Genomic DNA, 72,089 nt, shown 5'->3' with positions numbered 1-72,089 from the left:
CTCCCCGTGTCTGTGTGGGTTTCCTCCAGGTGCTCCGGTTTACCCCACAGTCCAAAGACATGCATGTTAGGATAATTGGTGGCTCTAAATTGACCATAGGTGTGAGTGTGAATGTTTGTGTCTCATTTACCCCTTTTCCACCAAATCAGTTCCAGGGCTGGTTCGGGGCCAGTGCTGGTGGTGGTTCACAACTCGTTCAACTTGCGAGCCAGCTGAGAACCAGTTTGCTTTTCCATAGCTCGCGGTGCTAAGGGAAGACACATCATTACGTCGTTGTACTGTATACGTCAGTTATGTTGTTGTATATGTCATTACATCACCGTATACGTCAGTTACATCGCTACGTTTGCATAAACCTTGGCGCGAATATCGAAGCAAAAACAACACGGAAGAAGCAGCAGCAACAAAAATAATAATAATGGATGACTTCGCGTTTGTACAGCTGCTGCTTCTTGCCGCTTAAAAATGGCGATCTTTCGTGGTCTTGTTATTGTTGTTGGTCAACAAATTCCGCCCCCCCGCTGATGTAAGCAGTTCTTTCCTCTGGCCCAGCAGAGAGTTGGTGCTAGCCTGGAACCATTTTTTCTGGCCCCAGAGCCAGTTCTTTGTCAGTGGAAACAGAAAACCCAGTTCCAAACTAAGCACTGGCCCCGAACCAGCCCTGGAACTGCTTTGGTATAAAAGGGGCATGTGTGTCGCCCTGTGATGATCTGGTGACATGTCCAGGGTGAACCCGCCTCTCAACCATAGTCAGCTGGGATAGGCTCCAGCTTGCTTGCGACCCTGTAGGACAGGATAAGCACCTACAGATAATGGATGAATGGATAATAAGAATAATCCAGCAGCATCCTAACAGTGCCCTCGGCAGGTCAGTTAAGAGAAAAACACATTTCACTCAACAGGAATCTCAGGTTGGAAGCATTTTACTGCCATCTAGTGGATGGAAAATTTGTCATGGCGTGTGTGCGTGTGTGAGAATTGTGACTGAGTGAATGAATGAAGCTGAAAAGTGATCACCTTAAAAATAAAGTGTGTGTGAACATCATCTCCTGCCTGTTGTGCTTCCGGACTCCACCTACATCAGGGTGGACTACTATTGTTTTTTTTTTTCTGTTTTCCGGGTGGGAAATCTATGGAAGCCCATTTCTGCCAGTAAAAAAAAAGAAAAAGGTGGTCAGAAAAAGTCATAATTATGAGATACCACCTTTTTTTTTTTTCCTGGCAGAAATGGGCTTCCATAAAATGGAGACAAAGGCTGAGTGGAAAAGCAGGCAGTGGTGGAGTGAGACACAGACAGGCTATCAGAGGGAATACAATACTCCCAGTCCAAAAACACAAACAGGGTCAAAACCAGAAAAGTTACACACAGTACAAGGCTTTCACAAAGTCTGTGTGTTACTGAGAGTCCTTAGACAAATGTCTGCACTGTGAGTGAGCTCTGATCAGGAACAGGTTCATGGGGATTAGTCCTAATGGTGCTGTGTGTGTTGTAGCTCCTATTATTCTATTCAGGTTGAGTTTGTGCCCTTGTAAACATTTTGCTCATAAACTCATCAGGACCTCCACTTTTACATGCTGACTAAATATCTATATGATTTGTATGTTTGCAAATGGCTTTGACTGTGTGCAGTGGCTCAGGGGCCACTGTTGGGCCCTTGAGCGAGGCCCTTAACCCTCTCTGTTCTGGTGTGTGAGTTTAATCATGTGATTTCTCAGAACTTTTTAAATAATACATGGTTGATCCGACCACAACCTTATCCACCTTTCTCCCATCTATATACCAGTTGTTAAGAGACTGCCAGTTACCACTAAAACTATTAAATGTTGGTCAAATGAAGCAAAAGAATCTCTGCAGTGCTGCCTGGAACTTACTGACTGGGATGTTTTCCGTGAGTCATATGAGGATGACATTGAAGGACTGGCAGGCTGCATCACTGATTACATAATGTTCTATGCAGACTGTAACATTCCCAGTAAGGAAATTCAGTGTTTCCCTAAGAATAAGCCATGAGTAAGCCGTGACTTAAAAACATTGCTTAACCATAAAAAAGGGCTTTTAGGGAAGGTGATAAGGACAAAATAAAGGCAATACAGAAAGAACTGAAGGTGAAGATTCAGGAGGGGAAACAGAGTGGAGCAGCAACTTTAGGATGTTGGAGTGAGGCAGGTTTGGTCAGGTATGAGTAAAATCACAGGCCTCAAGAGGAAGGGTGGTGTGCTGCCTGACAGCAACCAGGACCTGGCAGATGACCTGAACAGGTTTTTCAACAGGTTTGATAATGCCACTCCTCCGAGCTTGTTGCCTGTGATACATTCTCCTACCAATACCATTACCCTTCCCCCCCTCACCACCATCGTCATGCATTACCTTCCAGTCATTGCAGGCCAAGAGGGAACTTGACCATCTGAAGCAGGGGAAAGCAGCAGGACCGGATGGAATATGCCCCAAACTGTTGAAGACCTGCTCCAGTCAGTTGTGTGAAATCTTCATATATCTATTCAACCTCAGCCTCTGACAACAAAAAGTCCCGACACTGTGGAAAACATCTTGTTTAGTCCCTGTCCCTAAAAAGAAACATCCCACCAGCCTAAATGACTACAAGCCTATAGCCCTCACCTCACATATCATGAAGACATTTGAGAGACTGGGCCTTGCTCATATTAGAACAAGGGTCAGTGAATTCATGGATCCCCTTCAGTTTGCATACCGCCCGAACATCGGCGTGGATGATGCACTCATCTACATGCTACATAGAATCCATGCTCACCTTGACTCTGTGGACGCCTCAGTCAGGATCATGTTTTTCGACTTCTCAAGTGCCTTCAACACAATTCAACCTAGGCTGCTTGGTGAGAAGATGAGGATGATGAAGGTTGAGCCAGGGCTCGTCTCTTGGGTCACTGACTATCTAACCTGCAAACCACAGTAATGTGTGACTCTGAAACTGTGTCTCTGAAAAACTTGTGAGCAGCACAGGTGCCCCACAAGGAACAGTCCTGTCCCCTTTCCTGTTCACATTATATACATCAGACTTCCAATACAACTCCAGCAGCTGTTTTCTCCAGAAGTTCTCTGATGATGCAGCAGTGGTTGGGTGTTGTCAGGGAAGTAGTGAGCAGAAATACAGGGGCCTCATCGAGGACTTTGTGGACTGGTGCAGCCTCAATTATCTACAGCTCAATGTCCAGAAAACAAAGGAACTGACTGTAGATTTCAGGAGAAAGAGACCTTCTCGAGACCCAGTCACCATTCAAGGAGCAGTGGTGGAACAGGGCTACAGATATCTGGGAGTTGTGTTAGACAACAAGCTGAACTGGTCCACCCACATGGATGCCTGAAATAAGAAAGGACAAATCAGGCTGTACTTTCTAAGAAGACTACGATGTTTTAATATTCGTAAGCCTCTCCTGTGCACTTTTTATCAAACAGTTGTAGCTAGTGTCTTTATTTTTGGAGTTTTATGTTGGGATGAGGGGGCACGCTCAGCAGACAAGAACAGACTTAACAAGTTAATCAAGAAGGCTGGCTCCATCATAGGTCTCAAACTTGACCAACTCCAGCAGGTGGCAGAGTGGAGAGTTTTATCAAAACTGAATTCAATTCTTGATCATCACACTCACCCTCTCCATGCCCTTGGGGCCTTCCAACACAGCTCTTTCAGTCACAGGTTCATCCTTCCAAACTGTAGGACTGAGAGGTTCAGGAAGTCTTTCCTGCCTCCTGATATCAGACTGTTTAATGTGCAATAACTGCTTCTGTCCTTTTATCCACATGCTCTCAGTTTTTAGTTTCTAAACCCTCTATTTATTTATTTATTTATTAAATTTTGCCATTGTTTTAGACGTAGATATACTGCCAGCACTTTTATGCTCATTGTCGATCCACCTTTTTTGCAATATGTCAGTGTTTATGTCATATGGACTCTGTGTGTGCATGTGGGACTGATTGTTAAAGTGTTTGTATCTTTACTGCTGTAACAATCTAATTTCCTGCAAAGGATCATTCAAGTATATCTTATCTTATCTTATCTTATCTTATCTTATCTTATCTTATCTTATCTTATCTTATCTTATCTTATCTTACCGAAGACACAAACTTCCTGTTTGTTAGTGTGCAACACTCAGGCTGGTGAGAGTGAGAGGCAGTGAAACTGTTACTGTAAATGTGATGTTCATCACTTCAGCTCGAGAACTGGAGATGCGAACACACTCGGGTAAGAACTCCTCTATCTGGAACAGGAACAGTTAAGTTGATGAGATTCAGCTGGAAAATATTGCATTACTTTACTGAAGGAAAATAAAACTGTGTCATTTTATCAACATCAATTTATCAGCTGCAGCAACAGCATCCAAACTTTTTAACTTCAGATTGACTTTTTTTCTGCAGTAGATATTAAATATGAACATGTTTAGATTAGATTAGATTAGATTAGATTAGATTAGATTAGATTAGATTAGATTAGATTAGATTAGATTAGATTCACTTTATTCATTCCACATCGGGGAAATTCATGTGTTACAGTAGCAAGAAAATGTCAAACAGATGACAAATAAAACTGAAATAAAAATTAGACAAAAGAAGGATTAAATACAGAGGGTTATTTGCATTATCTACAGTGAAAAAGTATAGAAAAATTGCCTTATTGAGAGGCTCAGAAAAATTGCACATTACAGGTAGACTCTGTATATATACACACATATACATAAATTATATATATATATATATATATATATATATATATATATATATATATATATATATATATATATATATATGCATAAAAATAGTTTAAGGCCTATATTATTGCACATAATAATTGCATTGATGAGAGATGGCAGAGGTACTAGTGGTGAAGTAGTGCAAATATAACAACAAACAGGTTATTGGTGCTACGTTACAAGTTGTGGGTGTTATACAGTCTGACAGCAGCAGGTATGAATGACCTGTGGTATCTCTACTTCTTACACCGTGGGTGTAGCAGTCTACTACTAAAAGAGCTGCTTAAAGCCCCCACAGCCTCATGTAGGGGGTGAGAGGGATTATCCATGATTGAGGTCAGCTTGGCTAACATCCTCCTGTCACCCACCACCTCAATAGAGTCCAGAGGACAGTCCAAGACTGAGCCAGCCCTTCTGACAAGTTTATTAAGTTCCTTCCTGTCCCTGTCTGAACTTCCACAGCCCCAGCAGACCACAGCGTAGAAAATCGCTGATGCTACCACAGAGTCATAAAAAGTCCTAAGCAGTGTCCTGCACACACCAAAAGACCTGTCTTCTCAAGAGGTGGAGACGACTTTGGCCCTTCTTGTACAGGACATCTGTGTTGTTAGTCCAGTCCAGTTTGTTGTTAAGGTGAACACCCAGGTATTTGTACTCCTCCATGATCTCAATGTCCAAACCCTGGATGTTCACTGGTGCAATTTGAGGAACCGTCCTTCTGAAATCGATCACCACCTACTTTGTCTTGCTGGCGTTGATGCGCAGGTGGTTCAGTTCGCACCAGGCAACAAAGTTGGTGATGACCTCTCTGTACTCCAGATCGTCCCCCTCTGACACACGTCCAATGATGGCTGTATCATCTGAGAACTTCTGGAGGTGACAGCTGTCCATGTTGTAGCTGAAGTCAGATGTGTAAAGTGTAAAGAGGAAAGGAGAGAGCACTGTACCCTGTGGAGCCCCTGTGCTGCGGACTACCACATCAGACACACAGTTGCGGAGCCTCACATACTGCGGTCTGTTAATGAGGTAGTTGATGATCCATGCAGCCAGGTGGCAGTCAACACCAACTCCCTCCAGCTTCCCCTTTTAAGCAGGGATGGCTGGATTGTGTTGAAAGCACTGGAGAAGTCAAAGAAGATGATTCTCACAGTGCTCCCAGTGCCCTCCAGGTGCAAAAGTGACTGGTGTAGCAGGTAAATGACAGCGTCATCCACACCAATGCCCGGTCGATATGTGAACTGCAGGGGGTCCATCTCGCTGTTCACCAGGTGTCAGAGGTGGGAGAGAACAATCCTCTCCATGATCTTCATTAGGTGAGACGTTAAAGCTACTGGCCGAAAGTGATTGAGCTCCCTGGGGTGCGCAGTCTTGGGAACTGGAACCACACATGATGTTTTCCATAGAAGTGGAACTTTCTCCAGACTGAGGCTCAGGTTGAAAATGTACAGAATAATCCCACAGAGCTGATCTGCACAGTCCTTAAGCAGTCTGGAGTTGATAACATCAGGGCCAGCAGCTTTCCTTGTCATGATCCTCCTCAGCTCCTTCAACACCTGATCAGCTGTTATGGAGATGTGAGGGGTGTAGCCGAGGTGTGAGTCCTGTAGAGTGAGGTCGCGGGTGGAGTGTGTGGATTGGTCTGGCAGGGATCGGAGGGGAGTAATGTGGTGTGAGGAGGGAGCTGTTGGTATCAGATGTATTATGAGGGGAGAGGGGTGGTGGTGGAGTGATATCACAGACCGGTCAGGACTATGGTGAGTGGGGGAGGGTAGGGTGGCACAGTCGAATCTGTTGAAAAAGAGATTCAACTCATTTGCCCAGTCTTGGCCCCCAGATACAGGGCCCCTCCCACTGTCCTTTGTGTGGCCAGAGATGGTTTTCAGGCCTATCCATAACTCTCCAGTGTTGCTCCCCTTGAGGCGCTCCTCCAGCTTCCTCCTGTAGCTGTCCTTGCCTCTCCTTATCCCCCTCTTCATCTCCCTCTGCACTCTCCTCATCTCCTCCTTGTTGCCAGATTTAAAAACCCTCTTCTTCTCATTTAATAGGGCTTTTTGTTCAGAGGTCACCCAGGGTTTATTGTTGGGAAAACACCGTACCTTCCTGACTGGCACAGTGTTTTCAACACAGAAATTAATGTAATCCGTGATGCAGGTTGTCAGGCTATCAATGTCATCCCCGTGAGGTTCACACAACACATCCCTGTCCGTGGTGTCAAAGCAGTCCCTCAGTGCCATACTGGTCTCCTCAGACCAGCTCCTTACATACCTCTTGGTGGGTGGTTGTTTATTCACCATAGGTATGTATGTAGGGGACAAGTGAACCAGATTGTGGTCAGAACGGCCCAGCAGGGGGAGGGGTGATGAACTATATGCATCCTTGGTGTTCACATACATTAAATCCAAAGTTCTCTTGTCTCTGGTGTGGCATTTCACATACTGAGTGAAGGTTGGGAGAGTGGAGGACAGGGAAGCATGATTGAAGTCACTGGAGATTAGTAGCAAGGACTGGGGGTGCGATGTCTGAAGCTTTGACACTGTAGTGTGTAAGAGCTCACAGGCTGCAGCAGCATCAGCCGCTGGGGGGATGTACACAGCTATCGCGCTAACGTGCGAGAATTCCCTCGGGAGGTAATATGGCCGAATGCTAACCGCTAACAGTTCAATGTTTTTACTGCAATACTGCTCCTTTACCCTGATGTGCCCCGGGTTACACCATCTGTCATTCACAAACATTGCTATACCCCCTTCTTTCCTCTTACCGCTCTCCTTGGCTTTCCTGTCCGCTCTCACAAGTTGAAATCCATCCAGAGTGACGTGTGAGTCCGGTGAGAGTTCATTCAGCCAAGTCTCTGTGAAGCACATAAGGCTACACTCCCGGTACTCCCTCTGCAGCCTGGTTAGCGCTGTTAGCTCATCCATCCTATTAGGGAGAGATCTTACGTTTCCCATGATGGCAGACAGTATACATGGTTTATCCCGTCTTTTCTTCTCCCAGCACTTCATTCCAGCTCTGCATCCCCTTCTCCTTCTCCTTAATTCCGCGGGGATCACCGGTCTTTCCATGGGGAGTACCTTGGTGTTGCACAGTGCTAACAGCTGCTCCCGAGTGTAAACAATGGAGCCGTGGCTGAAAGGGTCCGCTGATGCCAATTTAAATAGCCCCAGAAAGAAAAAGAGAAAAATACAAATGCACAGTCTCATGAGGAGTACATCCCGAGGTGCACACTTCCGACTGAGACTAGTGCAGAAAGAAACACGAAAAAAGTACAAAAACAGACCAAAACACAAACACACTCGGAGCTACTGCAACTAGCTGCCACTCTTGCGGGCCATCTTGGGAGACTAATGTTTTTATATTCTTCATCAAATGCTTCACTTGCGCTAGAGCCACTGGTTTTTTTTAGCTTTTTATTTATTTATATTTTTATTTTGTAAGCATATTTCATTTCTGTTGCTGTGTCTGAGTTTGGACAGAGACTTCGTTGCTCAACATATTTGCTAACAGACGAGTGTGTGCTAATGACACTGCACAACCAGGCCATGCAGATTTATCTGAATGGAACACAAGAAGCTGCAATGAACATTGTGCTCTTGGAGTGTAACAGACAGGAAGTCCAACATTTTAATATGAACACCCTGACTTCTGTGGTGAAGTGACGTGCTACACATTGAACTAAAGTTCTGTAGCTCATCTTTGAGGCAGGAACAGGGGCCTTGTGCCATGCAACTCGATATAGCAGTGCGACAACTAACAATGTCATCAGGGAGATTTTTACAGGACCAACTTTAAGATGTAAAACCATCCAGGTCAATGTTGATGCTGTAGAAAATGAGAGGATTTTGCAGGCAGCTATGAAGAAAAGACTGTGGCATCGTGTTACTCCCTGAATACAGTGTGTTTATAATCCATCAGCTTTTGTAGCTTTTATTCATCTGTTGGAAACAAGAGAAATGACCCAAAGAGATTCTAATCATGGATGGAGCTTTAATGTCACTGCAGTGTTGAGTGATTTTTACCATGTAGTTTATAACACTATTAACATCCAGCACATGGAGATTGTGTAACTCACACACAGCTCAGACACACTTCAGAGTGGACTGCAATCATATACACTTCCTGCGTGTGAGGCTCAGGCATGGTGAGTGTGAGCAGAAGTGTGTGTGTGTGTGTGTGTGTGTGTGTGTGTTTAACATGCTGAAAAACGCAATGACATTTCTGTTTGAGAACAGTCGACTCTAATACACTATTTACTGAGCTGATAGTGATGAGGGGATTTAAATGTTCCATTTCAATTCGATTCAGTTTGAGTTTTGTGCATAAAGCGGAGCTCCGTACTTCAGAGAATATGGTGAAGCATCGACCTGATTTTTGATGGGCTTTGACGATACGACCTCCATCCATATGAACGTGTCGCACCACAGGGAACCCGAACGGAAGTTCAAGGCAACGTATCTCATAAACACTCGACCACTGGAAAACGAAATCTGTATCTTTATTTCCATCAGATAGATGGGTTTTAATCCAGGACTTACTTTTAATTTGATTTTTAAAAAATAACTTGGGATTATTTACAAACATCTCATCTCATCTCATTATCTGTAGCCACTTTATCCTGTTCTACAGGGTTGCAGGCAAGCTGGAGCCTATCCCAGCTGACTATGGGCGAAAGGCGGGGTACACCCTGGACAAGTCTCCAGGTCATCACAGGGCTGACACATAGACACAGACAACCATTCACACTCACATTTGTGCCCTTCCAAATATTTTGCTCATAAACTCATCAGGATCTCCACTTTTAGGCGCTGACTAAATATCTATATGATTTGTATGTTTGCAAATAGCTTTGACTGTGTGCAGTAGCTCAGTAGCTCAGTAGCTCTTGAGCGATGCCCTTAACCCTCTCTGCTCCAGGGGGCGCTGTATCATGGCTGACCCTTTGCTCTGACCCCAACTTCCTAACAAGCTGGAATATGTGAAGAAAAGTATTCAAAGAAATCCCCAACCACAATAAATCCATGCGTGTTAAGTAAAGCTGCTCAGCTGAGAGCTGGAGAACTCAGATACTGGGGAACTCATAGACTGGGGACACACAGACTGGAGAACTCACAGACTGGGGAATTCACACACAGCAGAACTCACAGACTGGAGAACTCACAGACTGGAGAACTCACAAACTGGGGAACTCACAGACTGGGGAACTCACAGATTGGAGAACTCATGTAATGGGGGCAATGTTATACATGAGACAATGGGGAGGCGGGGCAGCCTGTGTATGTTCGTGGGGTGTGTTGGTGTTGTGCTTGTGGTATATTTTCTCTTCAGGTGTTCCCGATATCGGCATTGATCAGCCACCAGCAGGGATTGGTGGAAAGCCTCTTTAAAAGGAAGCTCTGGAGATTCACTGTGGGCACCTGATTACTGATGCCTGAGAAGAGAAGAGAAAGGAGCTGAGCAGAGCCGACATCCTTTTTTCACCCCAGTTGCAACCCGCTAGAGCGAGTATACAACGCACTCGCCCCTTCTACTAAAGGGAAGTAATTGTGTTTTTACTGTGCGCGTGCGTGAGTATGGTTTCTCTAACCGCTGTGGCTGACTGGTGCTGATTGTGTTCTCCCCCTCCTGCACTTCGCAGCCCCGGAAGAAGTGGACGCTTCTGTGATGGGCAACCCGGCAGATAATTTTTTAACACACTCAATTCATCTTATAAAGTTTGGACGTAGCGGCCAACATTACCGGGAGGGCGTGTAGGCATAGTCAAGCGACCAAGACGTTCAGTGCAACGTCTCCCCTTGGACTGCCAAAGGAGACTGTGGGTGGGGCCGTGAGTAAATGTGGACTGTGATGGGCTCTTGGAGCCGTCCCTTTCTTCTTAATGAGTGTTAAGTGTAGTTTTCTTTTCTTTTTTTTGATCTGTACTTTGTTGGGGTTTTATAGTGGCAACTCTCTTAATTGTTTGTGTAGGAGTATTACTCTGTCTAAGTGATAAGCCTAGTCCACTGATGAATTATAGTGTGATGTCATCGTTTATTCACCCGACTTCCTTACTCACCTAAGGCATCTGGAGCAAGTATTCAATCGACTTCAGGAACATGGCCTTAAACTGCAGCCTCGTAAGTATCGCTTGTTCCAGAAGAAGGTGGCCTACTTGGGGCACATAGTCAGCAACCAGGGTGTGGCAACTGACCCAGATAAGACTGCTGTTGTCCGTGATTGGGTTACACCCACAACCGTTAAGCAAGTGAGATCCTTCTTGGGGTTCGCTGGGTATTATAGACGGTTCATCCCGGCATTCTCCAAAGTAGCAGCACCGCTCCATCAGCTTTTGCAGGGCCAGGGTAACAGGCCTTCAGCTCCAATCCAGTGGACAGCCGACTGCCAGGCTGCTTTTTACTATCTTAAGCAGGCCCTCCTCAGTGCCCCCATCCTGGCCTATGCAGATTTCCAAGTGCCCTTCAGACTGTACACCGATGCCAGCCTAGATGGCTTGGGAGCCGTCCTGGCTCAAGTCCAGGATGGGAAAGAGCGGGTCATTGCATATGCAAGCCGAAGTCTCCACCCCGCCGAACGTAACGACAAGAATTACAGCTCCTTCAAGTTGGAACTTTTGACTTTGAAGTGGGCTATTACTGAAAAGTTTAAGGATTACCTGTGGGGGGCCCACGTTACTGTCTTCATCGATAACAACCCACTGGTCCACCTGGAGACGGCGCGATTAGGCGCGATGGAACAACGTTGGGTAGCTCAGCTGGCCAACTACTCCTATGAGGTGCGCTACAGGCCAGGGACTGCCAATCGAAATGCGGATGTCCTGTCGAGGCTCTCAGGAGAAGCCCCAAGTGACACCGTATGGGCCGTGACATGCACTGCCCCGACAGACTCCTGCCCAGATGAAGGATCCTGGGTGAAGTGCCAAGGGAAAGACCCAGATCTGCAACTCCTTCGGGCTTGGCGGGTTGAACTAGAGCCCCCAGCCCATGCTGATATGGCCCCTTTTTCCTCCCAGCTTCGCGGCCTACTTCGGGAGTGAAATCACCTGGAGCTGAAAGATGGAGTCCTGGTGAGGCACGTCACAGAACTGGACACGGGTGCCCCAGTAAAACAGATTGTCGTGCCCGAGGGCCAAGCCTGGTCTGTATGGGAGGACTACCACAAAGCCACAGGCCATGCCCACGGTGACAAGATGATGTCCCTGCTTAGGAGGAGGTTTTTCTGGGTTGGCATGAGTGCAATGGCTAGGGCATGGACTGCAGAGTGTGCCACCTGTTTAGTAGCAAAGCCAGGGCAGCAGCAAAGAGCCCCTTTGTGCCCATCCTCTCGAGCTTCCCGTTTGAAATGGTGGCCCTAGACTTTCTATCCCTCGGCCGCCCTGCTGACTCATACCAATACATTCTAGTCATCACCGATCTGTTTTCACGCTATGCACTGGCCGTGCCCACCAAGGATCAGACTGCCACGACCACTGTAAAGGCCCTCTGGTCTGCACTAATCCTCCCCTTCGGCTGCCCAGAGCGGATTCTTACTGACCGGGGGGGGGGGGGGGGGGGGGGTGCTTTTGAATCAGCTCTAATGCAACAACTATGCACATTGTATGGCTGCAAGAAGGTGCACACCACCCCATATCATCCACAGGGCAATGGGGCTTGTGAAAGATTTAATCATACCCTTTTGTCCCTGCTAAGCATGATTGAAAGGAAGCACCAAGCTCAATGGCCTGTCCATCTGCCCTCCTTATTACAGGCCTACAACAACTCTACCCATGTGAGCACAGGGATGACGCCTCATTACGTCGTCTTTGGCCGCCATGCTCGACTCCCAGTGGACATGTTGTATGAAGTTGCACCACCTCAACAGAGAAGTGACTTAAGTGAATGGGTTAAAGATCACCATCAGGTGCTCCTGGAAGCCTATGATACAGTTTGAACCAACGTGGAGCGGCGTGCTCATTGGAACCAGAAGCGCTACGATAGAAACGCCCGCACCTTTCCACTGATCCCTGGGGAGAGGGTGCTGGTGAGAAATTTTCGGCGTCGAGCCCAAGGTAAACTGGCCCCCCAGTGGCTTCCCTCACCTTTTGTGGTGGTCTCCCAGCCTTATCGAGACTGACCAATGTCCGTGATACGACCTGAGGGTAAAGATGGCCCAGTTCGGACAATTCACCATAACAACTTAAGATCTTGCCCCGTCGATCTACCGACAGATCACACCCGGCTGGGCCCAAACCGAGGTGGGTCCTTACAATCGGGACCAAGTTGGCCCTGTGTCCCAACGATTCTTCACCAGGCAACCATGCCCCTCCAACAAGGACTAAATGCAGCCCCTTCGACATCGGCTGCACTCCCACATGCCAGCACTGCAGCCCTACCCCCTGATGCTGCTCCAGTCACCTCACCTCATGAAGCCCCTGGCCCAATCCAGTCGCCTGTACAGGCAGAAAATGACCTAGTAGCCCCCTGAATGAACTTACTGATCATGGGCCAACCCTAGCACCACAGACTGCTACAGATGTCCCACGGCGGTACCCAGTCCGCCAAAATCGGAGCCAACCACCAACACGTTATAGGCCTTGAAGGTTTGACTTGGTGGGTTATTTGGGACATGTAGGGTAATTGTGGGGGGGATTGTTGCCTAATGGACACTGCATGGACACATTATGCATGCATGATGGTAGTGCTCGGGACGAGCACTATTAACGTGGGGGGGAATAATTGTAACAGGGGAAATGTTATACATGAGACAATGGGGAGGCGGGGCAGCCTGTGTATGTTCGTGGGGTGTGTTGGTGTTGTGCTTGTGGTATATTTTCTCTTCAGGTGTTCCCGATATCGGCGTTGATCAGCCGCCAGCAGGGATTGGTGGAAAGCCTCTTTAAAAGGAAGCTCTGGAGATTCACTGTGGGCACCTGATTACTGATGCCTGAGAAGAGAAGAGAAAGGAGCTGAGCAGAGCCGATGTCCTTTTTTCACCCCAGTTGCAACCCGCTAGAGCGAGTATACAATGCACTCGACCCTTCTACTAAAGGGAAGTAATTGTGTTTTTACTGTGCGCATGTGTGAGTATGGTTTCTCTAACCACTGTGGCTGACTGGTGCTGATTGTGTTCTCCCCCTCCTGCACTTCGCAGCCCCGGAAGAAGTGGACACTTCTGTGACAGGCAACCCGGCAGATAATTTTTTAATGCACTCAATTCATCTTATAACGTTTGGACGCAGCGGCCAATGTTACCGAGAGGGCACGTAGGCGTAGTCAAGCGACCTGCGCGTTCAGTGCAACGTCTCCCCTTGGACTGCAGAAGGAAACTGTGGGTGGGGCCGTGAGTAAATGTGGACTGTGATGGGCTCTTGGAGCCGTCCCTTTCTTCTTAATGAGTGTTAAGTGTAGTTTTCTTTTCTTTTTTTTTGATCTGTACTTTGTTGAGGTTTTATAGTGGCAACTCTCTTAATTGTTTGTGTAGGAGTATTACTCTGTCTAAGTGATAAGCCTAGTCCACTGACGAATTATAGCGTGGTGTTTCGTTTGTAGTGGCTTTCTTTGTGTGGTGTGTGGACCTTTGAAATTGGTGTGAAAACGAATTCACAAGTTTTACTATTATCAGTGTTCACTGGGCTTGTCCTTGGATTATAGTATCTCCTACCTGCTAATTTGGTCGGCCTACGGGCTTCTATTGCAGTGGTTTGATCTGCCCTCATGACTGTGATGTGTAATTGTATTATTACACTTATTGTCTACATGTTTGTAATTTGTACATACTGAGTGTTTTTTTTTTTGTAGTGGTGTGGCATCTATCTCGTTCACATGTTGCTTGTACTGTTTCTTTCTCAAGTTGCTTTTGCTGCTTAGGCTTTTGCATGCCTGTGTGTAGTGTGTGTTGCCAATGGATTTTACTTGCAATTTGCACTTGCTGCATAGCCCATGTGAATTGGTTTCGTAGGGCAAATCAGCCATTAGTCAATTTTGACCTTTTTGATTTGTTCTAACTGTTTTTTTAAACTAGTGCCACTTATTTACATTTGATAGTTGTTTTTGTTCTTATTGTTTATTTTTTTATTATTAGTGTTTATTAAGCCTTCAGTAGTGTGTTTTTTTTTTGTTTTAGATATTGTCAATTGAAAAATATATATATAGTTTGAGCTCACGTCCTTGTGTTGTTGTGTATTTCAAGGGTCAATTATTCCAACCTGTAACGGCTACACTCACAGACTGGGGAACTCACAAACTGGAGAACTCACAGACTGGGGAACTCACAGACTGGGGACACACAAAACTCTTTTCTCTCATAAGTGTCTTCAGAAAATTTTACTTCTTCATCCACCCTCAATTATATTTTGATATTCAAATGATCATGATGATTAAATGATTATGCAAATTAGTCTGTGCCATCATCAAATGACATCGATCAGGTTTTTGTGCTTGCTTTAGCTACGTTCCTCTGGAGTGTCCAACACTGTAGAACAGTAATGTACAGTCTGTATCATTCCTGTCACTGACACATTGCATTTTCTGCCATGATGCGACTGAACACTGCTGACTTTGTTGTGAGATCACATGACCCCACAGGAAGTTCATTTCATTTCTGTGAAGTGACAGAAAACTGGAGCTTTGTTGTATCTACAGAAACCCACAAACTCTTTCTCCGGGAAGCACGATGTGAAGACTCTGAGATACTTTGCTTTCACAATGCACAAACATGAAGTGTGTTCAGACCATCTCTAAAACCCTGAAGAGCTGAGAGGAATAAACATCATCTCTAAATACAGAGAGGTTCTCAGACGTCCTGTTTCTCTGAGGGTTCCTCTGACTTTCACTTCTCTAATCTTCATCTCTCTGCGTCTCATGAATATTAAAGTCACCCTGAATAAATGAGCTGAGAGGAAAAACTATTTTCACATGTCTGAAGCTCAGTGGAGAAAAACAGCAGCAAACTGAAAAGAGAGTCAATAAAAGAATAAATAATGAAACTGAGCCCTGAACAAAACTCAGATCTGTTAACAGGAATATTAACAGAGCTATTAACAGGAATAGCTCATAGTACATATAACATTTTCCATTTTTCCTTGTGTGAAAATGGTCTCAAAATGTAGTCGAGCCAAGTGTTAGTTCTTTATAAAAATTAAATCCCACCTGTAAATGCCTTGCTTCTCCATGGCCAGTCAGAATTTCTGTAGTTGTATGTGATCTCGTCCCCAGGACTGATGTCCTTTAAGGTAAATAAGCACCGATGGGGCTTTCCTTCAACTGTAATTGTTTTCATTTTGCTGTTCGGTTTCACATGATCATCACTGACAAGTCTCCCTAGAGAGCCGTCTTCTCTGGCAGCATCAATCCTGAAACAGATATGATGATGCTTATTACAGGGTGGAACAATATAGAATGAAACACAGAAGTGGTGAATGCAAGTTTCACTGAACAATTCAAGAATCATGTTTCTGGATGGCTTAACTCCTCTCTTTAATAATACTGCTAATTTTACTCACATGGGATAAGAAAAAGCAGTGCTTGTGTCTCTAGGTGACTTAGAACTTCGGCATAAACCAGAAATAAAGGACAGAAATATACATACCATCATCATTTTCCATTGAAACAAAATTCGAACAAAAAAACTAGAAGTGCGTCATGGTACAATCTGTGCCGGCTTTCATATTCTTGTTTAGTTATGACTTCTCCTCTATATTCAACAAGGAAATCTCCCTTTTGAAAGTGGCAGCAGCTGAACACTCCTCGACTGAACAAAGAACAGATGATTAGGGAGAAGAAGTGACCAAGATTAAACAATACTTAAATATCAGCCGTTTATTAATCTTTGAATTAATTTCTGTACTTTATATCCAAACCATCCTTGTCTTTACACTGGGATGAAAACTATGCAGCCTCATCTTTAGGGTTTAACTTGGCCCTCTGGGACCTTGTTGCCGCCATCTCCTGCAGGGGCCCAATGATAACATCTTCAGTCAGTTATTTTTATCTTTATATATTTGATTAAGACATCTTGACCAATTAAAAACAGCTAAGTCTCACTACACTATGGCAGGTTTATGCAATGGTAAGTGCCATCAAGTTGTGGTGTAATTTAATCAAAATTAGCAGTCTTCTGGGATAAGCTCCTCTAATAGCAAAGCGTCTTCCCCTAAATGTCTGCAGTATTAGGTTATTTAATGTGCATCTGCTGATATGCGCTGCAGATTATTATTAATAAGATGCCCAGGACGTGATGGCGCTTCATGGTGAACAATACAATCCTCGTACAAATTAGAAGGGATTTCTTGTCCTTTTACATGCCGACTGTATTGACCAACAATCTAGCAGCACAGGAGTTTTGTTCATTTCTGGACTGTTTGAGTTTTGACTTTCTAAACGCCAACCGAACCAATTAGAGCCTTCTGGCATTGGTTTGGTTCAGGAACCGGCCCTTTAAATGTTAATACGCCCTTGACATTGCTCACACATTTTGCCAAAGGTAGCTAGAGCTAACTGCTCAGTCAGGGGTAACTGCTCAGTTAGCACTAGCTAGCTTCAGCAACACGCATTAGCAATGTCAAGGGCGTATTAATATTTAAAGGGCCAGTTCCTGAATCAAATGAAGCATTTGCACTAATTTTGATTAATTCACAATGCTTTCAACAACACTTTAAATGATTTTAATCAGCCAAACTATAAGACTAAACTTGGCTGAAACAGTTTCTAGTCTTGTTGCTGTGAATTTTGAGTTTCATCATCAGTCTTACCTGCAGTGTCTCGGCTCCTCCCAGGATTTAATCCGCAGGTGTTAGAGTCAGCAGCACATGCGGGAATCGCCGGGTCAGAGCAAAATGTTTGGGAGAAGATGGGGAGGTCGGGGGGGGGGGGGGGGGGAGTATCTAATTTCAGAATTTCCTTCCATCATTTAGTAAAATAGATAGTTTTTTTGAAAAAGAGTCATATGTTATGTGCCATAAGGCACTGGTTTTTCCCCTGACCTGCATGTTTTCGATGTTTTCCTGTTCCGCCACACCTGATTTAAAGAAATATGTGGATCTTAGTGGATTATTAGTGATTAACAATCAGTGGAGGAATGTATATTTATTTAGAACACTAAACTTTTAATTTTTCTTTTATTCCAAAAGGCCAAAGGGGTGCAAACCAATACCACCTAAAGAAACATAAAAACAATGCAAAACAGCAAATTAGAAAAGAAAAAGAAGGCAAAAATCTTTTCTGAATTACTTTACTCCATTAGTTTATTTATACTTTTACTTTGCTTTATTTAATAGCACTGTAATTGCGCCTGTAATTTTGACTCCAGTACATTTATTTGGTAGCTGGAGTCACTTATCACTTATTTTGAGAAATAAAAAAAAATGACTTGTACTTTTACTGGTCAATTTCTACACAGTGGTTTTGCTACTGTAATATAAACCTCATTACATCACTCATCCACCCACAAAGAAATGCCCTCATTTGTAAAGAAACAGTACAAACAACTTTAGAAAACCATAAGATAAGAGGAAGTGAGAGAATGGAATGCAAACATAAAGGAGAGAGAAGCTGTACCTGTCAGCCAAACATATCATGTCAACAGACAGTCAGTAAAATGTCTAGACAGAGACCAGACTGGACGCAGTTGACTCTAGAAAGCAATGTGGCTGATCCGTGGCCCACTGGCACAACTGGAAAAGGATCAGGAGAGCCAGAGAGGGATGGGGATGAAAAAGTGGAGGAGACAGAGCTTCCTTCCTCCTCCAGCATTTTCCTGAAGGGGTCATGGGTAAGTCCCTAGCCCAAGTGGTTTCACAGGGATGTCAGAAAGCAAAGACAGCTTATAATATAATGCAAGTTCGGATCACATGTTGTCAACTTGTTCTACTCGTGATTTTAAATAAAACTTCTCTGATATCACTGATGCTTTGTAGATGGGTACCAGTGATATTCTGGATAGTTTTGATCATGCCAATTTGTGATGTTTCCAGTTTGGATGATTTCTGTTGCTCCCCTGTAAAAGTTTACAGGAGATTGGAACAGGAATTTAGCCTTAACTGCCTCTTCAGTTTCTTTAAGAAATACAGCTGTTTATGAGCTTTTTTACTCGGGTGGAGATTTGTGATGACCATGGCAGGTTCATTGTGATGTTAATTCCCAGGAACTTAAAATTGTTCACTTGCTCCACCTCAGCTCCACAGTATAATCAGGAGGGGGCTGAGTACACAACCTTGAGGGGCTCTGGTCTCGGGCACTATAGTTGAGTAGATGTGACTGCAAATTTAATCTGTCTGGGGTCTGTTTGTGAGGAAGTCCAATTTTCAATTACAGAGTGTGGTACTCAATCACAGAGTGCTAAGTTTGTCAATTAGTTTCATGAGGGAGATTGCACTGAATGCTGAGCTGAAATCAACAAACAGCATTCTGATGTACGTGTTGTTATTTCCAAGCAGGGCTTTACATTAGCACCCGCTCACCCACCAAATGCGGGTAAAATTCGGCTTTGGCGGGTAATGACTTTAGTCTCACTAGCCACTTTGGCGGGTGGTTTATTCTGTGGTATGACAATATATTTTAATTGTAGTTTTCTCTGAAGGCATCTGATATAATAAATGCATTGCAATGTAATATTACGCACCTGCAACTCCCATGAGTGCCTGCATAAACATTCTGACAACATGTTAGAATTGTTTAGAACATTCGTTAATGTCTCAGATAAAATCAGTGATACGGTAACCTGCGGTTAATGAACGAAGCAACAAAGTTGCTGACGACTGACAAGCGCATTATGTGGCGGCATATAGCTGGAGTTTCAAACCCTGCTGCTCAGGGAAAAGGGGCAGAGATGAGCAGGGCCAGAGCAGCATTTTAAAATCACCAAGGTCCGTGATGAGCGAAGCGCATGCCGAAAAATTTGACTTATTTAAATGAGAGGGGTGAATTACACGCCACACAAGAGATCTATTCCTGAAATTACTTTTAATGGTGTTTGAACTGAATATCATCAGTTTTGAAAAAAAAATCATGTATGTGGCAAGAGTAAGAATAATTTAAGCTTGTTTAATGGCTTGATCTGGCCCAAGCAATGAGGACAAAACTGCGCTGCTTCGAAAATGTAAATTTAACAGCTTGATGAAAGTGCACTGATGGTTACCATGGAAACCCTGTGTCTCCTGCACTGCGTTCCTCCGCTGAGCCGCACGCTCATTCGGTTTTGTTTTCTTGGTCTCAGAGCCGCACGCACAAAACACACACAGAAGACAGAATCAATGTTTAACATAATTAACAATGCACTTTTTACGGAAACGTTTTAATGTTATTATTTAATGTTTATTTTTTTTATCCAGTTGAATATTTAGTGTACAAATGTATTTTCAGCTTTTAAAAATGACCGAGGTCCGGACCTCGGTGGCCTCAGAGCTGGCTACAGCCATGGAGATGAACAAAAGACAGGAAGATAAGACAGTTCAATGACAAATGGAAGTTCGGGTGCGATTGGCTAGTTCATAGCAAAACCGAAAATACCATGAACTGCGAAGACTGTAGAAAGTCTGGCAAAGACAGGCACCAGTAATTTTAAACTCGAAACTATAAAGGACCACGAAAAGCCAAATGCACACATCGGTACTATAACATCAAAACAGGCGAAGACGGCTGGTCACTACAGGACAGCATTGCTTTCAGTCCCTGGCTGTCATGAAGTCGGCTGAGCTGGAGAGGATGGAGCTGCTGTTTAGAAATGTTCACGCAATTGGAAAGAAGTTGATCTCGCCCCAGCTATCAACTTATGGCCTGCTGGAAGCTTCACGTCACGAAGACCATTTTTCATGGACCATTCAGACTCATCTGATGATGAATGTAATGAGAACATTTAATGTCTCTCTCTACACATGTTAACGCACACACACACACACACACACACACACACACACACACACACAATATATAGATAATACATAATAATACTTGATAATACACATAATACTTGCATATCAAAACATCAAATGTTTTTTCCATGATAAATGTTTTGAATTGGACTTTTAATATTAGAATCAGTTCAGTTGTACTGAATGTTATTGTGGCAGTGGGGGCGTGGTCAAGCACCGGTCTGTGACAGGAGGGTGGAGTCAGGGAAGGTAAGTGGCAGAATCACTACACCTGACATCAATTAACCTGTGTTTGTGTGTCTTCCCAGTGACCGTGCCCTATTTAAAGAGGGAGAGCTGAGAGCAGAGGAGAGCTCATCTCTGAACAAGACGCCAGTCGTGTGTGTGTGTCTATTCGAGTTTCAATTGTTAAACTGAAAAGTGTAGCAATAAACGCTATTTTGAACATGATCTCTGTCCTGCCGTCCTCTGTGCTCCACCCACCAATACTGACCCACTACAGTGGTGCTGAAACCCGGGGCATTGTGGAGCACAGCAGCCGATCAGCCCCATGGAGTCCTCCCCGTTCATCGACCTGGTCCACGCCCTCGCCACGGCCCAGCAAAGCCAGCACCAGGCGCTAGTCACCCTCCGCAAGGAACAAGAATGGCGCTTCGAGGCCCTGGTGCTGGCCCAGCAAGAAGATCGGGAGGCGTTCCGGCACCTCCTCGCGTCGGCGGGGTCCACCAGTGCTCCCACCGCGGGCCCGTCCCCCCTCACCGTAACCAAGATGGGTCCGCAGGACAACCCAGAGGCTTTTATCATGCTCTTCAAGCAAGTCGCAGAGGCCTCGGGGTGGCCGATGGAGCAGCGCGCGGTGCGCCTCCTCCCCCTGCTAATGGGAGAGGCACAGCTGGCCGCGCTACAGCTCCCCGCCGACCGCTGGCTGGCCTACGCGGACCTCCACCAGGCTGTTCACCAGCACGTGGGGTGCACCCCGGAACAGCAGCGCCAGCGCTTCCGCTCCTTGCACTTGGAGGAAGTCGGCCGGCCATTCGCGTTTGGCCAGCAACTCCGGGACGCCTGCTGGCAGTGGCTGAGGGCCAACAACCACGACGCCGAGGAGATTGTCGATCAGGTGGTGCTGGAGCAGTTCGTTGCGTGCTTGCCAGCAGGAACCGCAGAGTGGGTCCAGTGCCACTGCCCGGCGTCACTGGATCAGGCCATCGAGCTGGTGGAGGACCATTTGGCGGCTGTTCCAGTGGCAGGACAGCAGACAGCCTCTTCTCTTCTCTCCTCTTCTCTCTTTCTCTCTCCCCCTCCTCCTGTGTCCCGTCCTCGCCCCATTCCCCCACCGCGGAGGCAGGGGCCGGCACCACCCCAGCCGGCCCGCCGCACCCGCGGTGCCCTCCCGTTTCTCCCGCTGGCCCCTCCTCTCTCTGTTGGGGAATCCCTCGCAGATTTCCCATTAGAGCAGTCGTGAGACAAGACTCTGCGACATGCGTTTGACCAAGTGAGAGTAATCGATGGTCAAACGCTCCAGCCGAACGCCACCCCATCCTTCCCCTACTTCGCGATTATGAAGGATAGATTATACTGAGTGATGCAGGACACTCAAACTAAAGAGCGAGTCACGCATCTTTTAATTCCGAAGAGCCGCTGGGAATTGGTATTCCAGGCGGCTCACTTTAATCCCATGGCTGGACACCTAGGGCAGGATAAGACACTAGCCCGAAAAATGGCCTGATTCTATTGGCCGGGGATTCGCGGCGATGTTCGTAGGTGGTGTACGGCATGCCGCGAATGCCAGTTAGTAAATCCAGCAGCCATTCCAAAAGCGCCTTTGCGCCCTCTTCCATTAATCGAGACCCCGTTTGAAAGAATTGGGATGGATTTCGTTGGGCCATTAGATTGGTCAGCATGAGGGTACTGCTTTATATTAGTTCTGGTGGACTATGCAACGCGATACCCAGAAGCAGTGCCTCTGCGCAATATCTCAGCACGCAGTATTGCAGAGGCGCTCTTCCGCGTTATCTCCCAAGTTGGAATCCCAAAAGAGATTCTGACTGATCAAGGCACCACATTTATGTCACGGACACTGTGCGAACTGTATGGGTTATTGGAGATTAAGCCGATCCGCACCAGCGTGTATCACCCACAAACGGACAGTTTAGTGGAACGATTCAATCACACCCTCAAGAATATCATTAAAAAATTTGTGAGGACACACGTAATTGGGATAAGTGGCTCGAGCCCTTGTTGTGTTCAGTGCGAGAGGTCCCCCAAGCCTCCACGGGGTTCTCCCCATTCGAATTATTATATGGGCATAAGCCACACGGCATTCTAGACGTGCTACGGGAAAATTGGGAGGAGGGACCTTCACAAAGTAAGAACGAAATTCAATACGTTATGGACCTGCGCGCAAAACTCCACACACTCACCCACCTAACCCAGGAGAATTTGCGGCAGGCCCAAGAACGGCAAGCCCGCCTGTACAACAAGGGTACACGCCTTAGGGAGTTCACACCGGGAGATAAGGTACTCGTACTGTTGCCCATGTCGAGCTCCAAATTGATTGCCAAGTGGCAAGGACCCTTTGAGGTCACACGGCAAGTCGGGGATGTCGACTATGAGGTGAGGTGAACAGACAGGGGTGGGGCGCTACAGATTTACCACCTCAATCTGCTTAAACTCTGGAATGAGGAGGTCCCCGTGGCGTTGGTGTCAGTGGTTCCGGAGAAGGCGCAGCTGGGGTCGGAGGTTCAAAAAGGGGCATTGGCATCACGTACCTCTCCGGTCCCCTGTGGAGACCACCTCTCCCCGACCCAACTCACGGAGGCCGCCCAGTTGCAGACTGAGTTTTCGGATGTGTTCTCGCCCCTGCCCGGTCGCACTAACCTCATAGAGCACCACATCGAGACACCCCCAGGGGTGGTAGTGTGCAGCCACCCTTACAGGCTACCCGAACACAAAAAAAAGGTGGTTCGGGAAGAACTTGAGACCATGCTCGAAATGGGCATCGTTGAGGAGTCCCACAGTGACTGGAGCAGCCCGGTGGTCTTGGTACCCAAGGCCGACAGGTCGGTCCGGTTCTGTGTGGACTATAGAAAAGTCAATGCGGTGTCTAAATTCGATGCGTACCCGATGCCTCGTATTGATGAGTTGCTCGACTGACTCGGCACTGCTCGCTTTTATTCGACACTGGATTTGACAAAGGGATATTGGCAGATCTCCTTGACTCCAATATCCCGAGAAAAAACGGCCTTTTCCACACTGTTTGGTTTACACCAATTCGTCACACTTCCGTTTGGGCTGTTTGGGGTGCCCACTATGTTTCAGCGACTGATGGACAGGGTCCTCCGCCCCCAGGCCACCTATGCAGCCGCTTATCTCGACGACATCATCATCTATAGCAATGACTGGCCGAGGCACCTCGAACATCTAAGGGGCGTCCTTAGGTCGCTGAGGCGAGCGGGCCTCACAGCCAACCCGAAGAAGTGTGCGATTGGGCGGGTGGAAGTACGGTATCTGGGCTTCCACTTGGGCAACGGGCAGGTGCGTCCCCAAATTAACAAGACCGCAGCAATTGCAGCCTGCCCGAGGCCCAAGACCAAAAAGGGGGTGAGACAGTTCCTGGGGCTGGCTGGGTATTATCGTAGGTTTATACCTAATTATTCCGACATCACCAGCCCGCTGACTGATCTCACTAAAAAGGGGGCACCAGATCTGGTCCAGTGGACAGAGCAATGCCAGCGGGCTTTTTCTGAGGTAAAGGCTGCACTGTGTGGGGGGCCACTTTTACACTCTCCTGACTTTTCTCTCCCCTTTATGTTGCAGACTGATGCGTCGGACAGAGGGCTTGGGGCGGTTTTGTCCCAGCAGGTGGAGGGGGAGGACCGCCCCATCCTGTATATCAGCAGGAAGCTGTCGGTGCATGAGGGATGCTACAGCACCAGAGAGAGTGTCTGGCCATCAAGTGGGTGGTCCTCGCCCTCCAGTACTACCTGCTGGGGCACCCTTTCACCCTCTGTTTGGACCACGCGCCCCTCCAGTGGCTCCACCGCATGAAGGATGCCAATGCGCGGATCACCCATTGGTATCTGGCACTCCAACCCTTTAATTTCAAGGTGGTCCACAGGCCGGGGGCGCAGATGGTCGTGGCAGACTTCCTCTCCAGTCAAGGGGGGGGGAGTCAGCTGCAGGCCGGACGGCCGCCTGGCCTGAGTCGGGCGGTGGGGGTATGTGGCAGTGGGGGTGTGGTCAAGCACCGGTCTGTGACAGGAGGGCGGAGTCAGGGAAGGTAAGTGGCAGAATCACTACACCTGACATCAATTAACCTGTGTTTGTGTGTCTTCCCAGTGACCGCGCCCTATTTAAAGAGGGAGAGCTGAGAGCAGAGGAGAGCTCATCCCTGAACAAGACGCCAGTCGTGTGTGTGTGTGTCTATTCGAGTTTCAATTGTTAAACTGAAAATTGTAGCAATAAATGCTATTTTGAACCTGATCTCTGTCCTGCCGTCCTCTGTGCTCCACCCACCAATACTGACCTGCTACAGTTATTTTTCATATTATACAATATTTCATATTGTAAGGGGCTTGAATTTGAGTTCAATTAACAGAATACTCTGTTTATATTTTTGTCTGAATTGGTTTCATGTTTTCATATAGGGAGCTACCGTAACAGTACTGAATATGAGTGCTACTGTAGAGATACATTATATGCTGCCGTTCATAATTAAATCTAGGTCTTCCGAACTTTAATGTATCATGGTGAAGAAAAAACTGTGATTTCCTGGCAACAAAATTGTGGCTAGTTAAAAGGCTGAATGGCTAGTGACTCGGGAAAACCACTAGCCACAGTGGCCAGTGAGCAAAAAAGTTAATGTAAAGCCCTGTTTCCAAGGTGTGTAAAGACTGAGTCAAGGGCAGTGGAGATGGCGTTCTGTATAGATTTGTTGGCTCTGAATACAAACTGGTGAGGTTCCAGGCTGACTGGGATGTTGTCTTTGATATACTGGAGAACCAGCTTCTCAAAGTTCTTCATCAGAATGGGGGTGAGTATCACAGGGCGGTAGTCATTTAGACACTGCAGACGTTTTAGGTTCAGAGATGAAGGTGGCTGTCTTGAAGCATCATCTGGCAATGTGGCCTCACACACGCTGAGGGCACTCCTGCTTTTGTAGCCTGTGATGTTCTGATTCATCTGCCACATATCCTTGGTGTTGCTGATGTTAACATGTCTCTCCAGTCTATGCCAGTGTCTCTATTTAGCCTCCCTGACGCCAGTTTTCAGTCTTGCTCCGGTGGAGTAATATATTTCCTTCACACCTGACCTTAAAGCAGCTTTCTTGGTTCTGGATAGAACCCTCACCTCTTCATTCACCCAGGCTTTCTGGTTGGGGAATGATTTTATTGTCTTTGTGATCGCCACATACCGGTAACCAACACATTTGCTCATGTGTGATGTCACTTACAATGTATATTCCTCAAGATTGATGTGAACCTTCTGGGTGGAAACATCTCTGAACATGTGCAGGTCTGTGCACTCAAAAAGTAATGCTTATAATTAAAAGAAAAAGTTTGCCACACACAGGTGCCCCCTCTCCACTGCATATCGGTGAGCAGCAGCCTTTAAAGCCCTGAGCTATTTTCTAGGTTGGCTCACCTGGACAGATGTACTGAAAATAAATAAAGAATAACTCCACAACTATCAGGGTTATATGCATGAGCTTGGTTTCTATGGATAGATAAGATTTCAGAGAACATAATCCCAGTGTCAATAACATTGTGACTGTTACTCATGTTACTATCAGTAAATTGAGATCAACCAAAGGAGACATTTACATTTTTATGCTCACTTACATTTTTTTTCTATTCAAAACAGTGGATCACATCAAGATAGCAATGTTTAAATGCAGAGAAATGCCACTAAACTCATTCAGCAACTCCTTAACTACAACTACACCAAAGCACAAATACCACAAAGCCACAGATTCTCCACAGGTTTTACTACGGACAGGACCAGGCAAAATCACAGGGTGGCCCCTGAATACTGGAAGTTTTCACAGAGTTTTTTTCTTTCTTCTGGTAACAAAAACCCTAAAACCTCAACCAGTCGCTTTCATCAGCAATCTGCAGTTCCCCATGCTGACCCAGCAACAGCAGAATAAAACTGAGCCTTTCCAGCATAGAAGAAGAAATGTAAGCAAACACTTGGGACCAGAAGAAGCGGCACTCAAAGATAAACAAAGATGTGACGGACAGATACAAAGGGCATCTCGGCTCTAAATGACCAGGCAATGTAGTATTTCATGATGTGTTTGTGAAGTGATGTGTCGTTATGATCTGAAGCCTTTTCTGGACTTGTGTTGTGACTTGTTTGACCTGTCAGGTGAAAACATTCCCCTCTGAATCTGTGATATATCTGGTGACGTGATTTAGGCATCCGATAATACACTATCTGATATAATTCATCTGTTCTCTAATGCAGGATTCCAAAGACCCTCAACATTTAAAGTAATATCTGAACCAACTTTACTCATTTATCTACAGTGGAGACAGAAACAACAATTTATATCTCTACATTAAAATATCTTTTAATTTAATTTTAGTCAAGAGGATGGTCAAAAGAAAAGAAGAGTGACAGAGAGGGATTTTTTTATTATTAAACAAAATATGCAATAGGATTTAAATAAACTATTTTGTATATTCTATTTGTAAAACTATTAGTCTTATATCAAGGCGAGTTCATCAACTTGTTGACACTAATTTAAGAGACTTCTGACAGTCAGCCAATCAAAAGCTGCAAATCTGTCCACCTGTGTGAATATGCATGAAGGGGTGCAATACCCCACACCACCTACAGGGGCGCTGTCTCGATACACAGACTATACACAAAGCCAGATAATTGTGAACTATAAGGACTTTTAGAGAAATTTTGAATTGAAGCTCCTCTAGCTTCCGAACCCGATAGAAACACTTCTACAGTGTCAGAATTATGAGGAAACTGGGCATGTCCTCATCATCCAAAATGTCCGTCCAGTGTGGTGTGTATTCGTATGAAATGTCTGTGCAAACACACACACACACACACACACTTTGCCACGCACTGTCTGTCGATGCTGTAAAACAGATTGTGCAGTGTGAGGTCTCGTGTCTGATCCAGTTTCTGTCGGTGACTCTCTGTTCCAGCTGATCAAACACACTTTGTATTTTCTCTGTGGAAATGCAGTCGAGTTCCAGCTTGTGCTTTCTTTTTCATCACCGTGGCATTTATACGCAGCACAATGAGGCAGACTGATTTAAAAACTGATAAATTTGGTAAAATACTTGTAAAACTGGCGAAACTACGATGTAAACAGAGAATACAAAGAGCTGAGTTGCTCCAAGTGACCGCGACCTGACGCCATCACATCCATCAGCACTGCAGGAAGCTCATCTGGGATTTTAAAGAGAATTCATTTTTCTTGAAGAGTAATTGTTCTCAGAATATCGAGAATAAATCCGCTGGAGGATCCCTTTCGGTTAAATGCAAAAAGAAAATGGACGCATTTCATGTATTATTAATGAATATGATCATGTGTTTAAATTATTTCTCCTTAAACTCTCCTCAGTGTGACTTTAATCTTCTGTAATGTGTGTGTGTGTGTGTGTGTGTGTGTGTGTGTGTGTGTGTGTGTGTGTGTGTGAGAGACCTTCTGTGTAACGGAGCAGAATGTTAGCATGATTAATGTCGTGATCTTAAACATTTCAACCTTCACTTTCATTTCACTCCTGAAATCTTGGTTCATCATCAGTGACCCTGAAGCAGCTGACGAGCACTTCACAATTCTCTAACAGGAGCTTGTTAGTGTTGTTTGGGGGATTCTACTTGCATTAACTGTCTTTTTATCCTGTTAGCTCACTCTGACCAAGCATTAGCATTGTGTAATAACAATGTCATAATCAGGGCCGCTGACAGCTTTGGCTGGGCCCGGGACAAAATGCTCTGAATGGGCCCCCCCTAACAACCCCCCCCCCCCCCCCCCCCGGGCCAACCCACACACACACTCACCTCTCTTATCCCAGTCTCTACTCACTCCAACCCTTAAATGACAGGTGTTCAAAAACCATTCAACCAGTCAACAACCATTTCATTTTAGCATTTCAACATTTTTACAATTTTAACATTTTAACATTTCCTTAGTCTGCAACTATTCAGGTGCGAAATGCAATGCGCCGGACTTTTTTTGTGCGTGCGTGCGTACGGTCCAGTGTGAAAAGCAGAGAAGAACACACCGCTCGAGAAACGGCGGGATATGATTGCGGGCTAATGTGAATATTCTGATCTTCAATCAGATATATGAAACACAATGTTATTAAGCTGTTGTGGTTATGAAATGATTCAATGCCCAGTGCATTTGATATGGTGTTCAGTGTGACTTGCTCTCCCCTCGTTTGTAACATGAATTGCATGCCGCGCGTGCCTTGGTTGGGGTTACTTTACGGGGCTGGAAAAAGTTGGTTGTGTCTTACCCAGTGATGGGAATAACGGCGTTAGAAATAAACGGCGTTACTAATGGCGTTACTTTTTTTAGTAATGAGTAATCTAACTTAATATTTTTTACATCGTTATAACGCCGTTCCCGTTACTTACAATAAAAAACTATGCGTTACTTTATTAAAGCTGTTCTCATCTGGCACGCTGCTCGTTCAGCCTTTCTTTACTCTGCTTTCGTGTGGGGCGGGGAGACGCGAGACAACGGCACAGTAAGCCAATCAGAGTAGATTTGGACAACATACGTAGGTAGGCCACGCCTACTGCACTACTGCGCGCTCTTTCAATCAGAAGACACAGCGATGGCGAGTGGTCAGCCCAGCACTGCGCTTTCACATTGGAAATACAGCCATTATTTTCATTACTTGAAATAAAAGGCAAGAGTGTTTACGTGCAATGCACATTATGTTGAGGAACAAAGCGTTTGTCCTTGTCAGTGGCCAGTAATTAGTCACATAATTTTAATAACTACAAAAATATATTACATTTGATAGATGTCTTACCTCACATTGTCCCACAAAAATATCAGTATAGGCAAGGCAAGGCAAGGCAAGACAAGTTTATTTATATAGCACATTTCATACACAGTGGCAGTTCAATGTGCTTTACAGAAGTAAAAGCAAAACAGTAAACAATAGAGAATAAAATTACATAAAATAAATGGGAAGAAATATAATAAGAATTAAACAATAGTAGAAATAAAATAATAAAATGAAGTAGAAGTTCAAATGGGGGAGAGAAAAAAAACAGCAGAATAAAATAGAATAAAAGTTAAGTAAAATTTGAAACATGCAGAGACTGTAAAAATAAAGATTATAAAACATGTAAAGAAGACAATATTAATTATTTAACAGAAAGCATCTGAAAACAGCTTGGTCTTTAACCTAGATTTGAAGCTGCCAACAGCAGGAGCATTTTTAATGTCCTCTGGCAGTTGGTTCCATAGCTGCACTGCATAGTAGCTAAAAGCTGCTTCACCACACTTTGTTTTAACAACAGGTTTTAAAAGTAAATTTTTCTGTTGCGATCTGGTAGATCTGATTGGGTTAGGCCGCTGCAACATATCAGAGAGGTAATTGGGCCCTGTACCATTTAGAGATTTGTACACCAGCAGCAATGCTTTAAAGTCAATTCTGTAGCCTACTGGAAGCCAGTGAAGGGACCTTAGAATTGGAGTAATGTGCTCTGTTCTTTTTGTTCGTGTGAGAACCCTAGCCGCTGCATTTTGAACCAGATGAAGTCGTTTGATGGTCTTTTTTGGCAGGCCTGTGAAAAGGCCATTGCAGTAATCAACCCTACTAGAGATGAAGGCATGTATCAGTTTTTCCAGATCATTTTTTGACATAAGTCCTCTTAGTTTTGAAATGTTTTTTAGGTGATAAAATGCCGTTTTAGTGATTGCTTTCATGTGACTGTCAAAGTTTAGCTCGCTGTCAATGAAAACACCAAGATTTTTAATCATTTCTTTAGTTTTAATCCCTTTTGTGTCAAGAATAGTGGTAATCCTGAGTCTTTCATCTTTTTTCCAAATAGAATTACTTCTGTTTTATCTGTGTTCAGCTGAAGAAAATTTTGTGACATCCAGTTGTCGATTTGATCGATACACTGGTAGAGACATTCAAGGGGGGCATAATCATTAGGTGATAAAGCAAAATAAATTTGGGTGTCATCTGCATAGCAGTGATACAAAATTGAATTGTTATTGATAATTTGCCCAAGTGGGAGCATATAAAGGTTGAAAAGTAATGGTCCAAGAATTGACCCCTGGGGGACACCACAGGTCAAGGACCTGGTATTACTGGACCGATGTTTTGCCTGCATCAGTATTAAGATGTATGTCATTTATAACTTTAATCAGCGCTGTTTCAGTGCTATGATTGGCACAAAATCCTGACTGAAAATTATCAAAACGGCTGTTTGATATCAAGAAGGCAGTTAATTGATTGAAGACAATTTTTTCAAGGATTTTCCCGATGAATGGTAAATTTGATATTGGCCTGTAGTTATTTAATACTGAAGGATCCAGATTATTTTTTTTAAGTAGGGGCTTTACAACGGCTTTTTTCAGGGACACAGAAACAACGCCAGTCTCTAGGGATGTATTTATAATTTGAAGCACATCTGTAATTATAAGATGAAGAACAGACTTAAAAAAGTTGGTGGGCAGAATGTCCAATTCAGATGTTGAGGAACTGAGATTTTGTACAGTTTTTTCAAGAGTCTCATAATCAATTAAACAAAATTCTGACATTGTGTTGAAGTTATCTATCTGTGTCATTGGTGATTGCAGTTTTTCAATATTTTGCCATATTTTATCAATTTTACCTTTGAAGAAGGATGCAAACTCATTGCATTTATTAACTGAGAGAAGTTCAGGTGCTAATTGTGGTGGGGGATTAGTTAGCTTCTCTACTGTTGAAAATAGCACACGGGCATTGTTCATATTTCTGTTGATGATGTTGGAGAAGAAAGACTGTCTTGCTTTACGAATTTCATAATTATCATTACAAAGCATCTCTTTATGGATTTGATAATGGATGTGAAGTTTAGATTTGCGCCATTTTCTTTCAGTCTTCCTACATTCTCTCTTTAGCAGTTTAACAGCCAGGTACTGCTTCCATGGTGCTTTCTGCTTATCATTGACTCTTTTGATTTTGAATGGAGCAATATCATCCATAATTTGGGTCATATTTAAATTAAAAATTTCCAGTAAATCATCTACAGAGTCTGACATTTTGGTTGAGTTCTGAGAGAGAGCTTGCTCAAAGAGAGCACATGTGTTGTCTTTTATGACTCTCCTACCCATAGTCGTTGAGCTGTTCTGAATGTGAGGAGACATAGAAACATCAGAGAAAACACAAAAATGATCAGATAAGGCCAGGTCAACAACAGTAGTAGAAACAGTAAGACCCTTTGTGATGACGAGGTCAAGGGTATGACCACAAGAGTGGGTCGGCCCCTGTACATGTTGTACTAGGTTGAAGTTGTCAATAAGGCAAGTAGTTCTTTGGCATAAGTGTTTTCAGTATTATCTACATGCAAGTTAAAATCCCCAGATATAATAAGACAATTAAACTCTAAGCAAATGACTGACAACAGTTCACCAAACTCTTCAAGAAAGACTTTGGCTGAATGTCTCGGAGGCCTATAAATAGTTAATAATAATATGTTAGGAGAGCATGTAACAAGTGCACATAAGTGTTCAAAGGATGTAAAATCACCAAGTGAGGATTGTTTACATTGAAAAGAGACTTTGAATATATTTGCGATCCTTCGACCTTTCCCTTGTCAGGTAACATTCAAAAAATTAAAATTTGGGGGAGCTGCTTCAATAATGGTGGTAGCACTATTTGCTTGATCCAGCCAAGTTTCAGTTAGAAGCAAAAAATCAAGATTGTGTTTGCAGATAAGATCATTAATTAAAAATGACTTGTTTAAAAGTGATCTAAGATTCAGAAGAGCTAGCTTTACAGAAAGTCTAGAAGTAATATCTGCTTGTGCACTCTGATGTTGTTTTAAAACAGGAAGGAGATTAGATTGGTTTACCCCCTGGGTTAAATGTGCTCTATGTTTTCTATTTCTTATCAACACAGGAATAGAGAATGGCATAGGCATATTGGGTCCCAGCTGGTTTTCAAAACTACACCCATTTGCAGGGACCCAGAGTACATCAAACAATACTTTCTAAATGTTCCATTTGGTTTGAGGGTGAAAGGACTGGAGATGACATGTATCTTTTAGATGGTGAAAAAGATTTGTAGCCAGCTGAAAGTCCTGGGCGAACACAGTTTTAATGAACTGGGTACACTGCTTGTCGTGACAGATTTGGGCTGGAAAAAGAGAGTGTAGCCATTGGGAGCAATCTTTGCATACTATTAGGGAAATCCATGCGTGTGGGAGACGGAGATGGCGCAGTGAAGTCAGAAGAGCGAGAAATTGGTGAGTTCTTTGTATGGCAGTTTGTCTCTGATTTTTGGCAGTCTGTCTTTGAATCTTGGCAGTCTGGCAGGTCAGATGTCTGTGTGTCCTTGATGACGACTTGCAAAGATGATTGTTTTGGCTTTGCAGAGGTATTGTTTTTTGTAACTATGTCAGTCTGCGACATCTTATCAACTGTTTTCCTCAATGCTGGCTGAGAAAAGATTGCAAGTCTGTAATGGTCTACTAAGACTTTGGCTCCAATCCAGCTGAGTTCAGTGCTATTTGGCTTGAAGAATTCTCTGCGATTCCAGAAAAGGTTAAAATTGTCTATGAAGTTCATACCAAATGAAAAACAAGTTTTTCCAAGCCAGGTGTTAAGACTGAAGAGTCGAGAAAATGCAAAACTTCCTCTCGGTGGGAGTGGGCCACTAATAAAAGATTGTATTCCAGTCTTATAGAGATCAGAAAAAAGTTTTCTGAAATCATCTTGGACAAACAGCTGTTCTCTGAAAACATCATTTGCTCCCACATGCACAACAATACGTTTGATAGTTTTATGCTCGGACATGAGTTTCAAAATGCTGTCTTTGGTGTCAGAGATGGATGCATTTGGAAGGCAGCAAATAATCATCCCATGACCTTTTAAATTTCTTACAGTGGAATCACCAAGAACAAGGGTTGTGGGATCAGGTGGTGTTACGAGCTGCTTTTTGCCTCTTCCCACAGCTCTTTGATCTTGGTGCGATCTCTTTTTACGATGTGTTTGTCCGCTTGAAAAATCCTCTTCCACATCCCTGAGGCATTCAAATTTGTTCTGAAGCCTTATGGGCTGTGGATTTTCCATAGGATTGAAATCATATTGTAATTTGTAGAACGAGCTGGTGTTGAGGTAATTACTCTTCTGTTTTTATTTTTGGGCTTGCCACCCATCATTTGCCAGTTTTCTGTACTCACATTTTGTCCAGCTTGATCGATGAATTCATCCACTTGATCTGCAATGCCATTGGTCTGTCGGAGTGCAATCTCTGCATTCTCAGCCACTGTTTCTGTACTCCTTTCCTGAGATATCGCTTTTAATTCGTCCGTCTTTGGCAGAGCATCAATCTTTGGTTCCAGGATAGAAATCCTCTGTTCTAGTTCCATGCATTTTCTTCAGGATTTTTTGCCCTTCTGGCATTTTGTTTTAAAAGCTAACTTATCTTATAAAGATGAAAAATAAAATGAAAAAATAGTGGAAATTAAATTAAAATTAAATTAAAAGCTTATAAAGATGAAAAATAAAATGAAAAAATAGTGGAAATTAAATGAGAAAGTAAAGTATAGAAAAAGTATAGTATAGAAATAAAGATCAAGAAAGCAGGAGCAAAGCAAAGAAGCGTCCTACTCGCTTGAGTAGGAGGAGCAAGTGTAGATAACATTACTAATTGGTTCTGTTAAGTGTCCATTTCAGTCATTAAACACATTTAACATTCACTTTTATTATGATTACACTAATTGAATTTGATTTTTTTTTGAGGGGGAACAAAATGTAACGGAATAATTACTTTCCCTTGTAATTAGTTACTTTTATGACAAAGTAACTCCATTACTAACTCAGTTACTTTTTGGGAAAAGTAACTAGTAACTATAACTAATTACTTTTTGAAAGTAATGTGCCCAACACTGGTCTTACCTGGCTCAGCTGCCCCACTGCCTTTGTTAGTACCTGCTGCATCATCCGAATCTTTTTTTTAAATATTTATGCAGTGAGCCCCTGAGTCTCTTGGTTTCTTCCTCTTGTTTTCTCTTTTCTTTTCTTTTCTGTGGTCCTGACTTGTGCATGTTGGCAAATGGCACGCACACTGATTGTCGAAACGCTATGATCGAATGATGTCATTTTTTTCCCCTTAATCAAAGAGTCAGACCAAACCATTTTTGCATTAGGGGTGGTAGGGGGTTCTTGACGCCTTTTTCAAAGACAATAAAGGCAAAAGATCTAGAAATCATTTATTGAATGCAAATATAGCACATTTCTCCCCCAAATCAACACATTTTGAAATGAAATAAAATAATCGCAACTTCATGAGAGCCCAGTTCTGCCCCCCCCCCCATTCCTGGGCCCGAGACTACATACCCATTTGTCCCCCCCTGTCGGCGGGCCTGGTCATAATAAAGATAATACTCTGTAATAATGAGCTGTGATATCAGATGATCTCCATACAGGGAATGCATCACACCGTTACTCATTAATGCTCTGATTGATCACAAAACCTTCTGCTTTACTCTGTGGCTGTTCTGCTTTTATTTATTGGAGGGATTTTGTTGTTTATAAAGATGATCAAGGCCTTAAATCAAATAAAATTATTACAGATGAAGCAGTATCTCATCTCATCTCATTACCTCTTGCCGCTTTATCCTGTTCTACAGGGTTGCAGGCAAGCTGGAGCCTATCCCAGCTGACTATGGGCGAAAGGCGGGGTACACCCTGGACAAGTCGCCAGGTCATCACAGGGCTGACACATAGACACAGACAACCATTCACACTCACATTCACACCTACGGTTAATTTAGAGTCACCAGTTAACCTAACCTGCATGTCTTTGGACTGTGGGGGAAACCGGAGCACCCGGAGGGAACCCACGCGGACACGGGAAGAACATGCAAACTCCACACAGAAAGGCCCTCGGCGGCCACGGGGCTCGAACCCGGACCTTCTTGCTGTGAGGTGACAGTGCTAACCACTACACCACCGTGCTGCCTCTCAATGAGATGTTTTACAGTTAAAAGCACAACATTGAACATAAAGGTAAATGTGTCTTTAAAAAGGTAAAAACACACATTGTTTTAAGGAATCCAAAGATTTGTGTTCTTTTGCCAAGTGGCTTATAGTTACTAAGGCATTTGTAAAAGTGTGAATAATAGTGAATTGTGAATAATATTTAAATATCTGAGTGAAACACAGATATTTAAAGAGAGTTAAAGTTTACTGAAGTGACAGTTTGTACACTGTGTATTTGATGTAGTTGTATTACATGTAGTTTATAACACTATTAACATCCAGCACATGGAGATTGTGTAACTCACACACAGCTCAGACACACTTCAGAGTGGACTGCAATCATATACACTTCCTGTGTGTGAGGCTCAGGCATGGTGAGTGTGAGCAGAAGTGTGTGTGTGTGTGTGTGTCTGTGTGTTTAACATGCTGACAAACACAATGACATTTCTGTTTGAGAACAGTCGACTCAAATACACTATTTACTGAGCTGATAGTGATGAGAGGATTTAAATGTTCCATTTCAATTCAATTCAGTTTGAGTTTTGTGCGTGAAGCGGAGCTCCGTAATTCAGAGAATATGGTAAAGCATCGAACTGATTTTTGATGGGCTTTGACCATACAACTTCCATCCATACGAACGTGTCGCACCACAGGGAACCCGAACGGAAGTTCAAGGCAACGTATCTCATAAACACTCGACCACCGGAAAACGAAATCCGTATCTTTATTTCCATCAGATAGATGGGTTTTTATCCAGGACTTACTTTTAATTTGATTTTTTAAAAATAACTTGGGATTATTTACGAACATATTTACAGAAAAAAATAATGACGGTTTCATATAAAACGAGTTAAAACAGTTTTATTCGTCCACTCGCTTGTTGGACAGGTGACAGTTAGTGTCAGATAAAGGCGAGAGACAGATGTAACCGCAGGAATAGTTTTACTGAAAACATGCTCACAAACAGATCCAAAACGGAGACAAAGGCCGAGTGGAAAAGCAGGCAGTGGTGGAGTGAGACACAGACAGGCTATCAGAGGGAATACAATATTCCCAGTCCAAAAACACAAACAGGGTCTAAACCAGAAAAGTGACACACAGTACAAGGCTTTCACAAAGTCTGTGTGTTACTGAGAGTCCTTATATAAATGTCTGTGCTGTGAGTGAGCTCTGATCAGGAACAGGTGCATGGGGATTAGTCCAAATGGTGCTGTGTGTGTTGTAGCTCCTATTATTCTATTCAGGTTGAGTTTGTGCCCTTGTAAATATTTTGCTCATAAACTCATCAGGAGCTCCACTTTTAGGCGCTGACTAAATATCTATATGATTTGTATGTCTGCAAATGGCTTTTACTGTGTCCAGTGGCTCAGGGGCCACTGCCAGGCCCTTGAGCGAGGCCCTTAACCTTCTCTGCTCCAGGGGGTGCTGTATCATGGCTGACCCTGCACTCTGACCCCAACTTCCTAACAAGCTGGAATATGTGAAGAAAAGGATTCAAAGAAATCCCCAACCGCAATAAATCCATGCGTGTTGAGTGAAGCTGCTCAGCTGAGAGCTGGAGAACTCACAGACTGGGGAACTCACAGACTGCAGAACTCACTGACTGAGGAACTCACAGACTGGGGAACTCACAGACTGGAAAACTCACAGACAGCAGAACTCACAGACTGGGGAACTCACAGACTGGGGAACTCACAGAAAGGAAAACTCACAGACAGCAGAACTCACAGACTGGGGAACTCACAGACTGGGGAACTCACAGACTGGGGACACACAAAACTCTTTTCTCTTCGAAGTGTCTTCAGAAAATTTTACTTCTTCATACACCATCAATTTTATTTTGATATTCAAATGATCATGATGATTAAATGAATATGCAAATTAGTCTGTGATATCATGAAATGACCGCTCAGGTTTTTGTGTTTGCTTTAGCTACGTTCCTCTGGAGTGTCCAACACTGTAGAACAGTAATGTACAGTCCGTATCATTCCTGTCACTGACACATTGCATTTTCTGCCATGATGCGACTGAACACTGCTGACTTTGTTGTGAGATCACATGACCCCACAGGAAGTTCATTTCATTTCTGTGAAGTGACAGAAAACTGGAGCTTTGTTGTATCTACAGAAACCCACAAACTCTCTCTCCATGAAGCACGATGTGAAGACGCTGAGACACTTTGCTTTCACAATGCACAAACATGAAGTGTGTTCAGACCATCTCTAAAACCCTGAAGAGCTGAGAGGAATAAACATCATCTCTAAATACAGAGAGGTTCTCAGACGTCCTGTTTCTCTGAGGGTTCCTCTGACTTTCACTTCTCTAATCTTCATCTCTCTGCGTCTCATGAATATTAAAGTCACCCTGAATAAATGAGCTGAGAGGAAAAACTATTTTCACATGTCTGAAGCTCAGTGGAGAAAAACAGCAGCACACTGAAAAGAGAGTCAATAAAAGAATAAATAATGAAACTGAGCCCTGAACAAAACTCAGATCTGATGATAAATTACATCAGGAACGTTTGGGAACATTGAGACGAAACATGATTAATTTCAGACTCAATCTGTACTTTATCAACTGATCCACATTACTCTGATTTCACATTTACACACTGATCCGTGTGTGTGTGTGTGTGTTCTCCAGGTGATCTTTCCTGAACAGAGAGATGAAATCAGCAGAGAAACTCATCCTCTTTTGTTTTCTGTTTGAAGGTTTGTGTAGAATTGATATTTAATGTGTGACCTGATAATGTAAGTGTGTTAAACTCAGGCAGGAACTCAATCAGTTTGGTGTGAGTCTGTAACACAACTGCAGTTTGGAGGAAATATTTCTACACACTTTAAATTAATGGTGTGTGTGTGTGTGTGTGTGTGTGTGTGTGTGTGTGTGTGTGTGTGTGTGTGTTTGCAGCTGTTTTGTGTCGAGATTTCTCCATCATGCTCCCAGAGGGTGTAGAAGCTGTGAGAGGACTCTGTGTTCTCATCCCCTGCAGTTTTGAGATTAAGGAAGTCTCTAAATCAGACCTCCAGAAAGGTCCTACAGGATTCTGGTTAAAAGATGGCACTGATCATAATAAAATCAAAGTCTTTAACTCAAAAGTAACTGAAGAGAACAAAATTGAAGGGAAACTAATAGGAGACCTCCTCAAGAAGAACTGCACCACCGTCTTCTACAACATCACACAGAGTGACAGTGGACCATATTACTTTAGAATAGAAGCTTCAGGAGGACTGAAATACACTTACACGTCTCCATCAGTATCTCTAAGAGTGGGAGGTGAGAGCTGCAGCAGTGTGTGTGTACAGTGTAACTGTAATTACACTAACGATGCACTGGAACACATTTAAAACTCATCTCTAATGTGATACTGTGTGTTTATCTCAGACTGTCCAATCAATCCCTCAATAACACTGTATAAGGAGGATCGGGGGAGGTGGAGGACCAAAATGAGGTGGTGGAGGGAACTTCAGTGAGTCTCGTTTGCTCTGCTCCAGCTCCTCCATGTCTCTTAAAGCCACCCACTTTTAGCTGGAACTTCCTGCCTGAGGAGAGAAGACAGGAGCAGAACAACAACACCAGCTTCAGCTCCTCTCAGCTGACCTTCAGCGCTACTCACCTGCATCATGGACTCGATTTCACCTGCACTGCCACCTACCAGCTCCAGAACAACAACAAATCAGCACACAGCTCTCTTACTCTACATGTTCTGTGTAAGTGCTGATTAATCACTTCACTCCACTTTAATCATTTATGGAGTCTCTTAAATCCTGTTCTTCCTCTTTTAGATGGTCCTAGAAACACATCAGTATCAGCGTCTCCATCTGCTTCAGTACTTTTGGGCAGTTCAGTGTCTCTGCATTGCAGCAGTGATGGAAACCCAGCAGTGCAGATCTACACCTGGTACAGAGAGAACAGAGAGCAGATAGGAACCGGGAACCATCTCACCATCAACACCACTGATTCTACACACAGGGGTTTATACTACTGTAGAGCTCAAAACCAGCACAGAGATCAAAACTCATCTGTGTACCTGGATGTTCAGTGTGAGTTCAGTGTTGGAACTTTGCTAATGCTACACCATATGGCTCATATTAACATGGACTCAGTAAATTCTATAAAACCCAACTGCAGTGGTGCTTGAAAGTTTGTGAACCCTTTAGAATTTTCTATATATCTGTCTAAATACTATGACCTAAAACATCATCAGATTTTCACACAAGTCCAAAAAGTAAATAGAACCCAGTTAAACAAACGAGACAAAAATATTATACTTGGTCATTTATTTATTGAGGAAAATTATCCAATATTACATATCTGTGAGGAGCAAAAGTATGTGAACCTTTGCTTTCAGTATCTGGTGTGACTCCCTTGTGCAGCAATAACTGCAACTAAACGTTTGCAGTAACTGTTGATCAGTCCTGCACACTGGCTTGGAGGAATTTTAGCCCATTCCTCCATACAGAACAGCTTCAACTCTGGGATGTTGGTGGGTTTCCTCACATGAACTGCTCGCTTCAGGTCCTTCCACAACATTTCGATTGGATTAAGGTCAGGACTTTGACTTGGCCATTCCAAAACATTTTTATTCTTCTTTAACCATTCTTTGGTCGAATGAATGTCTTGCTACATGACCCACCTTCTCTTGAGATTCAGTTCATGGACAGATGTCCTGACATTTTCCTTTAGAATTCACTGAAATAATTCAAAATTCATTGCTCCATCAATTATGGCAAGCTATCCTGGCCCAGATGCAGCAAAACAGGCCCAAACCATGATACTACCACCACCATCAGTGTGTTTACATGCACATAGAGAAAATCAAATTTCTGCCATTGCTCGACTGAAATCGAAGTTCTAAATGCCATGGAAACACCTTAGCTCGGCTGAAATCGAACCGAACTTGACTTCTCGTAATCGAGCTACACGACCTAGATTATGCAATTTTGGCCGAGCTACTTAGTGCATGTATATCCTATCGAGCTACGTAGTCAAGCTACTTACTTCAGCACTGCCCCTTCCGGAAGTGACGAGTGACGAGACCACAAGCGGGAAACACAACAGCCTAGGTCGGCATGACAATGAATCATGACAACGGCATGAATCTTTTCTTTTTGTGGCATTGTTTGCACTGTTAAAATTTAGCTCACTTAATGTATCACCAAATACATCTGTACAGCTGTTGCATAGCTGTGAATTGTGTACATAAACAAGTCATTTTATTTGTGTGTGTACCGTATATATATACCGGTATGTCCAAGATCTGAAGAATGTCAATAAAAACAAAACAATTGAACTTTTTGTGTGTTTATTAAGACATAAGTTAAATTGTAAGCAAAAAATAATAATTTTTGTAAGCAAAAAATGGACTTTAGAAAAATATACAATTGTGCAAAATAAGTTGTCTTATAAAACAGTGGTCTGTGCAGGACAGTTTGTAGCCATACAGTCTGTTAGAGCAAGCCTAACAGCTTGAGCACGGAACTTGTGAACACGGAACTGCCAGTGTTGCCAGATTGGGCGGTTTTAAGTGCATTTTGGTGGATTTGAACATGTTTTGGGCTGGAAAACGTCAGCAGTATCTGGCAACACTCCTGATAACTTTGTTTATATGCTTGAATAGCTCTTCTTCATGATGACAACCGGAAGTGTACCAACATGATGGGGCGTGTAGCGCCACCTGTGGCTCGGGTGCACAATGTACCTCACACAATAGCTCGATTTCCTTGTGTGCATGTAGGATTGGATTTCTCTGGCACCCCTGCTGGGACCCTTAGCTCGATTACCAACAATAGCTCAATTTAGATATGCATGTAAATGCACTGCATGCTTCACAGATGGCTAAAGGTTCTTAGGCTGGAATGCAGTGTTTTCCTTTCTCCAAACAATGCTTCTCATTTTAACCAAAAAATTATATTTTGGTCTCATCCGTCCAAAAAACATATTTCTGTTAGCCTTCTGGCTTGTCCATGTGATCTTCAGCAAACTGCAGACGAGCAGCAATGTTCTTTTTGGAGAGCAGTGGCTTTCTCCTTGCAGCCCTGCCATGCATACCATTGTTGTTCAGTGTTCTCCTGATGGTGGACTCATGAACATTAACATTAGCCAATGTGAGAGAGGCCTTCATTTGCTTAGAAGTTACCCTGGGGTCCTTTGTGACCTGGCCGACTATTACATGCCTTGCTCTTGGAGTGATCTTTGTTGGTCGACCACTCCTGGGGAGGGTAACAATGGTCTTGAATTTCCTCCATTTGTACACAATCAGTCTGACTGTGGATTGGTGGAGTCCAAACTCTTTAGAGATGGTTTCGTAACCTTTTCCAGCCAAATGAGCATCAACAACGCTTTTTCTGAGGTCCTCAGAAATCTCCTTTGTTCGTGCCATGATACACTTCCACAAGCATGTGTTGTGAAGATCAGACTTTGATAGATCCCTGTTCTTGAAATAAAACAGGGTGCCCACTCACACCTGATTGTTATCCCATTGATTGAAAACACCTGACTCTAATTTCACCTTCAAATCAACTGCTAATCCTAGAGGTTCACATACTTTTCCCACTCACAGATATGGAATATTGGATCATTTTCCTCAATAAATAAATGAGCAAGTATAATATTTTTGTCTCATTTGTTTAACTGGGTTCTCTTTATCTACGTTTAGGACTTGTGTGAAAATCTGATGATGTTTTAGGTCATATTTATGGAGAAATATAGAAAATTCTAAAGGGTTCACAAACTTTCAAGCACCACTGCAGTTCAAAAGGTCAGATTACATTGGAATTGCTCGACCATCACACCTCTATTGCCTCCTGTTTTTGCTGCTTTAGATGTTCCTAAAAACACATCCGCATCTCCATCAGTGCTTTTGGGCAGTTCAGTGTCTCTGCATTGCAGCAGTGATAGAAACCCAGCAGTGCTGAACTACACCTGTCAGGGACCAGACAGGAGAGGAGATCAAATGCACTCAAACCACAGTTTATTAATAACAGGGGAAAAGGGAGTTGGGAGAATGTGTGTGAAGTTCAGTAGCAGGAAGACTGAGAGGCAGGGATGGCTGGTGGGAGCGTGGTGGTGATGTCTGACGTCTCCCATCCAAGTACTGACCAGAACCAGCCCTGCTTAGCTTCTGAGATCAGACAGGATCAGGCATTGTCAGAGAGGTGTGGCTGTAGGCTGACAGCACTTGGGTTTCAGGCAGTCTCCCAGCAGTAGTCCCTCAGCAGGCTAGAGTTAGGGAGCAGGCTGGAACACAGAGTCACAGGTCAGATAGCAAGCTAGGGGACAGAAATACAGGGTCAGGTTACCAGGGCTGGAGAGTAGGGCTCCAGGCAGGGCTGCTCACACCAGGCTGATGGAGAGGCAGGTGAGCAGCAGGGCTGGGCAGGCTGGAGCTCAGGCGAAGGTACAGGAGAGGCAGGCAAGAGGCAGGGTCGACAGGACAGAAGGCAGATCAGGTTACCGGGGCTGGAGAGCGGACAGAGTCAGATGGAACAGAATATCGTCAGGAGTCAGAGTAGTAGGAACACAGAGCAGGTTATCACGCTGGAAGTTGCAGACGATCTGACACAGAAGCTTGGGAGGACTGCAGCTTAAATACACACAGGGGGTAAGCAGGTGATCGGCAACAGCCAATGACAGCCACTGGAAGTTAATAAGAGGAAGTGAGTGCGGGCGTGGCCGGTAATGCTGAGTGGAGATGTTACCTGAAGAGAGAAGCCCACAGGTAGGATCATGTCAGACCCCCCCCCCCCCCCTCAAGGGACAGCTCCAGAAGTCCCTAGCCACAGATCCACCAAGACAGGCGGGAGGAGGGGGAATACCGGTGGAGGGTCAGAATTCCTATGACCGGTCCGTGTCCAAGGCCTCAGGATCTGGTTCAGAATCGGACTCGGGGACAGTAGCGGTTGGCGCATCGTCATTCCGACCAGGGCCCTTTGGTCGACCCCTCCGGTTGGCCGGCTGGTCTGGATGCAGGTGATGAAAGGTGCTGATGAGGGTACGGTCTAAGATTCTCCCAGCAGGAACCCACATCCTCTCCTCAGGATCATAGCCCTCCCAATCCACCAGGTATTGGAGGCCCCTGCCCCTGCGCCATGACTTCAGCAGTCGCCAGATGGAGTAGACCGGGCCACCATCGATGAGATGAGGAGGAGGAGGAGAAGGTGCAGCTGGGACCAGCGGGCTCTCGTGCACTGGCTTAATCTTTGAGACATGGAAGGTGGGGTGCACTCTCATAGACTTGGGCAGTCGGAGCCGGACAGCAGACTGGCTGATTATCCTCTGGATCGGGAATGGTCCGATGAACCGAGGTGCCAGCTTACAAGACTCCACCTGGAGGGGCAGGTCCTTGGCTGACAACCACATCTTCTGGCCCACCTGGTAGGTGGGCGCAGGCGTCTTCTGCCAGTTGGCTCCAATGGAGTAGCTGGTGACTGACTTGAGGAGTGCAGCGCGGGCTTGAGACCAGGTGTGGCGGCATCGGCGTGCATAGGTGAGGGCAGACGGGCAGGTGACCTCTCCCTCCTGGCTGGGGAACAGGGGTGGTTGGTAGCCATACACGCAGTGGAATGGGGACAGTCCAGTGGCTGAGCTGGTGAGGGAGTTGTGGGAGTATTCCACCCACAGCAGGTGCTCACACCAGGCCGTAGGATTACGTGACACCATGCACTGAAGTGCCTTCTCCAACTCCTGGTTAGTCCGCTCTGACTGGCCGTTGGACTGGGATCGGAATCTGGAGGTGAGGCTGGCGGTGGCCCTGAGTAGGTGACAGAATTCCTTCCAGTACAAGGAGGTGAATTGCGGCCCCCGGTCCAAAATGATGTCCCTGGGCAGCCCATGGATGCGGAAGACCTGCTGCAGGATGATCTGGGCGGTGTCTTTGGCCGACGGTAGTTTAGGGAGGGGAACAAAGTGTGCCATCTTACTAAAGCGGTCCACGATGGTGAGTATGACAGTCATCCTGTTAGAAGGGGGCAGACCCGTAACAAAATCCAGGGAAATGTGGGACCAGGGTTGCATTGGCACAGGCAGAGGCTGGAGCAAACCGGCAGGAGGCCGGCTGGAGGACTTATTCTGATTACAGGTAGGGCAGGCTCGGACGAAGTCTCGCACATCCCTGCTCATAGAAGACCACCAGAACCGCTGGGCAAGCAGGTGGTAGGTGTGAGTGGAACCAGGGTGGCAGGCTAGATGGGAGTCGTGTCCCCATAGTATAACCTGGGATCGCAGGTCTTCAGGAACAAAGAGGTGACTTGCAGGGCATGCACTGGGGCTGGGTTGGTCACGGAGGGCTTCCCACACTCGTTCTTCGATGTCCCAGGTCAGAGCAGCAACGATACAGGGGTCAGGTAGGATGGGAGCCGGATCCTTGGAGGGGGGATCATCCTTTTGGAACTGGCGGGAGAGTGCGTCAGGCTTGGTGTTGCGAGATCCAGGCCAGTATGAAAGAGTGAAATTGAATCTGGTGAAAAAGAGAGCCCAGCGGGCCTGTCTGGGGTTGAGTCGTTTGGCGGTGCAGATGTATTCCAGATTCTTATGGTCTGTCCAGACCAGGAATGGGACTACGCACCCCTCCAGCCAGTGACGCCATTCCTCCAGGGCGAGCTTGACTGCCAGCAGTTCCCGGTTGCCTATGTCGTAATTGCGTTCGGCCGGCGATAGCCGGCGGGAGAAGAACGCACAGGGGTGGAGTTTGTTGTCATCCGCTGACCTCTGTGAGAGCACTGCCCCAACTCCCACATCTGAGGCATCCACCTCAACGATGAATTGCCGCTCCGCATCTGGAGGATGGGAGCAGTGGTGAACTGAGCCTTGAGGGTGGCAAAGGCTTCGTTGGCAGCCAGAGTCCAGGTGAAGGGCTGTTTGGTGCTGGTCAAGGCGGTGAGGGGTGACGCAATGGTGCTATAATTATGAATGAATTTCCTGTAGAAATTTGCGAAGCCCAAGAACTGCTGAAGCTTCTTCCTGCTCTCTGGTACTGGCCATGAAGTCACTGCTGAGACTTTGGCAGGGTCCATCTGGATGCTCCCCTCTGCCACGATGTACCCCAGGAACCCCACAGACTTGGTGTGAAACACTTCTCTGCCTTGATGAAGAGGGAGTTTTCAAGGAGACGACGGAGCACTTGCTGGACATGCTGGGTGTGTTCGGACAGGGTCTTTGAGAAGATCAGGATGTCGTTGAGGAAAACGAACACGAACTTGTTCAACATATCTCGCAGGACATCATTCACCAGAGCCTGGAATACCGCTGGTGCGTTGGTAAGGCCAAACGGCATCACCCGGTATTCATAGTGACCGGTGGGGGTGTTGAACACAGTCTTCCACTCGTTTCCCTCCTTTATCCAAACCAGGTGGTAGGCATTCCGGAGATCGAGTTTGGTGAAGGCCGTGGCTCCCTGGAGCAGCTCGAAGGCAGAGGTAAGCAGTGGGAGAGGGTATCGGTTCTTGATGGTGATGTCGTTGAGACCCCTGTAATCGATGCAGGGGTGCAGGGATCCATCCTTCTTTCCCACGAAGAAGAACCCAGCGCCGGCGGGAGAAGAGGATGGATGGATGAGGCCGGCAGCCAGAGAGTCACTGATGTAGGCCTCCATCGCCTTCCTTTCCAGGGTGTACAGAGAGTAGAGACGGCCCTTGGGTGGTGCAGTGCCTGGGAGGAGATCAATGGCGCAGTTGTAGGGCCGGTGATGGGGCAAGGAAGTGGCCTTGGCTTTGCTGAATACCTCCTGAAGGCTGTGATAACACACTGGGACATTAGTGAGGTCGGGGGCAGAGCTGGCAGGTGGAGTACGAGAGGTTAGAGTGGCAGCTCGTAAGCAGGTCTGGTGGCAGTCCTTGCCCCATTCTCTTATCGCTCCAGTGGCCCAGTCGAGGTGAGGACTGTGCTGGTGGAGCCATGGATAGCCCAGGATGAGAGGTTGGCCGGGGGAACGGAGCAGGTGAAACTGGATAGTTTCGTGGTGGTTACTAGACAGAGTCATTGGGACAGGGGCAGTGAGGCAGGTGACGGTGCCAAGGAGATGACCATCCAGCGCCCTGGCTGGAACGGGAGAGGATAAATGATGGCTTTGCAGACCCAACTGGTGCGCAAGCTCGGTGTCCATGATGTTAGCCTCAGTGCTAGAGTCAACCAGGGCGGCCAGGGTGTGGGTGGAATCCGACAGACGAAGGCAAACTTGGAGCATAGGCTTCTGGCTGGTGGAGGATTGGAGGATCATTGAACCCAGCCGGGCCCCTCCTATGTCCGGCGAGCTTGGGCTTCTCCATGCGCTGATGACTGACTGAGTCTGGCGGGCCCTCTCTTGTCGACGGGTCTGGACCCGACGGTCAATGCGGACAGCCAGGGCGATGGCCTCATCGAGTGTTGACGGTTGTTTGTACGAGACCAATTTGTCCTTCATGTAGTCGGCCAGGCTGTGCAGAAAGGCGTCCACCAGTGCCTGCATGTTCCACTTGCTGCACCGGGCCAAGGTCCGGAAATCGATCGAGTAGTCAGCCACTGTACGTCTGCCTTGGCGAATACTCATCAGTCCTCCGGATGCCTCTACTGATGATGAGCCCAGGTCAAAGACCTTAATCATCTCCGCTGCAAACAGGGAGAAGGAGGCACACGCCGGCGTTCATACACAGCAGTCCCCCACAGGCGGGCGCAGCCAGTCAGATGAGTGATGATGAAGGCCACCTTCGCTGCCTCCGACGCGAAGGTTCTGGGCTGCAGGTCGAACAGCATCCGGCAGCTGGTCAGGAAAGCACGGACTTGGGAGGGGTCACTGTCAAAATGCTCCGGACTGTCGACCTTGGGTTCCGGGGCATCGAGTGCAGCAGGAGCACCTCCTGGAGCTGGCAAGTCAGCGGCAGGTATGACAGGGGCTGATGCAACAAGGGGCGGCGGTGGTTGACTCGGAGGTGCAAGGGGTGCTAGGGCAGTGAGCAGCTGGAGTGCTTGGTCCAGTCATTGTTGCTGATGACCAAGCTGGTTCAGGGCTGCAACATCGGCAGACATCTGACTGACATCTCCTTCGGTGCGCTGCAGCCAGTCTAGGGCAGAGGGTTCGGGCGCTGACTCCATGTCTTGGTCAGATCGTTCTGTCAGGGACCAGACAGGAGAGGAGATCAAATGCACTCAAACCACAGTTTATTAATAACAGGGGAAAAGGGAGTTGGGAGGATGTGTGTGTGAAGTTCAGTGGCAGGAAGACTGAGAGACAGGGATGGCTGGTGGGAGCATGGTGGTGATGTCTGAGGTCTCCCATCCAAGTACTAACCAGGCCCGACCTTGCTTAACTTCTGAGATCAGACAGGATCAGGCATTGTCAGAGTAGTTTGGCTGCAAGCTGCCAGCCCTTGGTGTTCAGGCGGTCTCCCAGCGAGCAGGCTCTCAGCAGGCAGACAGGACAGGGCTGAAGAGTTGACAGAGTCGATGCCTTGAAAGACGATCTGACACTGAAGCTTGGGAGGACTGCAGTTTAAATACACACAGGGAAGGGAGCAGGTGATAGGCAACAGCCAATGACAGCCACTGAAAGTCAAATGAGAGTTAAGGATGGTAATTGACAGCAGGTGAGCCTGATGGGGAAGGAGCATGCGGGCATGGCAGGTAATACTGAGCGGAGAGGAGTGGAATGTAAACTGATGAGAGGAAAACCACAGGTAGGACCATGACAGTGTCCCTCATTTGGATATAAGAAAGTTGGCAACCCTAGTGCACCGATGCAACAACTCCACACCGCCCGCATTGTTTAGACCAGGGATCAGCTGATCTAACTGAAGCTGGCCGCTCTAGCGACAAGACCAGAGGAGATCCCTGTGGTAATTTGGGGGAAAACACACAGAGGATGCAGAGGAAATAAGAAGCTATGGAGGAAGAGGGTGGCTTTGAGACAACGGAAGCTCATTGAAAAATCTTATAAGCAGTGTCTCCCCTCTTTCATCATGGGGAACCTGAGGTCCCTCGGGAATAAAGCGGACGAGCTGATGGCACTGGCCCAGAGTCAGATGGAACATTAGGAGTGCAGTTTAATGTGCTTCATGGAGACATGGCTGCACCGGGATGTTCCCGACAACAATGCTACAATCAAGGGCTTCCACACGGTGCATGCGGACAGAGACTGCGCTAGGAGCGGTAAGCCCAAAGGGGGAGAGCTCGCCATTCTTGTGAACAACTGGTGGTGTAACCCAGCTCACATCACCGTGAAGGAGCGCATCTGCAGCCCGGATGTTGAACTGTGTGCTGTCGGACTTCGTCCATATTATCTGCCCAGGGAGTTTTCTAATGTCATCATGGTGGCTGTTTATGTCCCCCCCTCCCCTCTGCAAACCTGAACACTGCCTGTGACACTATTCACTCTGCAATAGCCCGGCTACACACTCAACACCCGAGTGCATTCATTGCTATCTCAGGTGACTTTAATCATTTTAATTTGAACAAAACACTTTCCACTTTCACCCAATTTGTGAACTGTCCTACCAGAGAGGGAAGAACAAGACCTGCTGTATGCTAATGTTAAAGAGGCTTACAGCTCTTCCCCCCTCCCCCCACTCGGACAACTTTGTCACGTGGCGCAGGAAGAACCACCTACAGCTCAGCGTGACGAAGACGAAAGAACTGGTGGTTGATCTGAAGAGAATCAGGGCTCCGGTGAACCCTGTTAACATCCAATGGGTCAGTGTGGACATGGTGGAGGAATATAAGTACCTGGGGGTGTACTTGGATAATAAACTGGATTGGTCCAAAAACATGGACACAGAAAAAAGGGCCAGAGCCGTCTCTATTTTCTGAGACGGCTGAGGTCCTTCAACATCTGCCAAACGATGCTGCAGATGTTCTATGAGTCTGTGGTGGCCAGTGCCATCCTGTACACTAGGGCTGCATGATTCTGGAAAAAATGTGAATCACGATTTTTTTGCTTAGAATTGAGATCACGATTCTTTGGCACGATTTTTTTATACAAAATGTTTATTGCACTGTTTATAACATCTGCATTGCTGAGGTTATTTATTTTTTATTTGTCTTTTATTTATTTATCTTTTTATTTATCCTGTTTTATTAATTTTATAGGCCTAGTTATTCTGCTTAATTTATTTTTGTCTACATCCATGTGTTTTCTTCATCTGTTATCCTGATTTTTGTGGATTTGTTAGATTGTACCTGTTTTATATACTTCAATTAAAAAAAAAAAAGTTAGGCTACGATGCATGGCTGAATGTAACATGAGAAAATGGAGAATGGATTGCATCATTCTTATTTACTAGTTTATGAGTTCAGTTTCTGCACTACATTACACACATTCATATTAGTCTTACAGTTACATCGACTTTTTTTGTTTAAATAATACTTAATAAGATTAATATTTACTGTTAATGATTAATTTAGGCCAGTGCTCGATTTTGGTTGTTTAAAATACCTAAGGGGTACTGGGTAAACTAGGTCCATGGTGCGAAATATTTATAAACATCTGATAAAAACCCGCCGAACTAACGTCAAACCCGCCCAATTTTTGTCAACTAGCCCAAGCCATTTTTTGCCCGCAAAGTAGAATTCAAAACCCCCCAATTGGGTGAGAAACCACCCAATCTGGCAACACTGGTTTCCACACACTCAACTGCAGGCAGGCTTCCTCCACTGACTGAATCGTAAAGATGCTTTACCATAGGTCGAGGGAGGAGTCAGTGGCAGTGCTGCCTTTAGGGGTGCTTGAGAAAATCCGGGAAGAAATGGGAGCATTTTTTTGTGATGCCGCTTGTGAAATAAAATGCTTAAGAATCGTTGTGTTTCGAAATGAGATCACGTGTATGTGTGAATCGAGATCGCGATTTTTTAACGATTTATCGTGCAGCCCTGCTGTATGCTGTCGTCTGCTGGGGCAGCGGCTTGAAAGTGAAGGACACTAGCAGACTCAATAAGATCATCAGGAAGGCCGGCCATGTTGTAGGCGAGGAACTGGACTCTCTGACAGTGGTGCTGGAGAAGAGGACACTGTTGAAAATAAAGACAGACAATCTTAGACTGTCCTTCCCACCCTCTACATGAGGAGCTGATCAGCCACAGGAGCACATTCAGTAAATGGCTGATTCTTCCATGCTGCACAACTGAGAGACACAGGAAATCATTCCTACCTGTTGCAATCAAGCTGTACAATGCCACTGTATAACTGTGGTACACTGTCTTACCATGTATACTGTATCCTTAACTCAGGTGCAATATATGTATATAGGAATCATGGATATAGAATCACTTAATTTTGGTTTTATTTGAAGTTATTGAACTTCTGTAAATTTATTTTATTTTATTTTATCTCATCTCATCTCATTTTCATCCGCTTATCTGGGGCCGGGTCACGGAGGCAGCAGTCTGAGCATGGAAGCCCAAACTTCCCTCTCCCCAGACACCTCAGCCAGCTCCTCGGGAAGAACACCGAGGCGTTCCCAGGCCAGCCGAGAGACATAGTCCCTCCAGCATGTCCTGGGTCTTCCCCGGGGCCTTCTCCCGGGGGGACATGCCTGGAACACCTCCACAGGGAGGCATCCAGGAGGCATCCAAAAGAGATACCCGAGCCACCTCAGCTGATTCCTCTCGATGTGGAGGAGCAGCGGCTCTACTCCAAGCTCCCCGAGTGACTGTGCTTCTCACCCTCCAGGATTCTCATCCCAGCCGCTTCACACTCGACTTCGCAGGGTGGCTGGGTGCTCCCTTTTATTTTATTTTTATTCTTTTTTCAGACAATTTTATCTTCTATTTTTAGACAAGTTTACTTCTTCTCTGATTCAGGAGCTTTGTAGCAAATTTGAATTTCCCTCTGGGGATTAATAAAGTAATTCTGATTCTGAGACAGGGATAACACTGATAAAGTTATCTTATGTCTCTGGGATGCTATAGAAGCATTGGCAATTTACCACCGGGGGGAGGGGGGTCTAGATGTCATGCTGAATCAGGTGGGTCCAGCCTGGCTCTGCTATGAACACATCTGCGTACTCGTCCAGCAGCTCTCCCAGCTCTTGGCGCTGTCATCCGGAGAGCTCTTCTCCAAGGTGGACCAGTGCATGCCCTGGAGGACCTGGGGATACAAGGGTGTGGGCTGAGAGCAGAGGAAGGGGCTCAACACAGTGGTACAGCAGATTGATATAATATACAGAACTCACAGCACCCCAAGATCTGCTCTTTCAGGAGCATGTAATTGTCTGCCACAGCTGGCGGGAGGCTGAAGTAGGCCAGTTGAGCCTCCCTGGTGAGGAGGGAAGCCAGAGCTTTTTTAAATGAGAATTGAGAATTTTCTGAATCACAACTTATTCCTGATTGGAATTGCGCAGTGCTTTAGGGGAACTGAATCTGAGGATGGTGGAGATGTGTTGCTCAACTGAAAGACCAAACTCATCATCCATTTATTACTTTAGAACTTTCATTTCTTATGACATTTCTAATTTGTTCTAATCTTATGATCTCTCTCTCTCTCTCAGATGCTCCTCAGGTCTCTCCCTCCTCCAGCTGTAACACCACTCAGGATTTGATCATGTGTTACTGTGAGGTTCATGGAAATCCACCTCCTAAACTGGAGTGGCATGTCTCCAATCAAACTGCCCAAGACTCAGAAGCCATGCCCATCCAAGTGGAGTCTGGAGGCAATACAAGTTTAAGAAAATGTATTTTGTTTTCCATCCATCAATCACATAAGGACACGCCCACTCTGCACCGTGTTGGCTCCAATAATCTGGGCATGGCCTCTCAGGCCTTCTTCTTTACATCAAACACTCAGTACCCTGCTGAAGGTTAGAACAAAATCTATTCAGTGTGTTTTGTTCATTACTCGTTATTGTGACTTACGTCATTATTTTAAGATTTCATCTCATTATTTTGACATAACTACTCATGTCTAGTATTAGTGTCATGGTTGCGCCGAATACAGGGCAGAACTACAATACCTATCAGCCACTGCACATCTCCTGATCGCAACACTTACCATGTCACATGACTCTTTCTACTTGATTCAAAAATACTTGTTGAAACAAGTTTCTAAGTTAAACTAATCAGCAACTAAGTCAATATCATGAGATAATAATAATAATAATTTATCAGCCCAGTGGTTACAGGAGTGCTGGGTAGCTTCACTGATAGACGAGAAGGATATCTGAGCAACATCCATGTCGAGGTGAAACCCTTTACTATGTAGAAGATGGTTTTGCTTGGATCAGCGAGGATCCTCCGTAGGGCCCTGGATTGCTGAGGCTACTTGTTGTGGCCAGAACAGGACTCACCAGTACATATGTACTGTGAAGGAAATCATAGCAATAATAATAATAATAATAATAATAAGGAACTTTATCGTTGAGTATTTTGAGTAGTTTTTAAGCAGTTCACCAACAATTATGATTTTCAATTTATTAATGAATGATGCACTGCACGTTTTAACTCTTTAATGTCATGGAATGACCGTGAGGCTCGAGTCTTCAGGACAGAGGAGTTTGAGCTTTCCAGGTTCTCGGTAAGACGCTAAGCTCATTTTTTTAAAATAATTAAATTTCAAAGAGAATAAAAACAATAGAAGTGTGATGGAATTACTGTATCTAGTCACTATAACATAATCGAGAACAGGAAATAACTTCCATATTGGGAAATTCATGTGACTGACTGAGCCTTGGTTAGAGCCCTGAGTTTCACCTGTGAAGAGTGCATTGTTTGTTGTTGTTAAAAAAGGATAAACCAATAAACACCAGAGAGCTGTCTATGGGAGAAAAGAAAGTCATTTTCAAGCGAGGAAAAAAGGGAAAATTGATCAGACCCATTGCACAAGCATTGGGTATTGCCAATACAATGATTTGGGATGTCCTGAAAAAGAAAGGAACCACTGATGTACTAAGAACCAGACATGGAAAAGGTCAACTAACAAAAAAAAACAGGAGGTGTTGGTGGTCTGACTCAAAAGGGGCCAAGTTGTTTAACACATCTGGATGTAAATATTAGGAAATTAAAGCTGAAATTTTGATCTATCATCTCATATTAATCTCCTGACCTCAAACCCAAATGTCTTCAGTGTATAGCTAAAAAATACATAAAATAAGAATTGACCTTGCTGTTCCAATACTTTCAGAAGGTACTGTTTTATTTTAATCTAAGCTACATGTATCTCACAATTTCAGTGTCTTCCAAAAGTATTCATTCCCCTTGGTGTTTGTCCTGTGTTGTTGCATTACAAGCTGGAATTAAAATGGATTTTTGGAGGGTTGGTACCATTTGATTTACACAACATGTCTACCACTTTAAAGGTGAAAAATTGTTGTTTTATTGTGACACAAACAATAATTAAGATGAAAAACAGAAATTTGGAGTGTGCATAAGGATTCACCCCCTTTCGTATGAAACCCCGAAATAAGAGCTGGTCCAACCAATTCACTTCATAAGTCACATAATTAGTTGATTAAGATCCACCTGTGTGCAATCAAAGTGTCACATGATCTGTCACATGATGTCTGTATAAAATCAACCTGTTCTGGAAGGACCCTGACTCTGCAACACTACTAAGCAAACAACATGAAAACCAAGGAGCCTCCAAACAGGTCAGAGACAAAGTTGTGGAGAAGTATAGGGTTGAGTTATAAATATATCCCAAACTTTGAATATCCCACAGAGAACCATTAAATTCATTATAGCAAAATGGAAAGAATATGGCACCACTACAAACCCGACAAGAGAAGGCCACCCACCAAATCTCACAGACCGGGCAAGGAAGGCATTAATCAGAGATGCAACAAAGACACCAAAGATAACACTGAAGGAGCTGCAAAGATCCACAGCGGAGATGGGAGTATCTGTCCATAGGACCACTTTAAGCCAGACACTCCACAGAGCAGGGCTTTATAGAAGAGTGGACAGAAAAAAAAGTAATTGCTTCAGAAAACATGCTTGGAGTTTGCCCAGCAGCATGTGTCAGACTCCCCAAACACATGGAAGAAGATTCTCTGGTCAAATGAGACTAAAATTTATCTTTTTGGCCATCATGGGAAACACCATGTGTGGCACAAACCCATCACCCTGAGAACACCATTCCCACAGTGAAGCATGGTGGTGGTGGCATCATCATGCTGTGGGGATGTTTTTCATCTACAGGGACAGGAACGCTGGTCAGGACTGAAGGAAAGATGGATGGCACTAGATTCAGGGCAATTCTGGAGGGAAACCTGTTTGAGTCGGCCAAAGGTTTGAAATGGGGACAAAGGTTCACGTTCCAGCAGGGCAATGACCCTAAACATACTGTGAAAGCTACATTGGAGTGGTTTAAAGGGAAATGTTTAAATGTCTTGGAATGGCCAAATAAAGCCCAGACCTCAATCCAACTGAGGATCTGTGGTATAATTTGAAGATTGCTGTACACCAATGCAACCCATCTAACTTGAAGGAGTTGGAGCAGATTTCTCTTGAGGAATGGGCAAAAATCCAAGTGGCTAGATGTGCTAAGCTAATAGAGACATACCCCAATAGTATTGCAGCTGGAACTGCAGAAAAAGCTGCCTTTTCAAGTGACTTTTTTTTTTTGGGGGGGGGGGGGGGGTGAATACCTATGCACACTCTGGATTTCTGTTTTTTTTCATCTTAATTATTGTTTGTGTCACAATAAAACAACATCTTGCAGCTTTAAAGTGGTAGGCATGTTGTTTAAATCAAATGGTGCTAACCCCCCCCCAAAATCCATTTTAATTCCAGCTTGTAATGCAACAAAACAGGACAAACACCAAGGGGGATGAATACTTTTGCAAGATACTGTAATTTTGACCCTATGTTGATTTCAGAAAACCCAAGATAAACGAAAACTTGTGCAGCAAATTTTTTTTTATATTAAAGATATATGTTGTACAGTCATTTTGCCACAGAAAAAGAACAGCTCAAAGAAACTGTTGAAAGCCCAATATTGCCATGATATTCATGTCCATAATGTCATTCATATCTGGTTATGTAAACTTTTGACTGTAGCTGTACCATCCTTGGTGGCATGGTGGTGTAGTGGTTAGCACTGTCACCTCACAGAAAGAAGGTTCTGGGTTTGAGCCCAGTGGCTGACAGAGGCCTTTCTCTGTGGAGTTTGCATGTTCTCCCCATGTCTGCGTGGGTTTCCTCTGGGTGCTCTGGTTTTCCCCACAGTCCAAACACATGCAGGTTAGGATAATTGGTGGCTCTAAATTGACCAAAGGTGTAAATGGTTGTCTGCATCTATGTGTCAGCCCTGTGATGATCTAGTGACTTGTCCAGGGTGTACCCCGCCTCTCGCCCATAGTCAGCTGGGATCGGCTCCAGCTTGCCCGTGACCCTGCACAGGATAAGTGGTTACAGATAATGGATGGATGGATCATCCTCTTCATATGATGAGAAATCACTCCTCTTTATTACATTCTGCCAACAGCCATGAGCTGTCACTCCATTGTCGCTTATTTTTCCATGTTAAAAGTTTGGACATCATCCCACATTGCTTTATCACCATTACTTTCCTTTTGAGTGCCGAGCTGTCAATAAAGGGATTGCAATCCCTCGATTCACCACTAGGAGCTCTCTTTCAACATCGACCCTCTTGGAAACGTGGCATTGAAGAGATACAACAGCACAGTGTACTGTAACAGTGGGGTCTGTAATTCTGCAACTCACCACTAAAAGCCTTATTCATAGGGCAACCCTACTCAGCCATTCAGTGCAAAAGAAGAATCACAGAGTTACTACTCACTCTGGAGTGGACCAATGTGATAGGTTGCATTTCTGTGCAAACCACAGAATAAACTCACAAAAGGTGCTGCTGAAAATCTCTTGATGCAGTAGATCAGCTAGGACTGAAGCTTGGAAGCTTGGGGACTCAATTAACCCTGCTTCATGGCTCAGCAGTGTGATAGTAAAATTACAAGGCCAACAGCAATCAATCATGTTTCACAACTCAAGGTTATGGACATGGAATGACGAGGACAACACCATTCCCCCACCCTTCATGACTCAGGATTATGAACGTACTCGACACTCATGGGCTTCTCACACACCTTTCTGGCACTCTGATTTACACAGCATGCCTACCACTTTAAAGGATATGGGACATGGATTTTTACCTGGGCATAATTATGTATAAAGGACATAAGAAATGCCATCTAAATCACTGCAGGGCGTCAAAAATGTGAAAATCATCACATTATTCAAGTTTTTCTATACATCAGCATAAAACAAGGATTCGTTAATGAGCTAGGTGGTCACGTGACCCGTGACATCACAAAAACTTTCCAAGGAGCCAGTGCTTGGGAATCTAATGTAAAAAGGTTACCGAAATGGACACCATCGACAGTGATATTCCCGATGTTTCACCGAGATGTGAAGTTAGACCCTATCAATTTGAACCAATAGCTGGAAATTCACATGAACATAGATCTTGTCTTTACTCTGACGGGTCAGATGATTCTGAGAGTGAGAGTTCATTCAGTCCCCATGAAACTGAAAGCGGTCGGCTCGATAACACTTCCTGGTAAGTTAAAAACAATTCTGCTCAAAGGCTAATGATCTGTTGAAAGAAGTATTATTTTTGTATCATACATTGAAAGTTCATCATAGATCTAGCTAAAGTCCGTTGCAAGCTAGTTTTTTTTTTGCTGATATTTTTCGAGATTGATTGAGATACAATGCTTCCAGAGTCCGAGATGAAAACATTCAAAATGGCGAAACGAGTCAGAATTATGATAATCAATAATTGATACACCCAAAATTATAATACTAATCCTTACCTCGGCTTTCAGTCGGTTAGCGCAGAGGTCTTCAACAGGGGGGTCGCGAAATCGCACCGGATCACTCATATCAACAAAAATATTCCTGCCCTGTCCCCTGGCCTCCGTGCAGGGATGCAAACAGCGCGCCTTTCGGCGGATGCAGCCTTTTTCACGGCTGAATCGTGCAGATCCGATTTTTTTTAAAAAATAGCGATGTTGGTTCATGGAGCATGAGGCATGAAGTGTAAGGATGAGAGAGAGGCGGTTTGGGTCGGGAAGCTGCGCGCATTTGTGCAGCCTGGCGCAGGTGTGCGCTGCTTCCCGATTTGAACTGTTTTTTTTTTTTTCCTCATCCTTATGCTTCCTGTTTCATGTTTCATGAATTAATATCGCTCAGTACCTGAGTATTAATGTTGAAAGAATCCTCAGTGAAATGGTCCGAATACAGTTTGTGGGAAACAGTAGGTGCAAAGTTTTTTTCAACAGGTGTTCTGTAAAGTTGTCCTACCAAGCCTACTGCGCATGCGCGAAGCCTACTGCGCATGCGCAGGTGAGCCCACACTTTCCTCAGCTTCGGGTCCTTGGGGAATGCAAAAAAAACTTACTCCAGGGCATTTCCCATTGGAATTATTGCAACCATAAGCAGCACAATACACCATGATGTCCAATGTATGATGTTCAATGTACTTTAAAGACTATAAAAACAATTTTCTTGTCATCCACTTCTCCATTCATCTACCCGCTTGTGCTGTGCCCGAAAGTTTTTGTGACATATGATCACGTGACAGCGGCTCTTCCGGTTGCAAAAAATGCATTTCGGAAGTCGAGCAGAAATGCCATATAATCATCACGAATATAACGATTTTGCTGAATTTAATAGATGATTTTGTATTTGTTGATGCAATTAATTCATATTTTTAATGGAAAGAAACTGATATAGCGTGCTTTTATGTTTCATGTCCCATATCCTTTAAAAGGTGAAAATTGTTTTATTGTGACACAAACAAAAATTAAGATGGAAAAAAAAAATCTGGAATGTGCATAGGTAGATTTCTGTCTGTTTTTTTTTTTATCTTAATTACTGTTTGTCACAATAAAACAACAATTTGAATGAATACTTTTGTTAGACACTGTCTACATGTAAGGTAAGAATATACTGTCTACATGTAAGAATGTAAGGTATATAAGAACAGCACCTGCAATATTTTGTTAAATGTCCCTTAGCCAGTTTCACCTTGACCAGACACTTTTAGTAGCCATCAACAAGCTTCTGGGAGAGTTGTCTATTTGTCCTCTCTTCTTGGCAGAATTGGCAGGTTTCAATTAAATTCATGCATTTCCTGGCATTGACCTGATTTTTCAGCACATTCCACATAGGGTTGACATCAGGACTTGTTTTAAGCTTCATATCAGTCTGCTTTATCTTCCACAACAAGTTTTGATGTGTTTGGGGTCACTGTCCTGATGGAACACCCAGTTGTGTCCAAGTTTCATCAGTCTAGATGATGGATTGAGGTTATGCTGAGGAATTCTGAGGTTCTTCATTATGCCATCCACTTTGTACAATGCACCAGTTCCACTGGCAGCAAAACAGCCTGAGAGCCTGATGCTACCACCACCATACTTAACAGCTGGTATTGTGTTCCTCTGTACCTCTAGTCATTGTGGACAAACAACTCCATCTTTATCTCATCTACCCATCAAGATTTCCTGATGAAGGCTTTTCCATTGTCCATGTAGTCAACTGTAAACTTTATTTGAGCTTGAAGGTGTCAATTTTCATAGCAAAACTTCTTCCTTGGATGGCAGCCTTTCAGTCCATGGTGATGTAAAACTCATCTGACTGTAGACCGTGCTCCAGGAGCTTCCAGTTCATGGCAGGCCTGTGCCTTGGTGGTTCCTGGGTTGTTCCTGACCATCTGAACCAATTTTCTTTCAGCTGAGTGTGACAGTTTGGTTCTTCTTCCAGTAAATTGGCTTCACCTCCCAATAACTTGTACTTACATACAACTGTTTGAACTGATGATCTCGGAATCTGCAGATGTTTAGAAATGGCTCCAAGAGACATTCCTGAATGTGTAAATCTATGATCCTCTTTCTCAGTTCTGTACTGAGCTCCTTGGACTTTCCGATTGTACTGTGTGTTGATCAATCCAGTGAGTGTCAATCAAACCCTTTTTATGTTGTGCACAGAGACGCTACCAGCTGTAGACAATTATGATCACTTAACAGGAAGTTAAGAGGCCATGGTCTTGGCCAGTTAAAACCCATTTTGGAACTTTCAGCACCACTGCATTAATGATATAAGTGGGTATGTGTATATTCTTGATCCTGTATCTATGTTTTTGACCCTGTGTTGATTTCCAAAAAACAAAATTAAATTTAACCCAAAGGAATACTTCAAGGAAATCAGTGAAAACCCAATATTACCATGACATTCATGTCCCTGTATGTAAACTTCTGATCACAACTGAATATCTTTGGCAGCATCTGGAAGGAAATTGTTTATCTGAGTCATAGCAATGCATCTTTGGCAGCAAATCTGAGTTTGCCTTGAAGAACAGAGGCTTTGCATTGGCTATTTACATTCAGAGCATTTGGCAGACTTATTCAGAGTGACTAACATTTATCTGATTTATAGAACTGAGCAGAACTGGGCAGCCTGGCAGCAGTGGGATCTTCCAATCGGTAGCTCAGTGTCTTGAGCATGGATCTACCACTGCCATAGAAGCCAATTTCAAAGTGGCAAAGACCAGCAGAGAATTGTTTCTGAGAATCAGCCATCAATGGGAAGATGGATATTCTGGCATCATAGGTGGCTCAGGTCAGCTTGGAGTGAACTGCATTATGCCGAACCAGCCACAGAGACTGCTGGCAGGTTCCAAACACTCTGTGCTCCAGTCCTGCAAGGAGGTGGGTGATGCTCTGCTGCACTGCATCTGAGCTCATGCCACATTCTTACAAGCAGCCTGTCCTGAATGTGTATTGGTCATTGTTGCTCGCAGCCCATCACTGGAGGCTGCATGAAGTGCTATGATGAGTCACATGAGACCAAAACCCCAAACTGCTGCCATCTGGGTGAGATCTTATAACACTCCTTGCACATGGCACACATGGGAATTTACCTACAGCTGCTTGTATTGGAATGATGACTTTATTCTGCAGCCAGTGACATCTCTATGAGAAAAGCTGATCTTCACTCTGGTAACTCTTGGCAGTGAGACACCAAGAAAAGAATGCAGGTCGAATCCCCATCAAACTGGTGTATGGGTGCTCCCATGTATTGTTAGCACAGTCCATGCTGAAGTGCATGTGATAAAACCTGAAAAAGCTGAAACAAGGCTGCTCTGTTGCCCTACAACCAAAAAGAGTCATATAAGGAAGAAAACACATGAATCAAAAGTCAGAGTAACCAAATGTATCAGAAATGATGATGAATGGCCCTTTATTGTCACTAGTCACAAGTACCAAAGAAATTAGCCGTCAACCTGTGCATACATATACACATACCGTACATACAATCAACACAGGGGGAGTAGACAGGACAGGAAGACAGGGATGAAAAATACAGTAGTAACATGAGGGGACGGGAGGAGAAAAAAGCAACCCCCACACTATGCCCCTAAGGGGAGTACAGTATGTGAACATTAAAAAAAAAACACCTCAGCACATAAGCACAAAAATAACACAGTACACTTTTACATGACTCAGGACTTGAGGGGGAATGGGATGAGGGAGAGGGCGGAGGTATGGGTAACCCAGCACAAACAAGCAGCCCGGTCCTGCAGCCAGACGGCGCTTACTGACTTGTCATACTGGGGGTAAAACAGCGACCGCGGAAAGGAGGGGTAGGAATACAAGAGAGTCTAACAGCAGTGACCTCCGGGGGAAAATTGTTTTCCCAGCAATGGCCTTGGCCAAGGCCAGTGCTGGCTGGGAGAGCCAAAACAGATAAGATTGTTTGGTCTTGGGTCGAGCAGCCGCATTCCTTTACACGCCTACTCCTGATAGTTCAATAGTTCACTGTCCACACTGGTCACTCAAGTCCAATTTCCCCTCAAAGCCGAAAGCTTCTCCATGATGATATCCAAGTTGCGGTTCAAGTTCTGAATAGCCACAGAAAGATCTCCAGAAGTAGAATCAGAAAGATCCCAGGTTTAGAATGAGGGATTCTACTTCGCATGTCTCCAGAAATACAATGATCCTCATCTGAGTCTGTAAAGCCCATCTGTTAGACTGGGTCACTTCAGTAGACCTGGGTGTTTCACCATTCACGCGCTGATGACTCTGGGACACAGTCCAACTTTTTGGTTTCCTTTTCATTAACAGGCATTTCAAACCCATGTCCTACCCTCCAACTTCTTTATCGAGTAGATGGTGTAGGAAAGTAGACCTGTCTCTGAGGGCCAGAAACAGAGGAGTACAGCCATACTTGGAGGAAGGGTTCTGATGGCCTTCCACCAAGAAGATGTGTTGCTGAGATGTGTCCACCTTGAGGAACTCTGGATACCTGCCAGGGTCCTCCTCCATCACTCAGAATCGAAGCCAAACTCAGTGAGAAAGCTCCAAATTACTGAATACATTTGAAAGGCACTGTGCGATTTTGTGTGAAAGGTTTCGACAGGTGTGTACATGCACTCAGGAAGGTATCAACGTGCTGAAACACTCTGGCCTCTGGAAGAATGAAGTGTTTATGATTATACAACATGATAGAACATGCATACTTCTTACAACCCCGATTCCAAAAAAGTTGGGACAAAGTACAAATTGTAAATAAAAACGGAATGCAATAATTTACAAATCTCAAAAACTAATATTGTATTCACAATAGAACATAGACAACATATCAAATGTCGAAAGTGAGACATTTTGAAATTTCATGCCAAATATTGTCTCATTTGAAATTTCATGACAGCAACACATCTCAAAAAAGTTGGGACAGGGGCAATAAGAGGCTGGAAAAGTTAAAGGTACAAAAAAGGAACAGCTGCAGGACCAAATTGCAACTCATTAGGTCTATTGGCAATAGGTCATTAACATGACTGGGTATAAAAAGAGCATCTTGGAGTAGCAGCGGCTCTCAGAAGTAAAGATGGGAAGAGGATCACCAATCCCCCTAATTCTGCACCGACAAATAGTGGAGCAATATCAGAAAGGAGTTCAACAGTGTAAAATTGCAAAGAGTTTGAACATATCATCATCTACAGTGCATAATATCATCAAAAGATTCAGAGAATCTGGAAGACTCTCTGTGCGTAAGGGTCAAGGCCGGAAAACCATACTGGGTGCTCATGATCTTCGGGCCCTTCGACGGCACTGCATCACATACAGGCATGCTTCTGTATTGAAAATCACAAAATGGGCTCAGGAATATTTCCAGAGAACATTATCTGTGAACACAATTCACCGTGCCATCCGCTGTTGCCAGCTAAAACTCTATAGTTCAAAGAAGAAGCCGTATCTAAACACGATCCAGAAGCGCAGACGTCTTCTCTGGGCCAAGGCTCATTTAAAATGGACTGTGGCAAAGTGGAAAACTGTTCTGTTGTCAGACCAATCAAAATTTGAAGTTCTTTATGGAAATCAGGGACACCGTGTCATTCAGACTAAAGAGGAGAAGGACTACCCGAGTTGTTATCAGCGCTCAGTTCAGAAGCCTGCATCTCTGATGGTATGGGGTTGCATTAATGCGTGTGGCATGGGCAGCTTACACATCTGGAAAGACACCATCAATGCTGAAAGGTATATCCAGGTTCTAGAGCAACATATGCTCCCATCCAGACGACATCTCTTTCAGGGAAGACCTTGCATTTTCCAACATGACAATGCCAAACCACATACTGCATCAATTACAGCATCATGGCTGCGTAGAAGAAGGGTCCGGGTACTGAACTGGCCAGCCTGCAGTCCAGATCTTTCACCCATAGAAAACATTTGGCGCATCATAAAACGGAAGATACGACAAAAAAGACCTAAGACAGTTGAGCAACTAGAATCCTACATTAGACAAGAATGGGTTAACATTCCTATCCCTAAACTTGAGCAACTTGTCTCCTCAGTCCCCAGACGTTTACAGACTGTTGTAAAGAGAAAAGGGGATGTCTCACAGTGGTAAACATGACCTTGTCCCAACTTTTTTGAGATGTGTTGTTGTCATGAAATTTAAAATCACCTAATTTTTCTCTTTAAATGATACATTTTCTCAGTTTAAACATTTGATATGTCATCTATGTTCTATTCTGAATAAAATATGGAATTTTGAAACTTCCACATCATTGCATTCTGTTTTTATTTACAATTTGTACTTTGTCCCACCTTTTTTGGAATCGGGGTTGTATTTATTTGTTTCAACAACATCGTGTCTGGAGATAAAACATCTGAAATGTATAATCTACAAGCCCTGATGTATTTCACTGTGGTTTAGACTTAAAATAGATTTAATTCGATACTGAAGGTATTATTTACCGTTTGGTTATTTTATGTTCAGGGCTGAATATTTCCTCCGTGCTGATTGGTGCTGCTGTTGGAGTTTCAGTAATGATGATGACGATGTGTGGAGTATTCCTGTGTGTAAGGTGTGTTTATTCTACAAAATATTTACTTTTATGCTAGGGAATCTGGTTAACCAAAAATTACTGCTGAATTTAGCTCTACATTTTTAGGCACATGGAAGATTTAATGTAATATAATCAACACAATCAACACAAACTTAATTACCTTTTATATTTTCAGGACGGCGGCACGGTGGTGTAGTGGTTAGCGCTGTCGCCTCACAGCAAGAAGGTCCGGGTTCGAGCCCTGGGGCCGGCGAGGGCCTTTCTGTGCGGAGTTTGCATGTTCTCCCCGTGTCCGCGTGGGTTTCCTCCGGGTGCTCCGGTTTCCCCCACAGTCCAAAGACATGCAGGTTAGGTTAACTGGTGACTCTAAATTGACCGTAGGTGTGAATGTGAGTGTGAATGGTTGTCTGTGTCTATGTGTCAGCCCTGTGATGACCTGGCGACTTGTCCAGGGTGTACCCCGCCTTTCGCCCGTAGTCAGCTGGGATAGGCTCCAGCTTGCCTGCAACCCTGTAGAAGGATAAAGCGGCTAGAGATAATGAGATGAGATAGTTTCAGGACAATAAATCCTTCAAGAAAAGGAGATACAGTGAGTCCTTCAGGACAGGAAGATACAGCAGGACTAGTTTTAAACAACATGGTTAGTGTGAAATTACACACACACACACAATCATATCAGTGGCTCTTGAAATTAATTTTGAGAGTAAAGAATTGTATTTCCTGTTGGTTTACAAGCCCGTTTTACAGGAGGAAGATGAAGAGTCTGTGTATGCGAACAAAACAGTTTTATCAGAGTCCCTTCATTACTCCACTATCAAGTTTCCAAATAGAGAAGGAAGTGAAATCCGAGGTCTTTCTTCTCTCACTGCCAAATATGCCACCATCCACCACGGCGCTGGACCACAAAGCAAAGGAGAAACTGGAGAAGCAGCAATCGAGGAGGTCCAGGAAGAAAACGTGATGAATATGGACAGTGTAATGATGCAAAACTCTGTTGAAGAGGAGGTAACATACGAAAACATCAAACATAAGCCAACAGTGAAGCAAACTCAGGTCAATTTAGATGAAGGTGATGATGGAAGTAAAAAATCTAAAGAAACTAAAGAGGCGAAAGAAAGAGCATCAGAACAGCTCGGACACTCAGACAGAGCTGAAGGCATTTATGCACAAGTTAAACCTCGTAAACATGAACACGAATAAAAAAAAATCATTATTGTCTAAAATCTTCAGTGTTCAGGCTACAAACTTATATATATAGTGTGTGTGATGGAAATAGATGCTTGAATGATAAATATGCATTTCTTTTATACACTCAACGGCCACTTTAATAGGAACTTGTTGAGTCTATTGCCGCTTTTCCACTACCAACGCGGCTGAGTCGGGCTGAGCCGTGCCGTGCTGAGTCGAGCTGAGCGGGGCTGTTGGAGTTGCATTTCGACTACAACCGCGCTGAACCGTGCTGGCTGGAAGTGGGTGGACACATTGGGTGGAGTTAGCGAAAGTGGGTGGACGTCAGGTGATGTCGTTAAGCAGCGCAAACAGTGACATCGGTGAGCTTTTAAGCAGTAGTCTCTCGACCCGAATAGTAAACAATAAACATGGAGGACATGGAGTCGTTAGTGTTGCTGGTCTTGGTGCTGTGGCTTGTTGTCACCGACAACGCGGACAGATACTGGCAAGAGCGTATAGATGAGGCGAGGCACATAAGGCTTCAGAAATTCTCGTAATTCGTAATTCTTCTCCTTCCGGGTTTGCGGTGTTTACAGATCCCAGCGCGCTCGCGGGGCGTGTGTGGGCATGTGAGGACACTCCTCCTCACCAATCAGTGCACAGGGGAGTGTCTGCTCACGCCCCCAGCCTCACTCGGCACGGTTTGGCTTGCTTCAGCCCCACTCCAAAACGGTGCGAGTTTTAGGGGCTAAGCAGGGCTGAAGCGAGCTGAGTCGTGCTGGTTTTTGGTAGTCGAAACGCGAGCCGTGTCGGGCTGAAGTGAGCTGAAGCGAGCTGAAGTGAGCTGAAAAAGGGTAGTGGAAAAGGGCCATAAGATCCCTGTTCTTGGCTGCAGGAGTGGAACCCAATGTGTTCTTCTGCTGTTGCATGCTGAGATGCTTTTCTGCTCACCACAGTTGTAGAGTGATTATATGAGTTACTATAGCCTTCCTGGCAAAAACACTCGAACCAATCTGTCCATTTCCCTCTGACCCTCTCTTATCAACAAGGTGTTTGTTTCCACCCACAGAACTGTCGCTCACTCACTCGGTGTTTTTTTGTTTTCTGCACCATTCTGTGTAAACTCTAGAGACTGCTGTGTGTGAAAACCCCAGGAGATCAGCAGCTTCTGAAATACTCAAACCAGTCCATCTGGATCAAACCAACACCCATACCACAGTGAAAGAAAGTCACACTTTGAGATTCACTTTGAGTTTCCCATTCTTATGTTTGAACATTGTGAACATTAACTGAAGCTCTTGATTTGTATCTGCATGATTTGATGCATCGTGCTGCTGTCGAGGGATCGGCTGATTACAGAACTGCAGAGAACAGCAGGTGGGCCAGTGAGTGTATCTAAGATTGTTTGAAATGAAAATAAGCAAAATTTAAGAAAAAGCATCAAGCGAAAAGCTTCATGCACAAACTGCTTGCCTGAATTTATTCTCATCGTCTATGAATTTAAGTTTATTACTGTTTTGGGAAAAGAGAAACGCTTTGTCATTGACATCATGATGTCATTTATGACTTTTTTTTCACCATAAAAAAACCTACACGTTTGAGATCCTGGTCTGGTGGAGAAGCCAAAGTTAATAGGTGTTTATTTGGTTTATATTTTGTGTTACTTTAGTGTTTAGTGCGCTGAGAGTTATTGAAAAAAAGTGAAAAAAAGAAAGAAAAAACTGTAAAAAGTTGAGAGAGGGAAGTTGTTGGTGTTGAGAGTCAGATACATGGCTGTGTGAGTGGATTTTCTGAGCTGCACATTCAGATTATTAAAATCACCTGTGTGTAGTTCACACCTCCGAGTTTGGCAGATTTTCTTGAGTTGAAGCGTCTGCGTTGCAAGCGTGTGTAACTCTCACATAACTTCTGAACAGCGCTTCAGTCCGGAGTTCTGTCTGAGCTCTGAGTCCTGATGTGAGTCATTTCAGTATTAAACCTGAACTGAGTGCTGAACTTTGAATACATCCACGGTTTGAACACTGGGTTCAGGAAAATTAATGTTCAGAAGATTTGTGTACATTTTTGCCTTAAATATATCTGATATGCATATTTGTACATATACCAGGGTGGCAGTTTGTTAGATTCTGACTGAGTCGGTCATAAAGCACACATTCAGAAAAACCACAGACTCCATATTACTTCAGAAATACTGCTGTGTTCTTTAGTCTGTGTTTTACAGTTTCATTTCTCACTATGGCGGTGTAACAGTAGGTTTATATATATATATATATATATATATATATATATATATATATATATATTAGGGTGGGCCTTAGATGGGGTAAATTTTCACATTATTAATTCTGAAACTTTCACCTTTCAGATTTGTTTGGTTATGAAAGAAAACAAATTTGCCTAAATTTGGAACATTCTGAATAATTATTAGAGGTTGCTCAAGCCTTCTGAAATATTGGACAACAGCAAATTATCAATACATCGCCCTGTTCGCAATGCAGGTGTAAAGAATAAATGTTTCTCATCAGTGATCATGTTTATTTATTATACTTGAAAAAAATATGGTACACAACAAAACATTCTGAATAATGTACAAAGTCATTGAGTTTTCTGGAGTGGCAAGGCAACATAAAAAAAAGTCCAGGTTTTCTAGGATTTTCAGTCACTGCATCAGTGTCGCTTTATTCACATTGGGGAATTTTTCTCTGTGGTCTTGGACAACTTGAAGCAAATGGGTCATTCTCCAAAAATGGTGGAAATGCTGTCACTTACTTTTGTAGACACCAAAATCAGCAAAGTTGACCTGATAATCACATAAGTTATATATGTTCAATCAATAAAGACTGTTCTTGTAATGTAAAAATAAAGTCTATTGGTCTAAAAATTAATATTTAATTTTAGCTACTTATTTAAAATGGCAAGTTCATAGAATCGCCATGCCACTCTGACAATACATGGAAGTGGAATCATATACTTTTATATAAATATACATTTCTGAATTAAATTAATCTAATTTACAGTTACATTACATGCAATGACAAACAATAAAATAGTTTAAAAATGGCTAAATATTATTAATAATATTAAATAAATATCTGTCACCCACAATTATGTCATTGGTGTTACTGCTACATAAAACACTTTTATTTTGAAATTTGCATTGACTCTCGGGAGTTCCTTGTGGTCAAGAGGTCATTTGAGGACGTGCGGTGGTCAGAGACATCAGGTAAGTCAGATGGCTTACTTCCTTTCTTTAAAAATGTCATGATTTCTTGTAGAATTTTACATGAAGCTTTTAAGCCTGTCATTTGTATTACTCAGTTTATAGCCGTGGGAGTGAAATAATGAACATAAAACTTGAATACATTGAATAGATAAAATATTTTGATATCACTGAAAACATGTGGTCTGACACACAGCAGCCATTTTGTTGAAATTGTAGTTTTCCCCAAAAAATATCACTGGGGTTACAGTCATTGGGGTTACTCTTCTTCCTGGCAAAACCAGTAACACCAATGACATTCCTGTATAAATGACCCACATAAAAGCTACAAAAAATACATTAGGAGGAGAAAAAACTTCATGGTTTTAAATGGTTTAATTATTGTATAGCCATCATTATGCTATTGTACTTTTCTATTTGTCAGGTATGGCCAAATTGAGTGCTGCTGAAAAGCAGAAATTATACAGGCAGTGGAGAGATGCAGACCCTGTACGTAGGGCAGAGTACTTGGAGAAAAGGCGTCAGGGTTATGTCAATGATATACTGACCAAAAAAAGGAAGAATGTAGGAGAGTTAAGTGAAAGGGAGAAGAGGGCTCAGAGGAAGGCATGGCCTGTTAACTAGGCAAGACACAGACAGCAAATGAGAGCAGTCCAGACAGTCTTGACCCCAAACTCTTCTCCAGACAGATCACCGAACATCCCAAGGTAGACCTGGCACATGTTAATACAAGTTTTGTTCTTTTGTCATCTCAGCCACTTGGGGGATATAGTATTTAATATTCTGACATATTTCATCAATTTCACATGCAGCTTTAGCAAAGCAACCTCTGCCACTCCCAATCACTGTTGGCTAATGATGTGGGATTGTCTGTGTTACAGTCTCCAAGACATCATTATTGGAGCTGTTCCACCAACACAGGAAGACCAGTCAGAGCCACAAACATTGCAATATCGACCAGAAGTGATTGAGAGCCATCATTGTGGGCAATGGTGTATTGTGAAGTATGATGAACAGCCATACCCTGGCATTATCCTGATGGTGGAGGAACAGAATGTCAAAATTAAATGCATGCACAGGAGCAGCAAGTATGACCTGAACAAGTTCTACTGGCCATCCCCAATAGAAGACGTGAACTGGTATGGGGAAGATCAAGTAATGTGCCTTATGCCCGAGCCAGTTGCTGTTAACAAGAGATACATCCAGTTGGATGACAAGATTTGGGCGTATCTGAAAGAAGAGCTGGGACTTTAAAATGAGAGGTTAAAATAGGGAAATTAGAGTTGGAAAATTAGTTTATCTCCAAAAAAGGGGAGTATTATGTTCTTGTGTGTCATTGGTGTTATGGCATGTCACTGGTGTTACTTCGTGTTTTTTTCAGTGATGTCCTGTTATACATGAATTATTGTTATTATCCAGCAACATTTTCTTTTTAATCAGTTATGTATTCATTAACTCATATTTTAAAGGCAGTATCCAAGAATTTATTTGAATATTCTTCAACTACTTTTGGTTTTACAAGGAAAAAATTGATGGCACAAGTCAAATGGATTTACATAATGTTGATTATTTACATTTTTTAATAAAGTTGCATATGTTCAATCAAATATTTTTGTTGGTTTTATTGTTCCATTTATCTGCTTTTAATGGAATATTCAAGTTTTAATGAAAAAAAATATTTTTACAACTATGTAATGCTGTTTGCATTATAGGTAACACCAATGACAAAAAAAACCTGACACATGCATTCTTTAATGAAATGTTTAAAAAATAATAAAAATACATTAAGCTGTACCTGTTGTGGATTCATCAAGTTTAGAAGTTAGAAATTGCTTTTAAAGAAGTTTTAAGTATATTAGAAGGAATACATTTCAGCAGAAATATGTTTCTCAGATTCCACCTTTTCTGGAGAATGACCAAAATACTGTTTCTGCTCTTCATTGGTGGTAATGAGTGTATTGTATTCTTCGATCAGAGCCAGCCCTCGTTCTGCTGCATCATTAACAACTTTCAGATTTTGCACAGTTGTAAATGCTGCCTTGTCGTCGTCTCAGTTGTCCCGCGGTTCTGGATCAGCCTCAAAGAAGCTTGTTCAGTGGGAGCTACTGCACTTGCCTGGATGGTCTTCTTTAAGATCTTGTGATGGTGAAAGAACACAGAACTTGCTTCTTTGAAGGCAGTTTGCTTCCAGTTATTTCACTTTCCACACTGCTAAGTAACCACAAAGAAGGTTTACTTCTAGTTGCAATCGCCAAGTCAGCTATTGTGCAGTCACAGGTTAATCAGTGGCATCTAACAGTACTGTCTGTGCAACTGAGATCAGATCTTTTCTAATTCTTTAGTATTGATCGATTTCACTGACAGACAGACAGTGGTTGTCATGGAGATGTTTGTTTTTTTATTTTAGTTAAATCAGTGTCGATACTGCCATTAAAAGAATGCATTGTGAATGACCATCAATCTATCAATTTTAAATTTCAAGGTCATTGAGCAATTTCTAAATGTTTATATATTCCCTTAAAATTTTACACACAAAAAAAAATAAATTTATTGGAACATATTGATGGGGTGAGAGTGGATAATTAAATATATCACAAAATAAAGACCACCCTCATAAATAAATGAAAAAAAGTGTGTATATATCAGGGCTTTGAACCGGTTCAAGGAACGAAAACGAAAACCGGGAACTTTTTCTATTTCACATGGAACAGAAACGAAAACCAGAAACTTTATTATTTTTTATGTTCCGGAACAGAAACACTTATTAAAAATAATGGTAACCGGTTAATACCGGTTTTTATTTCGTTCCTCAAAGTTTCCGTAGCCAACAAATAAAAGTCATTCTTCTCCTGCGCAAGTTTCTATGACCCGCTGGGGTTCACTTCCTGTGTGACGTTCGCTGATTGAATGGAGAGAGCGGGAAGGTGGACTACTAGTGAGTAAGTGCATTACTGAGTGTCTGAGAAAAGAAGAGCCTGAACGTTGCAACCTCCCTATTGGTTGTTTGTAAAAATGTATCAGTTGTTGCCCTTCCCACGGGAATCATCACGGGCTCGAGAGACGAGACCTGACAAGTTAATTCGTTGGTAGCAGAACAAAATGCCTGGACACAAATCGGGTTTTCAGAAAAGGAAAGAAAATAAACGGAGGGTCGAAAATACAAAAAGATCAGAGCAGAACCGGCCCTGGCTACATTTCAGGTGTAGTTTGTTTTATGTATGTACTTGCATAGATGTGTACTTGGTCTTCCAATATGGCACCTAACAAAATCTTGCGGCGCGGTGACGTCATGCGGTAGCCCTCTATAGGGCCTGACTAGCCTTTGGTAACACACTAAACGAATTATCTTTAATTTTTGGCACTTTTTCTGTTTGTGTAGATGGGAAGACATACTGAGAATCCAAATCGCCAACATTTGAAATAATAATTGTTTTGAATTATTTCTTGTCTTATTTAATGAAGGTTGTAATAGAATTAGCCTACATTTGGCTTAAGCTGGATGAGACAGAGACATAATTTTATCGCCATTTGTTAAACAGCTGACAGGGAACGTAATTAACCGTTCCGGGAACGAAATTTTTTTGTTCTAACCGGTTCAGGAACGTCTATTTAATGGTGGAACCCAAAACCGGAAACGTTAAAATTCCGTTTCTGTTCGGAACGAACCAATAGGAAAAAAATT

At 44.0% G+C, this 72,089-nt stretch overlaps 1 pseudogene; it reads left to right on the top strand.

Annotated features, from left to right (window-relative positions):
• The first annotated feature begins 38,394 nt into the window (after window positions 1-38,394).
• LOC132869638 (myelin-associated glycoprotein-like) lies at window positions 38,395-69,661 on the top strand (annotated as a pseudogene).
• The last annotated feature ends 2,428 nt before the right edge of the window (window positions 69,662-72,089 follow it).

This window comes from Neoarius graeffei, chromosome 21, assembly GCF_027579695.1.
Source record: "Neoarius graeffei isolate fNeoGra1 chromosome 21, fNeoGra1.pri, whole genome shotgun sequence".
In the NCBI taxonomy this organism is placed as follows: domain Eukaryota; kingdom Metazoa; phylum Chordata; class Actinopteri; order Siluriformes; family Ariidae; genus Neoarius; species Neoarius graeffei.
This window is presented reverse-complemented; position numbering and strand designations above follow the sequence as displayed.